Source organism: Somniosus microcephalus, chromosome 21 (genome assembly GCF_052327205.1).
Source record: "Somniosus microcephalus isolate GS21.2 chromosome 21, FLI_Smic_1.0, whole genome shotgun sequence".
Taxonomy (NCBI): domain Eukaryota; kingdom Metazoa; phylum Chordata; class Chondrichthyes; order Squaliformes; family Somniosidae; genus Somniosus; species Somniosus microcephalus.
The window spans coordinates 43,745,840-43,817,536 of record NC_141007.1 but is presented as its reverse complement, the minus strand read 5'-3'; the positions used below and the strand labels follow the sequence as shown (position 1 = coordinate 43,817,536).

At 47.1% G+C, this 71,697-nt stretch overlaps 1 protein-coding gene across 3 annotated transcripts; it reads right to left on the bottom strand.

The window, feature by feature from the left end:
* Positions 1-26,221: 26,221 nt before the first annotated feature.
* LOC147102751 (programmed cell death 1 ligand 2-like) lies at positions 26,222-67,845 on the bottom strand. 3 transcript variants are annotated; one of them, XM_085963516.1, is made up of 7 exons: positions 67,387-67,845; positions 58,386-58,470; positions 57,972-58,295; positions 41,903-42,199; positions 41,448-41,594; positions 26,905-26,933; positions 26,222-26,822 (listed from the first exon to the last, which is right to left on the bottom strand). In XM_085963516.1, the coding sequence occupies exons 2-7, from the start codon at positions 58,450-58,452 to the stop codon at positions 26,793-26,795; spliced, it is 894 nt and encodes a 297-aa protein (XP_085819642.1). In that variant the 5' UTR covers positions 58,453-58,470; positions 67,387-67,845; the 3' UTR covers positions 26,222-26,792. The 3 variants fall into 3 exon arrangements, with proteins under 3 accessions (XP_085819642.1, XP_085819643.1, XP_085819641.1); XM_085963517.1 differs by having other exon boundaries at positions 58,386-58,473; positions 67,620-67,845; XM_085963515.1 differs by having other exon boundaries at positions 58,386-58,473; positions 67,387-67,844.
* Positions 67,846-71,697: the final 3,852 nt, after the last annotated feature.

Sequence of the window (71,697 nt, the reverse complement as noted above, 5' to 3'; positions counted from 1 at the left end):
CAGTCTAAGATGACCTGATCTCTAGTTGGTTCCTCGACATATTGGTCCAGGAAACCATCCTGTATACACTCCAGGAATTCCTCCTCCACAGTATTGTTACTAATTTGGTTAGCCCAATCTATATGTAGATGAAAGTCACCCATGATAACTGCTGTGCCCTTATTGCACGCTTCTCTAATTTCCCATTTAATGCCATCCCCAACTTCCGCATTACTGTTTGGAGGTCTATATACCACTCCCACTAACGTTTTCTGCCCCATGGTATTTCTCAGTTCTACCCATACAGATTCCACATCATCAGAGCTGATATCCTTCCTTTCAATTGTATTAATCCCCTCTTTAACCAGCAATGCTACACCACCTCCTTTTCCTTTTTGCCTATCTTTCCTGAATATTGAATACCCCTGGATGTTGAGTTCCCAGCCTTGGCCACCCTGGAGCCATGTTTCCGTAATCCCAATCATATCATGTTCGTTTACCTCTATTTGCACAGCTAATTCATCCACCTTATTACGAATGCTCCTCGCAATAAGACACAAAGGCCTAGAAATTGAGTTTTGGCGCAGCCAGGGCTTTAGCGCCGGAAGTTAGTGCCGGAGCTAAGTCGCGCTGGTCGGGCCCAAAATTCAATAGTTCTGCGCCCAAACGGCTGCCGGCGCTGCTGAGAGCTGTTTGCGCCTGAAAACTGGCGCTACGCGCTGAATATCGGCGCTATTCCGGCGCTGCGGCGCCCGCTGCGGTGCGGCAGGTTCGGGAAGTGCAGGCCTCCTCCTTCCCTTAAGGAGGAGCTGCCTGCACCCGGCCGCGGCCCGCGAAAATCTTTTTAAAAATGAGCCCGGCACCTCGGACAAGTGCCGGGCTTGCTTCTGTTCCGGGGGGGGGGGGGGGGAAGTCCGGGGAGGGAGCTGCGGCCAGGCGGCCGGCGGGAAAGCGGCCGGCCGCCGCGGGGCCTTTAATGCGCCGGCGCAAAGTCATGTAAGACTCTGTTGCCAGAGTCTTAGTTGCGGCTGCCACGGGCGAGGCGGCCGCAACTGAATTTCGGCGCTGGGGCCCGTCGGCATGGCAACCGGGACGCTGCGCACACCGATGACGTCATCGGCGCAGCGCTACCGGTCTACCGCGGCGGAAGGGCCCCAGGCAATTTCGGCGCCGGCACCAATTGCAGCGCTAGGCCCTCTAGCGCCGCAAAATCGGCGCTAAGGGCACTGAATTTCTAGGCCAAAGCCTTCAGGCTTGTTTTTTTAACGCTCTTAGATCTTTTAGAGACAAGACCAACAAGTCCGTATGTGCTCACCCTCCTATATCAACTCTCTTTTCTTCCTTGGACTTCAGGCCTTCTGGGGGCTGCCTGATTGACCATGAGAGGTCAGAGAAGAATGTTTTACAGAAGATTAGGGGAAAGAAAGGTTGGGATATGGCAATTAATCCAGCCAAGAAAAGGGGTAAGTTTATATGGGCCACAAAGATCTTTACTCCTCATAAATACATAAGTCTAAACACAGTCAGCCCTGGTATTAGGCAAATTCCTAATATGTTTTCTGCATATTACTTGAGTCAGAACTTCCCTGGAAAGCTACAGAATTAAACTATTCAGATATTTTGAGCCAAGCTGTATGAATGTACATGAAAAAACAAGAAGCATACAAGAGATTCTACTTCTTTTGATGTTGCTGAAATGCAGAGGGAGAATTACACAGTAATTCTGAGGCTGAAAGGGTATTTGACAACAGGAACACTACAAATTGTTATGACTGCCCAATCAGCGCCAGACTGTCAGCACCATTTGTTGTGTTTTACTAATTGGGGTGCAAGGTGTTTTGGGATTGAGCAGTGCTACCATAGTTCAAACAACTCTGTTAGAAAAAAAAAGGTTCCGACTTAAGTGGAGATCCATAATCGCACGGAAAATTCCTCCCCACACTCCAAGGAATACACAAAAAGTGAACTTCCAAGATAAAGGGCTCTTCTCCATTAAGAAAGCACACAGCCCTAGGAAAGCCACATAGCTCTGGTCTCTGTGCAAGACAGTTCATGTAGATACTATCCAGATTTCTGAAGATAAAATAAAAAGTTCCACTGAGATGCATACAGTGTTCACTAAACAGAGGGGCTCCTGTCAGAACTAACAAAGTCTTCTCCACTTTAACATACCCAATAGATATTACCAGGTTAAGGTGACCCAGGTGACAGAGAGAAGTCCCATTCATAGAACACAATATCTTCATTATATAACGCCAGACGTTCAATGAGTGTCAATATGTGACAAGTCTGAAAGCATCTCCCTATTCCAATCATTTGATAACCACCTGAGCTTTGCTCTTCATGTTGACCTTTTCAGAATTTCAAAATCATATTACAGATGTTGTAGCAATCTTCCTAGCAACAGCAAGTTATAAATGTTTCGAGTAATAAAGGCATCAGTATTTTAGTTTCAGTACACAATCAATACATCGGCCCGGAATTTGTGGTCAGTGGTGAAGCGAAGGTGTTTGCCGCCAGCCCTGAAGTACGCTTCACACATGCATCTTGCAGAACTTCAGGTTTTCCGACGTTCAATTCAAATAATCCGTGGTTAGTGGGGATCCACTTGTGCGAGCTGCTGTGACATCAACAAGCTAAGCAGCCAATCAAAGCATAGAATTCTCACAGGCAGCGAACAAGGAAGTGAGTAAGCTCTTAAAATACTAACTTTTTTAAATTGTTAGAGAGAGCTAAACAAAGATTGGGGCTCTCACATGAGGAAAAGACAAACCTGAAATAAAGATTAAAAACACTTTAAAAAAAAATGTTTTATAGTTTCTGAAAATTTTTAATTTAAAACAATGGGTATATTTCACACTGCACAAAATTAAAATGAGTTTTTCAGGGCCATAACCTTTGTTTAGCAGTCAATACCCTGTTAAAACCCCAGTTACACCTAACCCCTTTGGGTCTAACTTTTAGTGGGAAGCTTTCTGTCCGTTTTCCTGATTTGAGAGATTACACTGATTGCCAGCTCTGTGGGGGAGGGGGAGAGGGGGAGAAGGAGAGAGGTGAGGGGGAGGGGGTAGGGGGAGGGGAGGGGCGAGGGGGGAGGGTGAGGGGGGCGAGGAGAGGGGAGGGGACGGGTGGACGAGGGGAGGGAGAGGGGGAGGGGAGTGGGGAGGGCGAGGATGGGTGGACAAGGGGTGGAGGTGAGGGGGAGGAGAGGGGAGGGGGACGAGGGGAGGGGGGACAAGGGGAGGGGGGCGAGGGACGAGGGGAGGGGGGACACGAGGGGAGGGGGAGACGAGGAGAGGGGGACACGAGGGGAGGGGGGATGAGGGGAGGGGGACGAGGGGAGCGGGATGAGGGAGGGAGACGAGGGGAGGGGGGACAAGGGAAGGGGGACGAGGGGAGGGGGGACGAGGGGAGGGGGGATGAGGGGAGTGGGGCGAGGGGGGGATGAGGGGAGGGGGACGAGTGGGGGGGATGAGGGGAGGGGGTCAACGAGGGGACGTGCGGAGGGGGGGACGAGAGGGGAGGGGCCGAGAGGAGGCGGGACAAGGGGAGGGGGACGAGGGGAGGGGGACAAGAGGAGGGGGGGTCAAGGGGAGTGGGGGGGACAAGGGGAGTGGGGGGCACAGCACAGCCTATGCAGGAGCAGTGAATGACAGAACGCAACTTCAGGATTTCGGCATGCGCCTGCATCAAATCACGAAGTTGCGGTCAGTTTCAAAGGCGGAATGACAGCCGCACTGCCAGTTCACTGTCAAATCAACCACAAATTCTGGGCCACCAAATGGGTTTAGAAGATTTTAATTTGCGGAGTGCAACATAATATTGACAGCCACCTGCTCTTATTTGAAATGCCTTTTGTTTGAACCTGTGAGAAACTATTTTGATCAGGAGTATTTCATGTTGCCAATATCTTCAGTATTAGTGCCGTTATGTTCAATTTTTTAAATCCAATCTAGTTACATTTTTACAGCATGCATCGAACTAAAACTGTCTTTCAACTATTAACAGTGTTTCAGCCCATCATCTCAAAGCAGTTTGGCCCCATTAGACAAGCAATCCTGTTATTAACCAGGGCAGCGAGCAGACTTCCTGATATTCTGGTGCACGACTTGCATATCAGATCAATCAGTTCTGAGAATAGCTCCAGAGTGTCAGACAAGCATCTGCAAGTGTTGCATGCATTCAACAGGTCACAAACATGTAGACATTTTTATAGAATATAAATGTGCGTGACAGATTTCTGCTTCTATCACAAGCAAATTAGGATTGTTTTTCAATTAGTCTCAGTTTTAACAATAGAATTCAGTTAAAATCTTCTAACCAAACTAAAGAAGAAAACTTACTGCCTCAAAAAATTAAAATAACTACCTCGTTAATGAATGCTCTTAAATATAACTTAATTAATATTAATAGGCAGCTTTCTAATTGAGTATGCCCCCTCTCATTTAAAGAATTACTCATTCATAATACAATTTACTATCTCCCTTAATTAATCTTTATCATTGCAGCATACAAGCCTGCTTTAAATTTAGGAAGGAAACCAATATTAATATGATACATCTAAGATGGAAGTTATAGCGTTAAGGGCAATGACTCAACTGTTTGATGTGCTCCAGGTGCAAGATGATCACTTGTGCTTATTTTAAAGTTCCACTTCGACTGTTAAAGAATTATCAAGTTTAAAATTAGATTTACTTCACAACAGAATTTTTTTCCAGTTTTTTTTCAAACTCGATGAACAATTGTAAGAATTTGAATGCTCTTGACGAATGATTGAACTTTAGCAAAAGAAATCCAGAACCGTGGATGTCTATATTACCATCTTCATTCCAATCACCTCCCGCACACCAGCACAGCCCTTCAGCAGAAACTAGAGTAGGCCATTCTGTCCATTGGGCTAACTGCCAGTTTTTGTTAACTTTTAACAACTCTATCTGTTTAATTCCAATTCCCTGTCTTTTTGCTGATATATCTTAATACCCCAGTAAGCACCTTTCTCCATTTTAAATACCTTAATTGACGTTGCTTCTGTACCAGGACAGTGTGCTCCAATTTCACTCAAAGCAGATCTTTCATATCCCGGTACTCAAAGTTGACTGTAAAGGTTTTGGCAGCAAGATCTAAATCTGAGAATATTTTGTTTTGTTAATTTTGCATCTATTTTGTTTTGGGAGATGTTCATGTCAGTCTGTGCTTCAGGCTGCAGCTTCAAGGAATCCTATTATAACCATCAATCCACAGGCTCACCTTGGGAATGTGAATCACAGTCTGCACCCAGAAAACAGCAACTTCATTTGTGATCGGAGGCTAACTTCCTCATGACCCAAGTCTCTTACCTGTCCAATCATTCAGGGAAACCTAAATGTGGAGAGGTGGGGGAGGGGGAAAGGAAGATATTTTTCATACAATAAGAAAAATGGCTAGATGTGATTGATGTGCATAAGAGTATAGTACACTCATTTGAAGGCAATGACATTTATATTGATTTGGACAGAGGAATGGAATAATTTATTTGGTATTTGAGTATGATAGGTTTAGAGACTGTCTAATTGTCAACATTATCACAAGCCTTTTTTTCTTACCCAGCTTTCTCTCATAGATCATGCTCTAAAATGATATATTTTCCTTTCTCTCTCTTTATTTTATCCTTACTCTCATTTAGGTAGGCAGATTTATGATCACCTCCTCTGCTACTACCAATCTTACGTTGCTCTGAACCCCAGTACAAATCACAGCAACAAAAGATTTTGGGGGAGAAATTCAGTAGGTTGTTACACCCGTTAGCGCCTTAAGAGGGCGCTAAGTGGGTCGCAAGCCAACTGGCACCCGGGCGCGGCACTGCCCACGCCTCCTGCTAAATTCCGCAGGACGTTAGTGGTGGCGCTAACCATTAGTGCTACGCCGCTGCTGATGACATCATCGGTGTGCGCAGCGCCCCGCTGACGCCTCAGCCGCGATATTCGGCAGCGCCCCCTGATTTACCGCCGGACGCTATGTCTGACGGGTTCAGGGGGGCCTACCTGTGGCCGGGGAGGCGCAAATTAAAGGTGAGGTGCAGGGCAGCCAATTTGTTGTTGGCGGCCTGCCAGCACCTGCCTGCGCTCCCATCCCCAGCCTCCTGAACTCCCCCCCCCGCGGAGTGCCGGCTGCGCTCCAAGAGCCCGGCACTTCTCTTCAGTGCCGTGCTCTGTTGCCTGCACTCCCGATCCTCGGGGGCCCAGCTGGGCCCCAGATCGCACTGCACAAGGCCCCTCCCCTTTAAGAAGGGGAGGAAGGCCTGCAATACCGCAGCGCGACCTGCCGCAGCGTGTGGCGCTGCGGCAAGTAGTACCACGATATTCACTCGCAGCGCCCCAAGAGGGATGCGGGGCGCCTCCAGTAGTGCCGCGCTTCCCTTTGGGGCGCAACCACTCAATTTCCGGTGCGGGGGCGGGAATGTTTCCAGGGCGCTACTTTTAGCGCCCTGGCGAGGCTGGCGCCCCAAACGGGGCTATACTCAATTTCTCCCCCTTTATATCGTATACTTTGCTGATTGAAATATAATTACTCATTGGTGCCCTGCTCCTTTAATCATGACAACAACTTAATATAGAAGTGAAAGGTCAATCACTTCTTAATGCGAAGCTTATAAAGAGGTTCCCTTGTCACAGATGCAATATAAATTATTGTTTATGCAACTTTTCCCTAAACAAGAGTTGTAAAACTGAGAAGAGTAAGGAGATCTCCTAGTGTCCTCTAAACATTCCTCTGTCAACTATCCCCACTGAAAACAAGTCATTTATCTGATTTGCTCTTTCTGTGACCTTATTATGCACAACTGGCCACATAATAACATAACGGTAATGATTGGTGTTGTGCCTACGTAATTAATTGGTTGTGATGCACCTTGAAACACCCAGAAGGAAGTGATATATAAAATAAAACTTATTTTTAAACACATTTAAACAACAGAATTTTGTGAATTGAATTTGCTATTTTCTCACATTGAAGAAAGTCTAACGGATCCTTTACTGAAAAACACTAGATGGAGTGCAAGCCCAATGCAGCCACGTCATTAACTGGAACAAAATCTATCGATATAAAAAAAGATAATTTTAATTCGATTGAAAATAATCTTTCTACAGGTATTTTTGCTTGAAGAGAAAAATTTATCTTTGGTACTTTCTTATAATCCAGAGAGTCTCACTCTGCATCACTATGGAACACCTCAGGCCCAACATCAGAATTAGGAGCTGAGTTGAAACAAGTCAGGGCAGTCCCGCAGAGCTGGACAACAGAGGGGAGGCGCTGGAGGTGGGTGGTATGGTTCACTGTGTCGAAGGTTGCAGACCGTGAAGGAATAATAATGCACTACAGTCACAGAGAATGTCATTCGTGATTTTGGTTAGGGCCACAGAGCTGGGAGGTGACAATGATTTCAAGGACCTTTGAGCGAATAGGGAGGTTGGAGTTGGGGGGCAGTTAGCCAGGACTGAGCGGGTCAAGGGTGAGTATTTTGAGAAGGTGAGTGATGACAGTGGTTTGAGAAGGAAGTGGGTAGGAGGGTGGAGGGAGGGGAAAGGGGCAGCGCCTGAACTATAAGTAGAAGATATGATGCTGAAGAGATGTAAATATTTACAATGTTAACCAAACTGGGGCAGGAAGGGAAATTGGGTGGACAGGAGTTTAGTGGGATGATGTTAAGGGAGGGAGCAGCAGGTAGGTCTCAGCTGGAATGAGCTTGGATAGAACAGGGGACAGACATGGGGGAGAAAGTTTATGCTCAGTTAGCTGATCTCAGCTGGGGTAGGGGCGGGCAGACCACAATTGACCTCAGCACCCCTGCACTATTGTGGTGAGAATTGGCCTGGACTGCTGCTAGAAGTGGATAAGGGCTAGATTTGAAGTATTGAGCAGTCGACCACTGGAGCACGTCAGCCGGCTACCTGTTCCGGCAGTGAAGAGGATGGAGCCATTTTGAGGCAAGGCCCTCATTTAAACAGCAGAAATTAACTGTGGTGCCAGAACGAGCTGCAGCTTGCTGGATTTGGACTGGTGCACTGTCATGTAGCCCAGCCAGCAGCCAAGGTAAGCCCTGGATGGACAGCAATCACGGGGCGGGGTGGAAAGAGAGAGAAGCACAGGGCGGCAGCAGCTCAGATTATTTTTGTCTGGCCTGGAAGAGCTCTCCTGCTCCTCACTGCCGCACAAAAATTATTCAAAACTTACCTTTTTCAGACCTCTTCGGCTGTACTGGCAATGAAACATGCACAAGATCTCAGGATTGTTATATGGCACCCGCAAAGCCAAATGGGTGCAATCGATGGCGCCCTGCACCATGGGGAAGCCCGATATCCTGGCAAAGCCAAATGAGCGCTCGTCCTGCTTCTCTCTGCTCAGAGAGAAGACAACTTAATCACTTCTTCTGGTGTAGAGAGCCTCAGTGACCTCCCGGCTGCAGCGATGGATGGCAAACTGTCAGATGTTAGCTATGTCTCCTGCTGCAGATTGGAAGGATCCACCGGTGAAGAAATTGAGGGCCACGGTGACCTTGACTGCCACTGGGAGAGCCATGTTCGCCCTGCTGTCAGACTGCAGTCTGGTTGCAGGAGGTGGCAGTGTTCTGTGACCGCCTCCTTGGTGAAGCAGAGCCTCCTAATACACTGCTCCTCGCTTAAATGGATATAAGGGAAATACTCTCGGAAGACCCTAGGTGGGTAAGACGTCTTGTTGAGAGCTCTCCTCCTCCTCCCTCTGCGCACATCTTCTCCTCTTCTTCACTGCCTCCGCTCCCTCTCCCAAAGATACTCGAGCTCAAGGGGACTCCCAGTAGAGCCTCCATGATTGTGAGAAAATGTTGTTGTGAAGGAATAAGCCATATAACCTATTTAGAAAAATACACTATCCTATGAAAGAATTCTGGCTATTGAGATAAGACAGTTGTTGACCCTGAATAAATAAACTTATTGAAACAGAAGGAGCATGGCTCCGACAGGCTGACTTTTGGGAACAAAAACAATGGTCCATACTGGATTAAGGTGTTTTAATTTAAACTTCATAAAGATGGCACATAAGATAAGTAACATCTGCCCTCATAAAGATGAATAAAATAAGGGACACCTGCCCTTCACACCATTTTATATGGTTAACCTAGAACACCTGGAAAAAGACAAGATTCTGGAATATTACAAGCTGATGTAGCAGTAAAGAATTGCAGAGGTCAGCAGAAAGATGAATAGGGATAATTGACTTGCATCAGCAGAAACTTTAAAGGAAATACCACTGATAAAGGGTATAAATATTGACTCTCAAATGGGTTATCAGACTCACTTTAATCGGACAAAGCAATTCTCGACCACAGAGGTGGCTCTGTGGTCTCCAACTCTTTGTACCTCGGGGATCAAAGGTATTTGATATTGATGGATATCTTGTATAGAAAACTTTAAGAACTGTAATACTTTAGCAAAGTTAAAATTTAAAAGTAAAATTCTCTGTTAAAAAGATCGTATTTTTTCTCTTTTTAGAACTGTTAATGTTGCGATTAACTGATTCATCAACTGTAAATTGCATGTCGGTTCTTTCAATAAATCTCTATATATTTTTACAATTGTCTCACATACCCGGTTTCCTCCCACAGTCCAAAGATGTGCGGGTTAGGTTGATTGGCTATGATAAATTGACCCTTAGTGTTAGGGGGATTAAATACGTGGGGTTACGGGGATCGGGTGGGATATGTGTCGGTGCAGGCTCGATGGGCCGAAATGGCCTCTATCTGCACTGTGGGGTTTCTGTGATTTCTGTGATAAGTCTTCTGCATCAATAACTCGCGAACTCAATCTCTGTACACTCTTTGGTGAAGAGTTACAGAATTCTGAAGGCGTTCTCCGGACCTTCAAAATATCCGGGATGTTACAGTCTAGCTAAACTTATTAAAAGCGCTATCTGGAGGATGGTAACATTCTTGGGTTGTTCCTTTCCTTTAGGGAAAGATAGCCCGGACCTTTAGACCCAGCTAAGCGTCTTTATGATTCGGCTACCTCAAACTTTAGTTGAAAGTGAACGTCTGAGAAATACACCTGATCCAGGATAGCCCCAAAGTGGCTAGGACTAGTAAATATCCCTTCATTGTGAGTAGAAGCCTTTAAATTAGAATGGAGGCGTTCTCCACTTGCAGCAACATTCCCTATTACTGTAGAAATCTGCAAGAAGTATACAAAGCTGCTGGAGTTGCAGAAAGTTGCACAGAGCCAGTCAAACTGAACAAACATGTCGAGTGCAAGTAGCTGCTGTTTACACCAACGGCTGGAGCCTCTTACAAAAGCAAAATACTGCGGATGCTGGAAATTCTGTTTTTATTGCTGGAGCCTCTTTCTTGCTTGTCAACGCTTGCTCAGCTCATCGAACTTAAGGCATGCCGGTAAGTTGAACGGCAAACAGGCATCAAGTCAGCATTGCACACTCACTGACGTAACAATCTGCATCGTTTCCATGAGTTTAGCGATCGCTGATATCGGCAGTGCAAAATTGCTGACCGCCGCGAGACCCGCCGGCAGCTAACGTAAGAGTTCGCCCGAATCTAGTGGTAACAGGTGGTGCTAAGCCCCTGAAATTCTAAGGCATTCATTTTGATCACTATTAAACATCAGCCTTCTGGTGACTTGACATCTGTTAAAATAAAAAAAGAAATTATGAAAACAGTGACACAAGTGCTTCAAAAAATAAGCTAATGCTTGAAATCACACCTACCATTGGCATTTCGAATTATCTCCTAGTTGCTGAAATAATATCAAAAAACAAAATAATTATTTCAGGTACACAAAATTTAATTTGAATTAATGTTTCTGGCTGTGAAAATTTGCAGTTCATTATTTCTTGTAGTTCCAAAACTTCTAATCATGTACAAGAAAGACAGTAATCTCTGTTCAATTGTGATAATATTGACAGTTATTAACAATGCTTACATTTTCACTAATTAAAATTCAAATAATTTCTCCTACTCCATTGTCCAACCATAAAAATGATTTTAGAATCTATGGATCCAAAATAAGTGTAATCACCCATCCTATATGTAAGATTTCAGTCCTCTTGACCAGCAGGGTATAGTATTGTCGTGGTTATGTTACCGAACTACTAATCCATAAAACCTGGACTATAATTCAGAGGATAGGAGTTCAAATTCCAACCATCGCATTGTGAGAATATGAATTCAGTTTAAAAAAATGCTGGTACCAGTAAATTGTCATAAAAACCAAACCGGTTCACTAAAGTCCTTTAGGGAAGGAAACCTGCCGTCCTTACTGGGTCTGCCCTATATTTGACTCCAGTCTCACGCCAATGTGGTTGACTCTTAACTGAGCACTGAATTAGCTTAGCAAACCACTCAGATGACAAAGGAGAAGGCCCACCAGCACCTTCTCAGGACAACTAGGGTGGGCAGTAAGTGCCAGTTTTGCCAGTGTCACCCACAACTAGAGAATATTTTTTTTTTAAGTCCCAGTTCCTACTTAAAGAATGTTTCCTTCCTTCAACCTTCCCCATTTGACTTTCCCTGTACCAAAACACCATAACTTGGTACTTGAGACACCACAGGAGACTTCCAACACTGCTCGATGGCTGGTTATGGCTCAACAGAAGGTGCACCAGAGCAGCTCAGTGTTACTCATCTGCAGCTGTTCTTCCTTCTCTCGGTGGGAGCGAGGTCGGTGGGGGGGGGGGGGGGGGGGGGAAGCCTTATGTTGGTACATTATCTACTCCCTCTTCAACCAACTATTTTATCCAACTACAACATAAGGAAATGTGAAGATTGTAACGAATTAGGCAACATTCTTAGCTTTAGACGTCTCTAGATTTCACTTGAGCAAACTATTCAGCCAACATTTTCCTGCTCAGTAAGATTAAGGGTACTTGACTTCCAATGGTTCAGCTAAGAGCTTATCTAAGTCACACAACTCTGGGAAGTGAATTAGAACATCAGAAGCCGTTCAGCGTGTTTCAGATTCTGTTGCATCTTTCTTTTTATTAAGCCTTGGAACTTGCACGGTTGGCACAACATATGGTTAAACTGAATTGTCAGGTTGCCAGATGATGGGCTTATTAAAAAAAGGGCTAACCAAAAGTATTTCAAAACATAAGATGATGTCATAATTTATGTAATAAAGACTCAAAAGTTTTAAAAGGAACCAGAAACATTTACACAACCATCATACCTGGACAGAATATTCTCCTCAATTGCAAAACTGTCAAGATGGCTATTACAAATAAAAGTACTGGAACAATGACAGAGACTGCTATGAGGACCTTCTTCCTTTTCTCTTCACCTTGGCAATCATAATTAAGTGGATCCAGGACTGGAACTGAAAATTTGGGGAAATGAAACTTAATTGTAAATTCCAGCTTCAACCTTTGTATGCATAATAATGCCATTCATTTCTATTCTCTATGACTATTAATTAGCAATAGATATGTTGAAGTTCAAACAACTCTGTGAGGAAAAGGATTTGAACAGTTTAAAAAGAAGGCCCACAACCTTCTCAGGGAAAATAGTCATGAGCATTAAGTACGGTCTTGTAGCATTGCCCACATCTTGAGAACAAATAAAAACAATATCAATTCTTTAAACAGCCATTTTCTGAGATTGTTTTGAATAAATATTATGAACTTACTTGGAAAGTGTGTCTACACCTCGTGTTCCTCCTCTTCCACATCCCACACGGCACAAGTATAATTACCTTCCAGGGCACTTTCCGCTACTTTGATTGGAAGTGTGCTGGTGATCTTGAACAGCCCCTGTGTGGTGTTCACACTACTACTTTTAGCCTCGAATGTAAGGTTCCTTTTATCATCGACAAACCAATGAATCCGAGTCAATAGGTATCCAGTCGTTTCACAAGTGAGCTTTGTTGTTCTCATTGTTCTTGTGAGACTTGGGAATAAGGTCACTTCTGGCAAACTGTACAGTACTAAAAAAGACACTTACATTGATATTAATGTAATGAGAGAGAGCTGTAGAATAATACAGGGGCAGCTTTTACACCGCCCCGCCCAAACCAGCAAAAAATAACAACAGTTCTTGGTAAGCAATAATTATTGCAGTGCATTACACTATTCTGAAGGTAATGACTTTTATATTGGATTCGACGGAGGAATGGAATAACTTATTTGGCAGTTCAGTAAGATAGTTTTAAGGACTATCTATTTGTCAACATTATCACAAGCCTTTTTTTCTTTCCCAGCTTTCTCTCATAGAGCAAACTCTAAAATTATATTAGCAATCACAGGGCGGTGTGGAAAGACAGAGAAGCACAGGGCGGCAGAAGCCCAGCTTATATTTGTCTGGCCTGGAAGAGCACTCCTGCTCCTCATTGCCCCACAGAAATAATTAAAAACTTACCCTTTTCAGACCGCTTCGTGTAATGTGTTTGGTTTCCTCGTCTTTACAAGGGTTCTTTGACTCTGGGTTCTACAGAAACAAAATGTTAGATGACACAAAGGTTTAGGTTCAACCCAAAACTGTTAGTTTATTAACATCAACAAAACAGAGGCAAAACGCTGTTGAGATTTGGCTGAAATTTACAATCACCCATACGGCCGGTTGTTACCGTTGTGGATTGTAGGTGTGGATCAGAGATGACCTGTCCCCGTCCTCCTTTATCTGACTCAAGCTGCCTACAAAGCACAAACCCCTTGTAGAGTCAACTGATACTTACAATCACCCGTCCGGCTGGTCGTGGACGCTGTCGATTGCAAGCTGGGAGCTGGAGATGACCGTCTTCCCTTTCTTCTTACACCTGGCAGTTGCTGTAGTCAGAGCTAGCTTCCGAGAGAGAGAAAGAGCTGTGGTGTGGTTCCTTCTTACAGCTCTTCCGTCACGCCTTTTCGAGTCTGGGCCTTCCCCCAACTCTTGTTTTCCAATACAAACCTAGTAATCCAAACCACAAGATATGTACAGGGCTGAGGGATGGAAGATAATCCCTTATCTTGTCTCCCCCCCCGCCCGACTCTCCCCATGATACATATTTAATGCAATTTCGTCTTACTGCTGATGTGTTTTGCCCGAGTTTAAAGTGCTTTCCATTGAGGCCAGGAAGTCCATTATTCCAGCGAAACTGGTATCATTGTCTTATCCATTGAAGATCCATCGAAACCCATTAAAACACGAATGGCTGGATTTTCATTGAAGAGGCATGTAGGAGGCGGGACTACAACTTTCGGGGTTGTAGTCCCGCTTCCATCGAGTTGTGACCAACCCACGCGATTTTGCCTTGATTGACCTTGTTGAGCCCACCCAGCGGGTGCAGCAGGCCAATTAAGGGCCACCTGGCAACAGGTGACATCACAGATTGACATTTCATCTGTCAAGAGTTTTTGAGAGATGAAATATCAGTGTTTCACAGCTGTTTGAAGCTGTCAAACACTGGCAATATGTACTCTAAGTTAATTCCTTCCTCTCAGGATGATTTAGAGATCTCTCCGGAACAGAAAGCTGAATGCTGCAGATTTTGACAGATCGCGGCCATTCTGCTTTCTGTGCCGGTGAGATGAGGGTCTCCCGAGACCTGAAGGAAGGAAGCCTGCATTAGTAAGTAAAGGTAAGTAAAACTTCTTTAAACACTTTACACACATCAAGCACACTTACCTCTGCACTCATGCACCCATCACTCACCTGAACACCGGACATCTCGAACCCTCCAAGCCCTTCATCCCGACGGCCCGCCTCACTAACTTGGCATGGTTTGGAGCCATCGGGAATCCCACACTTCACTAATAAAAATAGGGATTAGGCTAAAAACTGCCTGTTAACTACCTGTTAACAGGCAGTTAATTGGCACTTATCCCCTTCCCGCCTCGGGAGGCGGGTCCCAGCATGGGTCGGGTACCCGCCTCCTTTGAAACTGGCATGGAGGCGGGTTGGGGGCGGTATGGGTTCGTGCCCCCCGATTTCAAGATTTTAACCCCCCACACGCCTCCAATCCTGCCTCCACGGCTCAATGAAAATCCTGCCCGAAGTCTCATTGTCCAAAGTTAAATCACCTATTCACCGTTACATCACCTATCGTGATGTTCATTGTCCAAAGTAAATGTCTTTTCCAAAGTTAAAAACGCACAGGTGTGTCTGTGCTTCTAGGTTTAACTGTATCATGCCCTTACCACTGGGCCAAACAGGCTTCCAGCATTTTGCTATTGTACAGGTTTTTAAAAAAAATCTACATCACCTGTACTGGCAAGAAAACGTGCACACGGATGCTCAATCAGTTCTGTCTTAAAATGGCAATCGGGGTCCTAAGCCTGTCAATTTTAAAAACCTTTCAGACCCAGTAATTTAAAATTGCCTTTTAAGTGTCAGGCTTGGTTGTAAAACATCCCATTGTTAAATAACTGCTAACATTCATTGCCAAAGCTGACACAAGTAATACAGCATCTTGGCAAGTTATCAGAGATGGATGGACACCCGTAGAACAATAATGCAACAAAGAGTCAATGCCTTCTCGGGAGGGACGGTTAGAATCTGTTAAAAGGATTATAAAATGATTAAAAGCTATATAAAAAGAAAAAGGGTGGCTAAAGTGAACGTTGGTCCCTTAGAGGATGGGACCGGGAAACTAGTGGTGGGGAACATGGAGATGGCAAAGACGCTGAACAAATATTTTGTATCAGTCTTTACAGTAGAGGACACTAAAAATATCCCAACACTGGATAAACAGGGGGCAATGTGGGGGGGGGGGGGCGGGAGAGGAGCTAAAGACGATTAAAATCACTAAGGAGATGGTACTCAGTAAAATAATGGGACTTAAGGCGGATAAATCCCCCGGACCTGATGGCCTACATCCTAGGGTCTTGAGAGAAGTGGCGGTAGGGATTGTGGATGCATTGGTGATTATTTTCCAGAACTCCCTGGACTCAGGAAAGGTCCCGGCAGATTGGAAAACTGCTAATGTAACACCCTTATTTAAGAAAGGAAGTAGACAAAAAGCTGGAAACTATAGACCAGTTAGCTTAACATCTGTGGTTGGCAAAATGTTGGAGTCCATTATTAAGGAAACAGTAACAGAGCATTTGGATAAACATAATTTAATAGGACAGAGTCAGCATGGTTTTATGAAGGGGAAGTCATGTTTGACAAATTTGCTCGAATTCTTTGAGGATGTAACATACAGGGTGGATAAAGGGGAACCAGAGGATGTAGTGTATTTGGACTTCCAGAAGGCATTTGACAAGGTTCCACACAAAAGATTACTGATCAAGATAAGAAATCACGGGATTGGGGGTAATATACTGGCATGGGTGGAAGATTGGCTATCTAACAGAAAACAAAGAGTTGGGATAAATGGTTCATTCTCAGGCTGGCAATAAGTAACTAGTGGTGTTCCGCAGGGGTCAGTGCTGGGACCCCAACTCTTTACAATCTATATTAACGATTTGGAGGAAGGGGCCGAGTGCAACATATCCAAGTTTGCCGACGATACAAAGATGGGAGGGAAAGCAATGAGTGAGGATGACATAAAAAACCTGCAAAAGGACATAGACAGGCTAAGTGAGTGGGCAGAGATTTGGCAGATGCAATATAATGTTGGAAAGTGTGAGGTTATGCACTTTGGCAGAAAAAATCAAAGAGCAAGTTATTATCTAAATGGAGAGAAACTGCAAAGTGCTACAGTGCAAAGGGATCTGGGGGTCCTGGTGCATGAAACACAAAAAGTTAGTATGCAGGTGCAGCAGGTGATCAGGAAGGCCAATGGAATCTTGGCTTTTATTGCAAGGGGGATGGAGTATAAAAACAGGGAAGTCTTGCTGCAGTTATACAGGGTATTGGTGAGGCCACACCTGGAATACTGCGTGCAGTTTTGGTTTCCACATTTAAGAAAAGATATACTTGCTCTCGAGGCGGTTCAGAGAAGGTTCACTCGGTTGATTCCGGAGATGAGGGGGCTGACGTATGAGGAAAGGTTGAGTAGGTTGGGACTCTACTCATTGGAGTTCAGAAGAATGAGAGGCGATCTTATCGAAACATATAAGATTGCGAGGGGGCTTGATCGGGTGGATGCGGGGAGGATGTTTCCACTGATGGGTGAGACTAGAACTAGGGGGCATAATCTAAGAATAAGGGGCTGCCCTTTCAAAACTGAGATGAGGAGAAACTTCTTCGCTCAGAGGGTAGTAAATCTATGGAATTTGCTACCCCAGAGAGCTGTGGAAGCTGCAACATTAAGTAAATTTAAAATGGAGATAGACAGTTTCCTAGCAGATAAGGGAATTAGGGGTTACGGGGAGAGGGCAGGGAAGTGGACGTGAGTCTAGATTCGGATCAGCCATGATCCTATTGAATGGCAGAGCAGGCCCGAGGGGCCGTATGGCCTACTCCTGCTCCTACTTCTTATGTTCTTATGTTCTTATATTAACAACATACAAGTGACACTGGCCTAGAAATTGGGTTGGTAGCGCCGGCGCTGAGCGCCTAAAGAGACCTAGAATTGGGGCGAAGCCCTATGTTGGGGCGGACGCTATGAAGATAGCGCCAACTCAGATATTGACTATATATTTAGCGCCTGCACTAAGTGTTTGCGCGCGCCCGCGAGCGCAAGCAGCTCATGATGTCATTTCAGTGTGCAACCGCCTTTTAGGAGCGCCTGAGCGCATATTGGGTGGCGCCCGGAGCCTTAGTGCCCAGCGCTATTAGTGACAGTTCGAGGGAGGGCTAACAGGCCCTTCTCGGAGTAGGGGGGCGCTATTTAAAGGGGACAGCTCCAGTGCAGAATCTTCTGCCACTTGGCCTGCTCATTGCGATCGTTGCTAGAGAGAGTTGGCGAGCTAATGTGGAGCGGAGTTCTGGGAATTTAGCTTTACAGTACTTGGGGCCTTCAACCCTGTCCGAAGCACTTGCAGCACTACACCTAAAAGCCTTTTGTCCAATTGGCATCGGAATGGAAGCTTGTTTGGAGGGCGACAGCCTCATCGCCCAACACTGTGAAGGGGCAGAGAGACGGCGGGAGAGAGGGCCGGGATTGGCCAGAAGGAGGAGGGGCAATGGAGGTCGGCCAATCCGACGGGATGCTGCGACAGTCTTTAGGCAGCAGGTGACAAGCCTTGACATGTCGGAGGAGCAGTGTTTGGGAAGGCTCCGATTCTGGAGGGACATTGTTACTGATCTGTGCCACCTGCTTGGTCAGGATCTGCAGCCGCGTGAACGCTGCAGAACCTCTCTGTCCGTGATGGCTAAACTGACTGATGGCCTCCATTTTTATGCCAACAGATCCTTTCAGTCAGCCATTGGGGACAATGCGACTGTCGCTCAGGCTGCAGTCCACTGTTGCATCTGGCAAGTGACAGATGCCCTTTATAGGCGAAGGCGTCAATTCATTATCTTCCCTCGGACCCTGCACAAGTAGGCGGAGGAGGAGGAGTATGAGGAGGAGGAGGAGGAGGAAGAGCAGGCGCAGGAGGAGGAGGAGGAGGAGGAAGATGGAAGGGCTGCTGAAAGTGGAAGGTCCATACGTCAGAGGCTCCTCTGGACTCCTGTTGACACCCCTGTGGTGGAATGATGAGCGTCTTAACTCATGCGCACTTTGGATGTTTGAGGGCCTCTGAATGCCAGCATCACTGAAAGTAGTCACATGCACCATGCCACATTGAAACTTCTGTTTATTGGCACAAAAGTCTTTCATTACAGCTAAACAACGTAATGTCAGCAGAACATAACTTTCAAAATAACTGTGAACTGCTCGGCAAAGCCGCAAAACTCAACAAACCTTCTGCAAATATAACAGCAGGTGAGGGTGTCCTTGAATTTGGACAAACAAACATCTCAGCACCTCCCTCTACAACTGGCCCCTTGAGGGAGAACGACTTCTTTTTCGCGCCCGGCCCCTTCCCTCCCTGCTGCTCCTATGTAATTGGACCCCAGTGGCGGGCTCAAGGCTGGGGGACACCTGCTGACTGTCTGGAAGTGCAGAAGCCCCTGAGGGACGGCCTGGCCGACCTCTGGGCTTGGAGGGTGCGGATGCAGGATGCTTGCTGTGACCATGGCTGGAAGCAGTGTGGCCTGCAGGTGGTGGCAGCTGCAATGCAGGCGTCCCAGCGCTGGCATGTGCAATGGTCTCCTGCCGAGAGAGGACACCTGCACCATGGTCGGACGACACACTGGCTATCTGAGGGGAGCGGCTCTGCTCATCCGCCACAATTGCATGCTCCACTGATTCCTGGCCTTGTACGGGAGTGGAAGGGCCCGGGGTGATCCTATCTGATGCAGAGTGGGTGGCTGCAGTGAGAGATCGCGTTGCGTCAATCCGGCTGTGGAGGAGCCCAGCAAGTGACTGCGTGGCAACAGTGAGGACCTGTGTGCCAAGTGCCAGTGCTTCGGAGAAGGCCTGGACAGTTCTTCCCATTGCTTCGGACAAGGCAGGTGCCGACTGCTCCACTGCCTCGGACAAGCCCTGCACAGACCTTTCCAGGGATTGTCCGAAGCCCTGAACAGTCCTCTCCATTGCCGACTCAAAGCCGCTGACAGTCCTCTCCATTGTTGGGCCGAAGCCCTGGATAGTCCTGTCCATTGTTGCCCCGAAGCCCTGGATAGACCTGTCCATTGTTTCCCCGAACACCTGGAGAGTCCTCTCCATTGTTGCCCCAAAGCCCTGCAGAGTCCTCTCCATTGTTGCCCCGAAGTCCAACATACTCCTAGCCAATGAATCTACTGACTCAGGCATCTTCTCCACTGCAGCCATCAGCTCCGTGTGTCTAACCCGGGCCTGTTTGCTCATCTCAGCCAGGCGACGGACCTCATCTGCACTCTGTGCAGCAGTCATGACGACCTGCCTTGCCCTGCGGGGAGACGGTGGCCGCACTTGCCTATCCCCCATGCGTGGCTGCATGCCGCTTGGTCCGGCAACTGGTGCATCCTCAGAGCCACCCCCCCTCCCCTCCAGGGGACTACTATCCCCAGTCTGTAGATGTGTCCGCTCCCCGGATTCTGCAACGGCTGGTCCGGATTCCTCCTGGTCCTCGCCTCCGGTGGCACTGGCACTGGCAGCTTCAGCGCGTGGAGCCCGAGTTGGTGCTGCTTCATCTGAAAGTGGGAGGTGGAAGAGTGGCTTTAGCAAAAGGACAGCTTTGCTGAAAGGCATGCCAGAATGCGGCAAGGCTCTGACATGGCTGCACACTGAGGATGCATGCTGGCTGGGGGACCAAGTGGAAGGCAACAGGTGAAAAAGGTGAGAGTCTTACCCTCACTGTCGGTAATGGGGTCGGCAGATGCAGTGGTCACAGGACCAGACAGACGTCCGCCAAGTATCTGGTGCACTCTCTCTTCCAGATCCGTGAGAGTGACCACTTGTGCAGGTCCGCCACCGGTTCGACGCTGCTCCTTCCGAATCATCGCCAGCTTGGACTGCAGGGGAAAGAAGGGGAAGTTCTGTAACATGATGCCTTGAGACCTCATCGCATGCCCCCCATGGTGCAAGAGCCCTTACATGAGGCCTTGAGACATCTGTCCATGTGTGTGGCCAGAAAGGGCCATGGGTGCTTGCTGACAGATGGCCATTGGGGCATCATGGCAACAGGGTGCCCGAAGTCAGCTGCAGATGGAGGGAATCAGAAATTTGGTAAACCATCACTCACCCTAACGATCCGTGTGAGGTCGTTGAATTTCTTCCTGCACTGAACAGGGGTCCTGGTCGCCATGCTGCTGGAGTTGACCCTCACAGCAACCTCCCTCCAAGATCGGCGGTAAGCCTTCTGATTCGGCCTCTTGCCATTATCCGGATACAGGACCTCTCGACGGTGTTCAACTGCAGCCACCAAGTGGTCCAGAGCCTCAGTGCTGAAGCGCTCTGCGCTCTGTCTAACCTTCTCCATGATGAACAAGTTTGTACCGTCAGACAAGGGCGAGCGCCGAATCTGAGGCCTACAGGGTGTTGGGTGTTGAAGCTCAGGCTGACTGACCCACCCCTTTAAGAGCCGGCCGGCGCCGGGAGGTCTCGTGGCTTCCCGTAATTGAGATCACCTGCGCTGCGCCCGTCCGCGTCAATATTGAGTAGCGCCTGAACTTTTGCGCCTTAAGAGCACCGTGCAACGGCTGATTTAGCGCCTCAATCCCCTTTAGGGGCGATGCAACCCAATATCGCGCCAGGCGGCGATAACTTTTGTCTGGTTATAAACTTTGCGCATCGCCAGTTCTAACGCCTCAAGCAGGGCTATACCCAATTTCTAGGCCACTATGTATGAAATTAGCTATCCAAGTGTTTGTGCTAAGATAAGATGCAAAATTTGCATGAACTAGAACTGAGTTTATGGAATTCTTATTTGACAAGCTCTGAATAATTAATCTACTCTTCAGAAACATCTGGAAAGCACTGATGATTGCAAATGTTGGGTTTGTTATCTCATCTTACCCTGTAACTGTATAAATGCTCCTACCTTACTGATATCTAGCACCAGACTGGCCTGTAACAGAGGCAAGGAGGAGTGTGTTAAACAATCTCACAGTTAAGGGTCATTACTTACAACGCTACTTGGGCTCAAAGACTTCATGAGAACATTGTCAGGTTCCAATAGACTGCAACTGATTCATTGTAGCTCATTATGATACAGTTATGGGATCATCAAAGTTAGTTTATATTAAGACCAAAATTTTAGCGGAGTTTTAACTTAAATCAGAGACTCTGTTATTTCGCAAATCTCTTTGTAATAATGTTTTTCTAGAGATTCTTACAGAGCATTTACTGTAAGGAGACAGATACATCTATTGCATGAAGATAGTCTAGAATTTTAGCAAATGAACAAAGCAGATGAAACAAGAGAACCATGTTTATTAAACTTTACCAGGTACACCATCTTTGCACAAACTCTATTTATACAAAATAAAGTAAAAAATCATTAATGCTTTTGAAAAAATGTAATTGTGGTAAACCACTGTTTGTATTCCACTGTGTACATGCCTGGACATGCCTCGGCTGACTCCTCCCACAAGTCCTAGTATAAAGGTGACTGCTCCCCAGCCCTTTGTATTTCTGGACCGGTCGACCACTCGAGGCAGACCTTCATTCTTTTGTTAATAAAAGCCTTTAGTTACTCTCTTAACTCTCAGTCTTTTATGAGTAATTGATAGCGCATCAATTTTATTAACAAAATTTTTATAATGGAGAAGATCCTCACACCAGCATGCCTGGACTTAGATCATCGGGAGGCGGACTCATCCATCAAGTTTACTCACTGGCTTAAGTGTTTCGAAAAATTCCTGACCGCCTCCGCAGCAATCAAATCGGACGAGGACAAACTGGATGTCCTGACCTCCAAAGTGAACCACCGAGTGTACTCGGTCATCCAAGACGCGACCTCGTACGCGGACGCTATCAAGCTCCTCAAGGACCAGTACACGCGCCCAGTGAACGAAGTGTACGCCAGGCACCTTCTGGGGAGTCGTAAACAACAACCTGGGGAATCGACCGTGGAATACCTTCAGGCACTGTCTGTGCTTGGCCGGGCCTGTGGTTGTAAGGATGTAAAGGCCGCCGTGTACACAGAGGAACTTATCCGGGACGCTTTTGTAGCGGGCCACAGATCCAATTACACCCGACAGCGACTGTTGGAGCAGAGTGACCTCGACCTCAACAAGGCCTCTGAACTCGTACTATCATTGGATGCAGCCTACCGGGGCATGGATGCCGACTCCTCTGCACCGTGGACGCCACGGGGAATGACAGCCTGGGACACGGTAGGACCGCCTCATAGCGCCGTGCCACCCCAGCCACACCCCAGCAACGGCCCAACTACCGCAGCAGTGTCCCAAGGCCAGACAGCCGTGCCCCAAGGCCAGAAATGCTACTTCTGTGGCCAGGCAAAACACCCCAGAGCGCGCTGCCCGGCGAAAAACGCGATCTGCTCGGGCTGCGGGAAGAAGGGACACTACGCTAGCGTCTGCAGGGCCAAAGCCACCCCAAACACCAGCAGCGCCGCGTGTGGGCCATGCGGGCCGCCATCTTGGGCCTCCCCGGCCATGTGCGAACCACCGGTACAGCAGCCATTTTGGACGCCTCCAGCCACATGGGGATCATGGATGCCGCCATCTTGGACGACAGCCAGAACGCAGCAGGCCCCCAACACCGCCTCATCTGATACCCGCAGCGACACACCGACCCCTACGCTGGCATCCGTTACACTGGACCAAGCGAGACCGCACCAGCTGGCCAGTTCCACAATGGACATTAAGGTAAATGGTCACGATACAATCTGCCTTTTTGACTCTGGGAGCACGGAGAGCTTCATCCACCCCGACACGGTGCGGCGTTGCTCTCTCCCAGTCCTGCCTGCGCACCAGCGGATTTCTATGGCCTCCGAGTCCCAGTCGGCGGACATCGGCGGCTACTGCGTGGTGACACTCGTAGTAGACGGGACTGTGTACGATCATTTTAAACTTCTGGTCCTGCCCGACCTCTGCGCTGCCGTCCTGCTGGGGTTAGATTTTCAGTGCCACCTTAAAAGTGTTACGATGGCGTACGGTGGACCCCTACCCCCACTCACAGTCCGCAGCCAGCAGCTTCCAAATTGCCTGCCGCGCACCAAGTGCAACCTCTCCACACTCAGAGTCACCCCCCCCCCACTGTTTGCTAACCTCACCCCCGACTGTAAGCCCATCGCCACAAAGAGCAGGCGATACAGTGCCGGGGACAGGGTTTTCATTAAAACCGAAGTGGAGCGGCTCCTGAAGGAAGGGATTATTGAGGGCAGCACCAGCCCCTGGCGAGCCCAGGTTGTGGTCGTTAAGACCGGCGAGAAGCAGCGCCTGGTCATCGACTACAGCCAGACAATAAATCGCTACACCCTGCTGGACGCCTACCCACTCCCCCGCATAGCTGATATGGTCAACCAGATCGCGCAGTACCGCGTCTTCTCGACCATTGACCTGAAATCAGCGTACCACCAGCTCCCTATCCGCCCTGAGGACCGCCAGTATACTGCCTTTGAGGCAAACGGCCGCCTCTATCACTTCCTTCGGGTTCCCTTTGGCGTCACCAACGGGGTCTCCGTCTTCCAAAGGGAGATGGACCGGATGGTAGATCAAAATACGTTGCAGGCCACTTTCCCATATCTGGACAATGTGACCATCTGCGGCCGTGACTTGCAGGACCATGACGCAAACCTCGAAAAATTCCTCCGCACCGCCCAACTCCTGAACCTGACATATAACAAGGAGAAGTGCATATTCCGCACAAACCGCCTCGCCATCCTTGGCTGTGTTGTGGAACACGGAGCCATCGGCCCCGACCCCGACCGGATGCGTCCCCTTATGGAACTCCCACTGCCCCACTGCCTCAAGGCCCTGAAGAGGTGCCTAGGGTTTTTCTCCTATTACGCCCAGTGGGTCCCCTACTATGCGGACAATGCCCGTCCGCTGATCAAGTCCACCTCTTTTCCCTTGACGGCAGAGGCCCGCTTAGCCTTCCACCGTATCAAGGAGGACATTGCCAAAGCCACCATGCACGCAGTGGACGAATCCATCCCCTTCCAGGTGGAAAGCGACGCGTCCGACTTTGCCCTGGCCGCTACCCTCAATCAGGCGGGGAGACCCGTGGCCTTCTTTTCACGAACCCTCCAAGGCCCGGAGACCAGACACTCCGCTGTTGAGAAGGAGGCCCAGGCGATTGTGGAGGCTGTGCGTCATTGGAGGCACTACCTGGCCGGAAAACGATTTACCCTGCTCACTGACCAGCGTTCAGTTGCTTTCATGTTTAACAACAAGCAGAGGGGCAAAATCAAAAATGACAAGATCTTGAGGTGGAGAATCGAACTTTCCACCTACAATTACGAGATCTTGTACCGGCCCGGGAAGCTCAATGAACCCCCGGATGCGCTATCGCGTGGCACCTGCGCCAGCGCGCAGATCGATAGACTGCGGGCCCTCCACAATGACCTCTGCCACCCGGGGGTCACCAGGTTCTTCCACTTCATCAAGGCCCGCAACCTGCCTTACTCTATTGAGGAGGTCAGGACCATGACCAGGAACTGCCAAGTCTGCGCTGAGTGCAAACCGCACTTTTATAGACCAGACAGGGCCCACCTGATAAAAGCCACTCGCCCCTCCTGAGCGTTGATTTTAAAGGGCCTCTCCCCTCCTCCAACCGCAATGTGTACTTCCTCAATATTATTGATGGGTACTCCCGTTTCCCGTTCGCCATCCCCTGCCCGGACATGACCAGTGCCACGGTCATTAAATGTCTGAACGACCTCTTCACCCTGTTCGGTTTCCCCAGCTATATCCATAGCGACCGGGGCTCATCGTTTATGAGTGACGAACTCCGTCAGTACCTGCTAACTAGGGGTATTGCCACAAGCAGGACCACCAGTTACAACCCCCGGGGGAACGGACAGGTGGAAAGAGAAAATGCGACAGTTTGGAAGGCCGCCCTGCTAGCCTTAAAGTCTAGGGGCCTTCCAACCTCCCGCTGGCAGGATGTGCTCCCCGATGCGCTCCACTCTATTCGGTCACTGCTCTGCACTGCCACTAACGCCACCCCTCATGAGAAAATGTTTGTCTTCCCAAGGAAGTCCACATCGGGGACATCGCTACCGCCATGGCTGACGTCCCCAGGGCCGGTCCTACTGAGAAGACACGTGAGGACCCATAAAACGGACCCCCTGGTCGAGAGGGTCGACCTCCTCCACGCCAACCCCCAGTATGCTTACATTGCATACCCGGACGGGTGGGAGGACACAGTCTCCATAAGAGACCTTGCACCCTCGGGGGCCGCAGTAACCCACTACTCACTACCACCCCCCCGCACGATCCGATATCCAGCCCCAGCAGACGGCAGGCCTGGGCCCCGCGACCCGCTCGACATCTACGAGGACGACACGCCTGTGCCACAGCCTACGCAGGACTCGATGCCGGCAGCTCCACTACCCCTGCCGTCGCCACGCCGATCACAGCGGCAGACAAGACCTCCGGAGAGGCTCCAATACACTAACTTTTAATACACTTCACCCCGCCGGACTCAATTTTAAACAAGGGGTGAATGTGGTAAACCACTGTTTGTATTCCACTGTGTACATGCCTGGACATGCCTCGGCTGACTCCTCCCACAAGTCCTAGTATAAAGGTGACTGCTCCCCAGCCCTTTGTATTTCTGGACCGGTCGACCACTCGAGGCAGACCTTCATTCTTTTGTTAATAAAAGCCTTTAGTTACTCTCTTAACTCTCAGTCTTTTATGAGTAATTGATAGCGCATCAATAATTACGTTATTCACCAAAAAATGAAACCCAGCATCTCAGTCAAATCAGATTTTACAGTAAAATAGTACATTTATTCGCTTGTATCAAATGGCTCCAAATGTGTTATAGGACAAAGTAGGAAATCAATATGTTGGAGGACAAAGTAGAAGATCAATTTGATTTACATTCAAGTTATTTACAGTCAATACTAATGTGTAAATTTAATTATCCATTTGCTCAATTTTGAAAAGCTGTGCAGCCTTCTGTTTGAGGACCCAGTGATTTTCCAATGGCGCTAGTAGACAACCAATATGTGGCATTGTTTATTTGTAGACAAAACTAATATTGAAGAGTTCAGCAAAGCACCACAGGTCAATTAGGTTTACGGTCCTGGACAGTAACTGCATTAAAAAACATAGTTGTGGTTTCCAGGTACTCATTGGAGAGGAAAGTGACAGTGCTTGAAATAATCTGTGTGGTGTAAATTCACATTTCATTATTCACATAGTACAAAAGGACATGGCGGGGCTGTACATTTGAAGCATCTTGTCACAAAATGTTCTGAAAGTAGTCCATGACATTGATGTCAGTGCATTCTTCACAAATAGAAATAAGAATTATTCATTTCGATCGCTATTAAACATCAGCCTTCTGGTCACTTGGTATCTGTTAAAAGGAAAAATAGAAATTATGAAAACAGTGACACAAGTCCTTCAAGAAATAAGCTGATGTTTGAAATCACACCTACCATTGGGATTTCGGATTCTCTCCTAATTGCTGAAATTAAAGCAAAAAAAAAATTAATTATTTCTGGTACACAAAATGTAATTTGAATTAACATTTCTAACTGTGAAAGTTTGAAGTTCATTATTTCTTATAGTTTCAAAACTTCTAATCATGTATAAGGAAGTCAGTACTTTCTGTACAATTGTGATAATATTGACAGTTATAAACAATGCTTACATTTTCCCTAATTAACATTGAAGTAATTTCTCTGACTCCATTGTCCAACCTTAAAAATGATTTTAGAATCTGGATCCAAAATAAGTGTAATCGCCCATCCTATTTATAAGATTTCAGTCCTCTTACTTGACTAGCACGGTATGGTGTTATCGTAGTTATGTTACCAAAATAATAATCCAAAAAACCTGGACTATAATTCAGAGGATATGAGTTCAAATCCCAACCTTCACATTGTGAGAATTTTAATTCAGTTTAAAAATTGCTGGTACCAGTAAAGGTGACCATGAAGCTTCAGTCACTTTTAGACCATTGTCACAAAACACTGGTAGGAGTAGTAGATAGGCCCCCTAACAGTAGCTATACCGTTGGACAGAATATTAAGATGGAGAATGAAGTAGTTGACTCAGAAACTAGGGTCCTCAATTTAAATAAAGGAAACTACGATGGTCTGAGGAGCGAGTTGGGTAGGATTGATTGGGGAATGGCACTCAAAGGGTTTACAGTGGATAGGCAATGGCAAACATTCAAAGACCGAATGGATGAACTACAGAAGTTGTTCATCCCAGTTTGGCATAAAAATAAAACAAAAAAGGTGACTCAACCGTGGCTAACAAGGGAAATTAGGGATAGCATAAGATCCAAGGAGAGGACATACAAATTGGCCAGAAAAAGCAATACTCCTGAGGATTGGGAGCAGTTTAGGATTCAACAAAGGAGCACAAAGGGATGAATTAAGAAAGGGAAAATAGAATATGAGAGTAAGCTTGCTGGGAACATAAAAACTGACTGTAAAAGCTTTTATAGATATGTAAAGAGAAAAAGATTGGTGAAGTCAAGCGTAGGTCCCTTGCAGTCAGAATCGGGGGAATTTATAATGGGGAGCAAAGAAATGGCAGAACAACTAAATACATATTTTGGTTCTGTCTTCACAAAGGAGGACACAAACAACCTCCCAGAAATACCGCGGAACATAGGGTCTGATGAAAGGGTGGAACTGAAAGAAATCAGTATTTGTAGGGAAATGGTGTTAGGAAAATTGATGGGACTGAAGGCCGATAAATCACCAGGGCCTGATAATCTACATCCCAGGGTACTTAAGGAAGTGGCCCTAGAAATAGTAGATGCATTGCTGGTCATCTTCCAGAACTCAATAGACTCTGGAACAGTACCCATGGATTGGAGGGTAGCTAATGTTACCCCACTAGTCAAAAAAGGTGGCAGAGAAAAAGCGGGGAATTATAGACCGGTAAGCCGACATCGGTAGTGGGGAAAATGCTAGAGTCCATTATAAAAGATGTAATAGCAGAGCACTTGGAAAGCAGTGACAGGATCGGACAAAGTCAACATGGATTTACAAAAGGTAAATCATGCTTGACTAATCTACTGGAATTTTTTGAGGATGTAACTGATAAAATAGATAAGAGAGAACCAGTGGATGTGGTGTATTTGGACTTTCAGAAGGCTTTCGATAAGGTCCTGCATAAGAGGTTAGCGTGCAAAATTAAGGCACATGGGATTGGGGGCAAGGTATTGACTTGGATAGAGAACTGGTTGGTGGACAGAAAGCAAAGAGTGGGAATAAACGGGTCATTTTCCGAGTGGCAGGCAGTGACTAGTGGGGTACCGCAAGGATCGGTCCTAGGACCCCAGCTGTTCACAATATATATTAATGATCTGGACGAGGGAATTGGATGTAATATCTCCAAATTTGCTGATGACACAAAGCTGGGTGGGAGGGTATGCTGTGAGGAGGATGTCATGAAACTCCAGTATGATTTGGACAGGTTGAGTGATTGGGCAGAAACATGGCAAATGCACTATAATGTGGATAAATGTGAGGTTAGGAAGGCAGATTATTATTTGAATGGCAATAGATTGGGAGAAGGGGAAGTGCAAAGAGACCTGGGTGTTCTTGTGCACTAGTCGCTGAAGGTAAGCATGCAGGTGCAGCAGGCGGTAAGAAGGCAAATGGTATGTTGGCCTTCGTAGCAAAAGGGTTCGAGTACAAGAACAAGGATGTCTTGCTGCAGTTGTACAGGGCCTTGGTGAGACCGCACCTGGAGTATTGTGTGCAGTTTTGGTCACCTTACCTGAGGAAGGACGTTCTTGCCATGGAGGGAGTGCAGCGAAGATTCACCAGGCTGATACCTGGGACGGCAGGAATGACGTACGATGAGAGATTGTGTCAATTGGGCTTATACTCACTGGAGTTTAGAAGATTGAGAGGGGATCTCATCGAAACCTATAAAATTCTGTCAGGTCTGGACAGACTAGATGCAGAAAGGATGTTTCTGATGGCCGGGGAGTCCAGAACCAGGGGTCATAGTCTAAGGATAAGGGGTAAGCCATTTAGGACTGAAATGAGGAGGAATTTCTTCACCCAGAGAGTGGTGAACCTGTGGAATTCTCTGCCACAGAGGGCGGTGGAGGCCAGTTCATTAAATATATTCAAGAAAGAGTTGGATATATTTCTTGAGGCTAAAGGGATCAAGGGATATGGGGAGAAGGCAGGGACAGGGTACTGAATTTGGATGATCAGCCATGATCTCATTGAATGGCGGAGCAGGCTCGAAGGGCCGAATGGCCTACTCCCGCTCCTATCTTCTATGTTTCTATGTAAATAGTAGGTGCTTGCAATGAAGGTAATGCAATTATCGTGGGGGACTTTAATCCTCATATAGACTGGAGAAATCAAATGGGCAAAGGTAGTCTTGAGGAGGAGTTCATGGAATGCATTCAGGACAGTTTCCTAGAACAATATGACACGGAAGCAACCAGGAAACAGGCTATTTTAGATTTGTATTGTGTAATGAGACAGGGTTAATTAGCAATCTCATTGTAAAGGATCCTCTGGGGCAGAGTGATCATAATATGATCGAAATCCACCTTAATTTTGAGAATGAATTGCCTAAGTCCAAAACTAGAGTCTTAACCTTAAATAAAGTAAATTACATAGGTATGAGTGGAGGGTTGGCTAAGGTAGATTGGAAAAATAAATTAAAAAGGTATGGCGTTAGATAAGCAGTGGCTAGCATTTAAAGAAATATTTCATAATTCTCAACAAAAATACATTCCATTGAGAAACAAAAACTCCACGGGAAAAGTGATCCAACCGTGGCGAACTGAAGAAGTTAAGGATAGCAATAGATTGAAAGAAGAAGCTGATAATGTTGCAAAGAATAATAATAAGCCTGAGGATTGGGAGAATTTCAGAAACCAGCAAAATTGATAAAAAGGGAAAAAATAGAATGAGAAAACTAGCAAAAATATAAAAGCAGATTATAAGAGCTTCTACAAGTATGTAAAAAGGAAGAGAGTAGCAAAAGAATGCGAGCAGCATTCATAATATGGTAGATGAATTAGCTGCGCAATTAGATGTGAACAGATATGATATAATTGGGATTACGGAGACATGGCTCCAGGGTGACTAAGGCTGGGAATTCAACATCCAGGGGTATTTAATATTCAGGAAAGGCAGGCAAAAAGTAAAAGGAGGTGGGGAATCATTGCTGGTTAAAGAGGAGATTAACACAATAGTAAGGAAGGATATTAGCTCTGATGATGTGGAATGTGTATGGGTAGAGCTGAGAAATACCAAGGGGCAGAAAACATTAGTGGGAGTTGTATACTGATCCCCAAACAGTAATGCTGAAGTTCAGGATGGCATTAAATGGGAAATTAGAGACGCGTGCAGTAAGGGCACAGCAGTTATCATGGGTGACTTTAATCTACATATAGATTGGGCTAACCAAATTAGTAACAATACTGGGGAGGAGGAATTCCTAGAGTGTATACAGGATGGTTTCCTGGACCAATATGTTGAGGAACCAACTAGAGATCAGGCCATCTTAGACTGGGTATTATGTAATGAGAAAGGATTAATTAGCAATCTTGTTGTGCGAGGCCCCTTGGGGAGGAGCAATCATAATGTGATAGAATTCTTCATTAAGATGGAGCGTGAAGTAGTTGACTCAGAGACTAGGGTCCTGAATTTAAATAAAGGATACCACAATGGTATGAGGCACGAGTTGGCTAGGATGGATTGCGGAATGTTACTTAAAGGGTTGACGGTGGATAGGCAATGGCAAACATTTAAAGATCGCATGGATGAACTGCAGAATTTGTTCATCCCTGTTTGGCATAAAAATAAAACAAAAAAGGTGACACAACCATGGCTAACAAGGGAAATTAGGGAGAGCATAAGATCCAAGGAGAGGACATATAAATTGGCCAGAAAATGCAGCAAACCTGAGGATTGAGAGCAGTTTAGGATTCAGCAAAAGGGGACAAAGGGATTAATTAAGAGGGGGAAAATAGATTATGAGAGTAAGCTTGCAGGGAACATAAACACTGACTGTAAAAGCTTTTACAGATATGTGAAGAGAAAAAGATTGGTGAAGTCAAGCGTAGGTCCCTTGCAGTCAGAATCAGGGGAATTTATAATGGGGAACAAAGAAATGGAAAACCAATTAAATACATGCTTTGGTTCTGTCTTCACAAAGGAGGATACAAATAACATCCCAGAGATGTCGAGGAACATAGGGTCTAGTGAGAGGGAGGAACTGAATGAAATCAGTATTTGTAGGGAAATGGTGTTAGGGAAATTGACGGGATTGAAGGCCGATAAATCCCCAGGGCCTGATAATCTACATCCTAGGGTACTTAAGGAAGTGGCCCTAGAAATAATAGATGCATTGCTGGTCATCTTCCAAAATTCTATAGATTCTGGAACAGTTTCCATGGATTGGAGGGTAGCTAATATATCCCCACTATTTAAAAAAGGAGGTAGAGAGAAAATGGGGAATTATAGACTGGTAAGCCTGACATCAGTAGTGGGGAAAATGCTAGAGTCCATTATAAAAGATGTAATAGCAGAGCACTTGGAAAACAGTGACAGGATTGGACAAATTCAACGTGGATTTACAAAAGATAAATCATGCTTGACTAATCTACTGGAATTTTTTGAAGCTATAACTGGTAGAATAGATAAGGGAGAACCAGTGGATGTGGTGTATTTGGACTTTCAGAAGGCTTTTGATATGGTCCCACATAAGAGATTAGCATGCAAAGTTAAAGCGCATGTGATTGGGGGTAAGGTACTGACTTGGATAGAGAACTGGTTGGCAGACAGGAAGCAAAGAGTTGGAATAAACAGGTCTTTTTCCAAGTGGCAGGCAGTGACTAGTGGGGTACTGCAGGGATCGGTGCTAGGACCCCAGTTATTCACAATATATATTAATGATCTAGACGAGGGAACTAGATGTAATATCTCCAAGTTTGCAGATGACACAAAGCTGGGTGGGAGTGTGTGCCATGAGGAAGATGCAGAGAAACACCAGTATGATTTGGACAGGTTGGGTGATTGGGCAGATGCATGGCAGATGCAGTATAACGTGGATAAATGCGAGGTTATCCACTTTGGTGGCAAAAACAGGAAGGCAGATTATCATCTGAACGGCAATAGATTGGGAAAAGGGGAAGTGCAACTGTTGTATCCGTGTGTTAATGGAGACACGGAATGCAGGAGTTGGTTTAACAGGTGTTTAGTGAACAAAGTCTGGAGGTGAACTAAAAGATACAAGACGCTATACAGGCTTATATACCCGAGTGGTCACTACCGGTATTACAGTGCACAGGGGCTCTTAAAGGTACATACACTACAATTCCTCCCCTTTTAGATAATTAGTACATAACATTTTAAGTAAACATTAATTAACATGTTTACAAGAACAATAATCTACACATTTGCTGCAGTTAATCAATTATAAGTTAGTCTCTCTGAAGGCTTCCTGACTCGGTCCGGATAACGCCTCGTGGTGTAGTAGTTTTCGGTGGTGTAGTAGGTTCTTTTGGCAAGGTCGATTCGGCTTGAATGCCAGTGTCGGGTTCATCTGGTTCCAATATCACCGGATCGGAGGTAGATACTATGGGTATCTCTGCTTCATCATTAGGCATATAGAGTTGTGGTGTAGGTTATCCCTTTTCGGATGAATCTATGATCTGGTCAGCATGGCGCCTTATTATGCTTTCTCCAATGTCCACGGTATACATCAGCGGTCCTAGTTGTGTGCAAATAGTTCCAGGCTGCCATTTCTCGGTACGGTAGTCCCGGGCCAAAACTTGTTGACCTATCTGGAAGGTTCTAGTTGGCCTTTCATTCATGCCTTGAAATTGCCGGTTCTCTACGTCCCTTCTGATGTTTGGCTTGATCAAATCCAGCCGGCATCTTAGTCTTCTATTGAAAAACATCATGGCAGGAGTTTGGTTTGTAACCACATGTGTTGCATTCCTGTACGCAAACAAGAAGTTATCTACCTTATGTTGTAGATTTATGTCTTCATTACACATGGCCTTTATGGCCTTCTTGAAGTTCTGGACAAACCTTTCAGCTAACCCATTGGTGGCGGGATGGTATGGGGCGGATGTGTAGTGCTTAACCCCATTGTTTTTTAAGAACTTCCTGAATTCTTCGGACACAAATTGCGGTCCATTATCAGAACAGATCTGTTCAGGCAGCCCATTCCTGGCAAATATGGTCCTTAATACTGTGATGGTTTTTTCCGTGGTGGTGGAGGACATCTTTATTACCTCCGGCCACTTGGAGTGTGCATCCACCGCGATTAAGAACATTGAGTCCATAAATGGACCAGCAAAGTCGATATGTACCCTTTGCCATGGAGATGAGGGCCACTCCCATGGATGTAGAGGGGCTTGTGGTGGGGCGTTTTGGACCTTCTGGCATCCTAGACAGCTCTTGGTCATTTCTTCGATGTCTCCATCGATACCTGGCCACCACAGAAACGCTCTGGCTAGGTTCTTCATTTTTATTCCACCCAGATGCCCCTCGTGAAGCTCCTTTAGCACTTTCTCCTGGAGTTTGGGTGGAATCACCACTCTGGATCCACACATCAAGGTTCCTCGGCACACTGACAGCTGTTCTCTTCTTTGCGAGAATGCTGGCAACAGCGGTTCGCCATGTGCTGGCCATCCCTTCACCGTTAAATCGTAGACTCGTGAGAGAGTCGGGTCATTTCTCGTTTCCTTTTCAATGGTAGATTTTGTTACTGGTAGACATTCCACTATGGTTGAGTGGAACATCTCCACTGGGTCCACTGTAGGTCCCTCTTCTACCGTTGGCAACGGTAGGCGTGATAAACCGTTTAGCATTCCCATGCTGTTTTGATCCTTTGTATTCTATGTCATATTGGTGTGCCCCTAGGAAAAGGGACCACCTCTGTAGCCTTTGCGCTGTCATAATGGGAACGCCCTTTTTAGGGTTGAATATGGAGACGAGGGGTTGATGGTCAGTCAACAAGGTAAATTTTTGTCTGTGTAGGTAATGGTTGAATTTCTTCACTCCCCACACCAGGCTGAGTGCTTCCCTGTCGATCTGGGCATAGTTACGCTCAGCTGAGTTCAATGTGCGTGACGCAAAAGCTATCGGCTGCTCCGAGCCATCAGGGAATCTATGCGATAATATCGCTCCTACGCCGTAAGGGGATGCATCGCACGCCAGTGTGATTGGCAGTGATGGGTTGTAATGAGCCAACACTTCCTTGGACGTGATCAAGCCTTTGCATTTATGGAAGGCACGTTTACAGTCTTCGCTCCATTTCCAAATTACTCCCGTTTGTAGCAGTGCGTTAAGAGGGTGCAGAACAGTTGATAAGTTCGGTAAAAATTTATGATAGTAATTTATCAATCCCAGGAACAACCTTAATTGTGAGACATTTTCAGGTGCTTGGGCTTTTATGACCACTTCAATTTTTTCAGGTGATTTATGCAACCCTTCTTCGTTAATTATATGGCCACAATATGATATTTGTTTCTGGAAAAATTCGCACTTGGGGCGATTTGCTCGTAGGCCCCGTTCTCTTAGCCTAGTGAGCACCTGCTCCAAATTGGCAAGGTGCTCGTTGTTATTTTTTCCTGTTACAAGGATGTCGTCTAGGTAGGATTGAGTCCCCGGAATCCCTTGCAGGACTTACTCCATAGCTCTTTGCCAGATAGCTGGAGCTGATGCTACTCCGAAAACCAGTCGATTGTACTGGTACAGGCCTTTGTGTCTGTTTATCGTGAGATACTTTTTAGAGGCCTCCTCAACTTCCATCTGTAGATATGCCTGTGCCAAGTCAATTTTGGTGAAACGTTTCCCTCCGGATAGTGAGGCGAAAATATCTTCTATCCTCGGAAGAGGATACTGTACAGTGTGAAGGACCGGGTTTACAGTCACCTTGAAGTCCCCACAGATGCGAATTTTTCTCTGTTCTTCAGATTTATCATTATTCAACGTTTTCTTCATGATCGGGACGATGGGTGTTGCCCACTCGCTCCAATCTACCTTGGACAACACGCCTGCCTTTTCCAAATTCTCCAGCTCTGCCTCGACTGCTGGACGAATTGCGTATGGCACCGGCCTTGCCTTAAAAAACTTGGGAATTGCCGCATCTTCCACTTTTATTGAGGCGGTGACGCCTTTCAAGGTTCCTAGTTCCTGTTGAAACACTTCTTTGGCGTTGGCCAAGATGTCTTTTAATCGTTCAGATATGACGTCATCATCATTTTTTTTCTTACTGGTCACCGTCAGTGCGTGAATGGATTGCCAGTCTAAACGTATCTTCCTGATCCATTCACGTCCCAACAGCGGTGGACCACCATCTTGCAGAACGTATAAATACAACTTCTGTATTTCCTTGCCGTTGTATTCAACAGGCACCCTTATTTTCCCTCTGGGGTATACTTTCTGCCCCGTATATGTCTTCAAGATAATGGATGTGTCTTTCAAAGGTATATGCGGAAATAGCCGCTCGTAATCCTGTCGACTTATGACGGTCAGAGCTGATCCTGTATCTAGCTCCATTTTAACTGGGGACCCCGCTATCGTGAGGGTAACCCAAATGGTCTGGTAATCTTCTTTGGCAATTACATTATGTAATTTGAGACAGCTTAGTCTCTTGTTTCCGGAGTCGCTATCGCTCTTCTGGTCTTCGGAGCTACTGTCTGTCATCATTTGTACCTTTCTGTACTTTTCCTTATTGAATTTTTTTCTGTCAGTGGATTTGTTGTTTCCAGATCGGCATACACGTGCAATGTGTCCCATCTTTCCGCATTGCCTGCATGCTTTGTCCTTGAACCAGCAGTCCCTCTGGTCATGGGTGGATCTGCCGCAGCGATAACATCTCTCTCAACCCCGTGTCATTTCATGGGTGCCGAAGTCCTGTGGCTTTTGCTGTATCTCTGCAGCTCCTCTTGCTGCTGCTTCGTATGGTACAGCCACACTGAAAGCCTTGTCCAGTGTCAAATCTTTCTCAGAAAGTAGCCTTTTCTGTGTTCCTTCACTTAGGAGACCGCAGACGAATTTGTCTCGTAGAGAATCTGCCAGTCCTGCCCCGAATTGGCAGTGCTTTGACAGCTTTCTTAATTCGGTGAGGTAATCAGCGTTACTTTCATTCTTGTGCTGATTCCTCCTGAAGAATTTGAATCATTCCGCTATCAGCAGCGGTGTTGGGTTTAAGTGCTCCTGTAGGGTATCAACAATCTCCTTAAAATTCTTGTCCATCGGTTTGGCTGGAGTGATTTAGTTTCGTAACAGCCCGTATGTCCTAGCGCCCATCAGATTTAGAAGTACCGATGCCGTTTTATCATCCTCTACTTCATTCGCTGTGCAATATGCCTCCACTCTTTCCACATATGTGGTCCAGTCCTGTATATTACTATCGAAAGCAGTAATATTGCCAGTCTTAGGCATCCTGAAAATCAAAAATGGCGCCTCCCGCGCTTTCCTTTCTTCCCTGCCGAGAAAAAATGGCGCCTCCCGTGCTTTCCCGCCGCTGCCGCTGCTGACAACGCTGTTCTCCGCGGTTTTTATTTACACAGATATTTTTAATAGTTGGAGACTCGTTCCCGCCGGACTCTCTGGGACTTTTCCCTCCCTCTGCTTGGTCCGAACGCCGACCTGCTTTGCAGCGCCGGCCGTCTCCCGAGTGCTCCACCCTCCGTCTCTGTTTGCCTCCGCCTTCCAACTCGCTGCTCGGCCCCGCTGCAGAGCCACCCGATCGAGCCCCAGCCCGCCGCCCAGGAAGGATTAGTGCAGTACCTGCCACCAGCTCGGCTAGCTGGTGAAACCACAGTTTTTTTTCTTTTTTTTTTCTTCGACCTTTGTCTGAGGAATCGATCTCCTTGAGGTGCTGCTGAATTGCAGGTAAGTCTGTTTCCAATTCGTCGCCACTGTTGTATCCGTGTGTTAATGGAGACACGGAACGCAGGAGTTGGTTTAACAGGTGTTTACTGAACAAAGTCTGGAGGTGAACTAAAAGATACAAGTCGCTATACAGGCTTATATACCCGAGTGGTCACTACCGGTATTACAGTACACAGGGGCTCTTAAAGGTACATACACTACAGCAACGAGACCTGGGTGTCCTTGTGCACCGGTCGCTGAAGGTAAGCATGCAGGTGCAGCAGGCGGTTAAGAAGGCAAATGGTATTTTGGCCTTCATAGCGAGAGGATTTGAGTACAGGAGGAAGGATGTCTTGCTGCATTTGTACAGGGCCTTGGTGAGACCACACCTTGAGTGTTATGTGCAGTTTTGGTCACCTTATTTGAGGAAGGATGTTCTTGCCATGGAGGGAGTGCAGCGAAGATTCACCAGGCTGATACCTCTGATGGCAGGAATGACGTATGAAGAGAGATTGGGTCAATTAGGCTTATATTCGCCAGAGTTTAGAAGAATGAGAGGGGATCTCATTGAAACTTATAAAATTCTAAGAGGACTAGACAGACTAGATGCAAGAAGGATGCTCCCGATGGTGGGGGAGTCCAGAACCAGGGGTCACGGTCTAAGGATAAGGGGTAAGCAATTTAGGACTGAGATGAGGAGGAATTTCTTCACCCAGAGAGTGGTGAACCTGTGGAATTCTCTACCACAGAAGGCAGTTGAGGCCAATTCATTAAATATATTCAAGAAGAAGTTAGATATATTTCTTAAGGCTAAAAGAATCAAAGTATATTTGGAGAAAGCAGGGACAGGGTACTGAATTTGGATGATCAGCCATGATCTCATTAAATGGCGGAACAGGTTCGAGGGGCCGAATGGCCTACTCCTGCTCCTATCTTCTATGTTTCTATGTAAATGGTGGTCCTTTAGAGGCTGAGACAGGAGAAATTATTATGGGGAATAAGGAAATGGCAGTTTCTATGTAAACGTTAAACAAATATTTTTTATCTGTCTTCACAATAGAAGACACAAAAAGCATACCAAATATGATGGGGATCCAAGGGTCTAATGCGGGTGAGGAACTTAACATAATTAATATAAGTAGAGAAAAAGTACTAGAGAAACTAATGGGACTAAAAGCCGACAAATCCCCTGGACCTGACGGCCTACATCCTAGGGTTCTAAAAGAGGTGGCTGAAGAGATGGTGGATATATTGGTTTTGATCTTCCAAAATTCCCTAGATTCTAGAATGGTAGCAAATGTAACACCGCTATTCAAGAAAGGAGGGAGGGAAAAAACAGGGAACAACAGGCCAGTTAGCCTGACATCAGTCATCGGGAAAATGCTGGAATCCATTGTTTATATTTTTTAAACGGTGAGAAACTTTCAAATGTTGGTGTTCAGAGAGATCTGGGTGTCCTCGTGCAAGAAACACAGAAAGCTAGCATGTAGGTATAGCAAGCAATAAGGAAGGCAAATGGCATGTTGGCCTTTATTGTAAGGGGGTTGGAGTATAAGAATAAGGAAGTCTTGCTACAATTGTACAGGGCCTTGCTGAAACCACACCTGGGGGTCGATTTTCCTGGAGCCGTCAGGCAGGGTTTCAGGCGTGTGGGGGGGGCGGAAATCCCGAATTCGGGGGTCCCGACACCATCCCGCCCAAAACCCACCTCCACGTAAGTTTCAGAGGAGGCGGGTACCCGCCCCGCACTGGGATCCGCCGACCCGAGGCGGGAAGTGATTAGTGCCAATTAACTGCCTGTTAACAGGTAGTTAACAGGCAGTTTTTAGCCTAATCCCGATTTTGAGGGGTGTCGTGTGGGATTCCCGGCGGCTGCAAACCACACCAGGTTAGAGCAGGCGGGCCGTCAGGTTGAAGGACGTGGAGGGGTCGCGATGTCGGTGTTCAGGTGAGTGATGGGTGCATGAGTGCAAAGGTAAGTGTGTTTGGTGTGTCTAAAGTGTGTAAAGAAGTTTAAATTACCTGTACTTACCTTAACAGCCTTTCTTCCTCTAGGTTTCGGGAGTCCATCACTCAGCCGGCACTGAAAGCAAAATGGCTGCGAGCTGTCAAAAGTGACAGCTTTCAGCTTTCATTGCCGGTGACAGTTCTAACTGAGTCTGTGTAGAAGGGCTCATGTTAGAAGTCAGACTGTCAGTGTTTGACAGCTTCAAAGAGCTGTGAAACACTGATGTTTCATCTGTCAAGACCTCTTGACAGATGAAATTTCAGTCTGTGATGTCACCTGTTGCCGGGTGGCCATTACTTGGCATGCTGAGCTCGGTGGGCGGGCTCAACAAGGTCAATCAAGTGAAAATTACGTGGATTGGCCGAACGTCGATGTAGGCGGGACTAAAACCCGAAAGTTGTAGTCCCGCCTCCTTCCCGACAGCTTAATGAAAATCGACCCCCTGGAGTGCAGTGCACAGTTTTGGTCTCCTTATCTAAGGAAGGATATTCTTGCCTTGGAGGTGGTGCAACGAAGGTTCACTAGATTGATTCCGGGGATGAGAGGACTGTCCTATGATGAGAGATTGTGGAGAATGGGCTTATACTCTCTGGTGTTTAGAAGAATGAGAAGTGATTTCAATGAAACAAACAGGATTCCGAAGGGGATTGACAGGGTAGATGCTGAGAGGTTGTTTCCCCTGACTGGAGTGTCTAGAACTAGGGGGCATAGTCTCAGGATAAGGGGTAGGCCATTTAAGACTGAGATGAGGAGGAATTTCTTCACTCAGAGTGTTGTGAATCTTTGGAATTCTCTCCCCAGAGGGTTGTGCATGCTGAGTCTTTGAGTATATTCAAGGCTGAGATTGATAGATTTTTGTAGTCTAGGGGAATCAAGGGATATGGAGATCAGGCAGGAAAGTGGAGTTGAGGTCGATGATCAGCCATGATCTTATTGAATGGCGGAGCAGGCTCGAGGGTCCGAATGGCCTACTCCTGCTCTTATTTCTTATGTTCTTCTTAAACCCAACCAGTTCACTAATGTCCTTTAGAGAGTGAAACCTCCCGTCCTTACCTGCCTGTCCTATATGTGACTCGAGTCCCACACCAATGTGGTTGACTCTTAACTGACCTCTGAATTAGCCTAGCAAGCCATTCAGTTGTATCAGACTACAAAGGAGAAGGCCCACCAGCACCTACTCAGGGCAGCTAGGATGGGCAGTAAGTGCCAACATTGCCAGCGATGCCCACAACTAGAGAATTATTATTTTTTTAAATTCTAATTCCTACTTAAAAGAATGTTTCCTTCCCCTCACCCATTTGCATTGCCCTGTACCAAATGCCATAACTTGGAACTTGTGGCTTGGAACACCATAAATGACATATTCCCACATCTCATCCAATGCTGCTCGATGGCTGGTTATGGCTCAATAGAAGGTGCACCAGAGCAGCTCAGCATGACTCACCTGGACATTTCTTTCTTCTCTTGGTGGGAGCAGGGGGTGGGGAGGGAGGGGAAACATGGCTTTGTACATTATCTACCCCCTCTTCAACCAACTATTTTACCCAACTACGACATAAGGAAAGCTGAAGGCTGTAACTAATTAGGCAACATTCATAGCTTTAGACGCCTCTAGATTTCACTTCAGCAAACTATTCAGCAAACTATTCAGCAAACTTTTTCCCGCTCAGTAAGATAAGGGTACTTGACTTCCAATGGTTCAGCTAAGAGCTTTTCTAAGTCACACAACTCTGGGAAGTGAATTAGAACATCAGAAGCCGTTCAGCGTGTTTCAGATTCTGTTGCATCTTTCTTTTTATTAAGCCTGGGAACTTGCACCTTTGGCACAACATATGGTTAAACTGAATTGAAAGTGTTGTATCCGTGTGTTAATGAAGACACGGAATGCAGGAGTTGGTTTACAGGTGTTTACTGGACAAAGTCTGGAGGTGAACCATATACAGGCTTATATAGCCCGAGTGGCCATTACCGGCATTACAGTACACAGGGGGCTCTTAAAGGCACATACACCACAGAAAGGTTGCCAGGCAATGGGCTTATTAAAAAAAAAGGCTAACCCAAAGTATTTTAAAGCATAAGATTATATCATAATTTATTTACCAAACACTGAAAAGTTTAAAATTTTACACAAATATCATACCTGGACGGAATATTCTTCTGTATCGCAAAGCCACCAAGATGGCTATGACAGATAAAAGGGCCCCAACAATGATAAAGACTGCTGTGTGAGCCTTCTTCCTTTTCTCTTCACTTTGGTGATCATAATTAAGTGGATCCAAGACTGGAACTGAAAATTTGGGGAAATGAAACTTAATTGTAAATTCCAGCTTCAACCTTTGTATGCATAATAATGCCATTCATTTCTATTCTCTATGACTATTAATTAGCAATAGATATGTTGAAATTCAAACAACTCTGTGAGGAAAAGGATTTCAACAGTTTAAAAGAAGCCCCACAAACTTCTCAGGGAAAATAGTCATGAGCATTAAGTACAGTCTTGTAACATTGCCCACAAATTGAGAAAAAATAAGAACAATATCAATTCTTTAAACAGCCATTTTCTGAGATTGTTTTGAATAAATACTATGAACTCACTTGGAAAGTGTGTCTGCACCTCGTATTCCTCCTCTTCCACATTCCACACGGCACAAGTATAATTACCTTCCAGGGCACTTTCCGTTTCGTTGATTAGAAGCGTGCTGGTGATCTTGAACAACCCCTGTGTGGTTTTCACACTACTACTTTTATCCTCGAATGTGAGATTCCTTTTATCATCGACAAACCAATCAATCCGAGCCAGTGGGTATCCAGTCGTTTCACAAGTGAGCTTTGTTGTTCTCATTGTTCTTATGAGATTTGGAATTAGGGTCACTTCTGGCAAAGTGTACGGCGCTAAAAAAAAACAATTACATTGTTAATATAATGCGAGGGAGCTGTAGAATAATATAGGGGTGGCTTGTACACTGCCCCGCCCAACCCAGCAAAAAATAACAACAGTTCTAAGTCTGGTGAATTTAGGTTACCTTAGGTTAGGGCTGTTTAATTTAGAAAGTAGTTTGTACATACATCTTGCATATTTTTCTGGTGTACATCTGTGTCCTCTGCAAATCTAGTGATGGATTTGCACTGATATTATTGCTTAAATAGTATTGATAGCTAAGAAATGAAGCAGAATATTATAAACCCCCAAATCTACCATAAATTAAGTGGTACAGTCTAATGCCCATGTTAACTAACACACTTGCAGGCCGGAATTTTCATCAGGGGGGCGGAGTTCGGGGCGGGGGGTGGGGGGGAGCACCTCCAAGGTGGCTGGGAATCCCGGGAGGCCAGGTTTCCCGCAGGCCCTGCTGACTTTAACAGCAGGGCCTGATTTGCACTTGGATTCCAGCCCGCAGCCAGGCAGATTGAGAGGCTGGCTGGCTGCGGACGGGTAGGCCTCAGATGCAGAGAGAGAGCGAGGGGTTGGTCCGGGGGAGGGCTCAAGGGGTGGGAGGTTGGGGGGGGGTTGAGAATCAGCTGGCTCGGTCATTGATTGGCAGCGGGAGGGTCGGGGATCGGCAGGGGAGGATCGCGGATCGCGGATCGCGGGGGGGGCAGGATTGGGGATATCGGGGATCAGCGGGGGTTTGAAGGATCCGCAGAGAGTCGGAGATCGCGTGGGGTCAGTGGGTCAGCCGGGGATCAGGGATTGGAGTTGGCCGGGGATCGGTGGGGTGAGGGGGGACGCCGGAGGATCGGGGGGTTGTTATGGGGGGGTTGTCAGCCGGGGATCAGCAGGGTGGGGGAGAGAGGATCGGGACCGGCCACCAGAGGATTGTGACCGGCCTCAGCATCATCGGTGGGGTGAGGGAGGGAGGCCTCATGGTGGGCATCGGAGGTCTGGGGAGGTGATTGGAGGCCTTGTGAGTGGGTCTCCGATCACGGGGGGTGGGGGGTGGGTTAGGTAGGGGCCCTGGATCCAGGTGTAAAGCCACTTAACCTCCTGGATGCAGCAGTCCCCGCCTCGGTTTAACTGCCGGGTTTCATGAATTGTTAAATTCAAAATGGAAGTGATAAAAGAGGCTGCCAGCCTCATTATTATAGTATTTAAATTGATGGAGCGGGTTGGCCTCCTGCCCCCAACCCGCCTCCATCAAAACCAGAAGTGGGCGGGTTGGAGTGGGGATCAGGTTGGGAACCCCATTTTTAACACTTTAACTGCCCCCACGCGCCAAACCCATCCATTTTTTCAGGGGAAAATACCAGCCGCAATTTCTGAACAATATTTAAAATGGAGAATAAGAAATTGATTTCGTAAACTGCAATGCCCAGAGTAACAACAATTCATCAAAAATATATGCTTATAGTAATCCCTCTCCACAGCACTGTTTAGCAGAATTACATAATCATGTGATTGAAAGGGAGGTTATCACTTTTTTATGTTACTGCTGATTGAAAATATATAAGAGTACATTCTATGGGGGGAGGGTGAACAACCAGAGGTCGTGGTCCATATCAGTACCAACGACATAGGTAGAAAGAGGGATGAGGTCCTGCAGGCAGATTTTAGGGAGCTAGGAAAGAGATTAAAAAGCAGGACCTCAAAGGTAGTAATCTCCGGATTACTCCCGGTGCCACATGCGAGTGACTGTAGAAAAAGGAGGATAGAAATAGGAGGAGGAGAATGCATGGCTGGAGAGATGGCGCAGGAGGGAGGGCTTCAGATCCCTGGGACATTGGGGCTGATTCTGGGGGAGGTGGGACCTGTACAGGCCGGACGGGTTGCACCTCAACAGAGCCAGGACCAATGTCCTCGCGGGGAGGTTTGCTAGTGCTGTTGGGGAGGGTTTAAACTAAGTTGGCAGGGTGTGGGCACCAGGATGTAGCATTAGAAAGGAGAAACAAAGGGCACAAAGGATTGGGAGAGACAGATAGCGCTAGAGTAAGAAATAGTAAGTGATTAGGTGGAGTCAGACTAAGAGAGAATACAGGATGGTCTAAGATAGGTTTACAGTGTATGTATGTGAATGCACAAAGCATAGTAAAAAAGGTTGGTGAGCTGCAGGTGCAAATAGCCACATGGGAATATGATGTTGTGGCAATAACAGAGATCTGGCTCAAAAAAGGGCAGGATTGGCTATCCCTCCCCTCTTTCCCTGCCTCTACACCTGCTTAAAAATCTGTTACATCTCTAACTTTTTCCAGTTCTGACGAAGGGTCATCGACCTGAAACATTAACTCTGTTTCTCTCTCTACAGATGCTGCCTGACTTGCTGAGTATTTTCAGCATTTTCTGTTTTTATTTTAGATATTAAATATTCCTGTATATAAGGTGTTCAGGAAAGATAGGGGGTGGTGTGGCAGTATTGGCTAAGGAGAATGTTACAGTGCAGGAGAGAGAGGATGTCCTGGAGGGGTCAAGGACAGAATCTATATGGCTAGAGTTAAGAAATAATAGAGGTGCCATTACACAACTAGGTGTATTCTATAGGCCAACAACTAGTGGTAAAAATATGGAAGAGCAAATTTGCAGAGAAATAACAGAGAGATGCAAGAACTATAGAGGAGTGATAATGGGGGACTTCAACTATCCTAATATAGACTGGGATAGTAATAGCATAAAGGGCAGAGAGGGGGAAGAATTTCTGAAGTGTGTTCAGGAGAACTTTCTTGATCAGTATGTTTCCGGCCCAATGAGGAAGGAAGCATTGCTGGATCTGGTTCTGGCGAATGAGGTAGGTCAAATGGAGCAAGTGTCAGTAGGTGAACATTTAGGGAACACTGATCATAGTATCATAAGGTTTCAATTCGCTCTGGTAAAGGAAAGGGAGCAATCTAGAGTAAAAATACTTAATTGGAGGAAGGCCAATTTCAGTGGGATGAGAACAGATCTGGCCCGGGTAAATTGGAATCAAAGATTGGCAGGCAAAACTCTAATGGAACAATGGGCTGCCTTTAAAGAGGAAATAGTTCGGGTACAGACGAGGTACGTTCCCATGGGAGAAAGGTAGGGCAATGAAAACCAGAGCTCCCTGGATGACAGAAGAGATAGAAAGATGAAGCAGAAAAAGAGCGCATATGACAGATGTGATATCGAGAATACATCTGAGAATCAGGCTAAATATAGATAGTTCAGTGTAGAAGTGAAAAAGAAAATAAGAGGGGCAAAGAGAGGGTATGAGATTAGAATGGCAGCTAACATAAAAGGTAATCCAAAAGTCTTCTATAGGCATATAAATAATAAACGGGTAGTAAGAGGAGGGGTGGGGCCAATTAGGGACCAAAAAGGAGACCTACACATGGAGGCAGAGAGCATGGCTGAGGTGCTAAATGAATACTTTGCATCTGTCTTCACCAAAGGAGAAGATGCTGTCATAGACATAGTGAAGGAGGAGGTAGAGGAGATACTGGATGGGATAAAAAATGATAAAGAGGAGGTATTAGAAAGGCTGGCTGTACTTCAAGTCGATAAGTCACCAGGACCAGATAGGATGCTGAGGGAAGTGAAGAAAGAAATCACGGAGGTACTGGCCATGATCTTCCAATCCTCCTTAGAAATGGGGATGGTGCCAGAGGACTGGAGAATTGCGAATGTTACACCCTTGATGAAAAAAGGGTGTAAGGATAAACCCAACAACTACAGGCCAGTCAGTTTGACCTCAGTGGTGGGGAAGCTTTTAGAAACGATAATCAGGGACAAAATTAACAGTCACTTGAATAAGTGTGGATTAATTAAGGAATACCAGCACTGATTTGTTAAAGGCAAATCGTGTTTAACCAACTTGATTGAGTTTTTTGATGAGGTAACAGAGAAGGTTGATGAGGGCAATGCGGTTGATGTAGTGTACATGGATTTCCAAAATGCGTTCAACAAAGTGCCACATAATAGGCTTGCCAGCAAAGTTGAAGCCCATGGAATAAAAGGGACAGTGGCAGCATGGATCTGAAATTGGCTAAGTGACAGGAAACAGAGAGTAATGGTGAACGGTTGTTTTTCGGACTGGAGGAAGGTATCCAGTGGTGTTCCCCAGGGGTCGGTTCTAGGACCACTGCTTTTCTTAATAACTTGGATGTGGGTGTACAGGGCACAATTTCAAAATTTGCAGATGACACAAAACTTGGAGGTATAGTGAACAGTGAGGAGGATAGTGATAGATTTCAAGAAGACATAGACAGGCTGGTGGAATGGGCGGACACATGGCAGATGAAATTTAATGCAGAGAAGTGTGAAGTGATACATTTTGGTAGAAAGGATGAGGAGAGGAAATTAAAATAAAGGGGACAATCCTAAAGGGGGTGCATGAACAGAGAGACCTAGGGGTATATGTGCACCAATTGTTGAAGGTGGCAGGACAGGTTGAGAAAGTAGTTAAAAAAGCATACGGGATCCTGGGCTTCATAAATAGACATGACCCTAATTAAATATGTTGTTTGCCTAACTCACATGTCAAGATTTTACAGATTAGCAGAGAGAGTGAGCCTGAGGTGAAACAGCGTGAGAAGACAACAGATAAAAGCATTAGAACAGTGGCAGAGAGTCAGTGAGAGCGTGAGCAGAATGCGGAAATCTGAGAAAGAAATTCAAAAGTGACGTCACTGCGGCAGAGTGAGCGGATTGGTGGGTAACAGATTAAGTACTTTGAGTATAAAGCAGTGGGAGAGAGAGAGAGCGGTCCGAGAGTATAAAGCAGTGGGAGAGAGAGAGAGCGGTCCGAGAGTATAAAGCAGTGGGAGAGAGAGAGAGAGCGGTCCGAGAGTATAAAGCAGCGGGAGAGAGAGAGAGCGGTCCGAGAGTATAAAGCAGTGGGAGAGAGAGAGAGCGGTCCGAGAGTATAAAGCAGCGGGAGAGAGAGAGAGCGGTCCGAGAGTATAAAGCAGCGGGAGAGAGAGAGAGCGGTCCGAGAGTATAAAGCAGTGGGAGAGAGAGAGAGCTGTCCGAGAGTATAAAGCAGTGGGAGAGAGAGAGCGCGGTCCGAGAGTATAAAGCAGTGGGAGAGAGAGAGAGCGGTCCGAGAGTATAAAGCAGTGGGAGAGAGAGAGAGCGGTCCGAGAGTATAACGCAGTGGGAGAGAGAGAGAGTGGTCCGAGAGTATAAAGCAGCAGGAGAGAGAGAGAGAGCAGTCCGAGAGTAAAAAGCAGTGGGAGAGAGAGAGAGCGGTCCGAGAGTATAAAGCAGCAGGAGAGAGAGAGAGTGGTCCGAGAGTATAAAGCAGCAGGAGAGAGAGAGAGCGGTCCGAGAGTATAAAGCAGTGGGAGAGAGAGAGAGCGGTCCGAGAGTATAAAGCAGTGTGAGAGAGAGAGAGAGCGGTCCGAGAGTATAAAGCAGTGGGAGAGAGAGAGCGGTCCGAGAGTATAAAGCAGTGGGAGAGAGAGAGAGTGGTCCGAGAGTATAAAGCAGTGGGAGAGAGAGAGAGTGGTCCGAGAGTATAAAGCAGTGGGAGAGAGAGAGAGCGGTCCGAGAGTATAAAGCAGTGGGAGAGAGAGAGAGAGCGGTCCGAGAGTATAAAGCAGTGGGAGAGAGAGAGAGCGGTCCGAGAGTATAAAGCAGTGGGAGAGAGAGAGAGCGGTCCGAGAGTATAAAGCAGCAGGAGAGAGAGAGAGCGGTCCGAGAGTATAAAGCAGTGTGAGAGAGAGAGAGAGCGGTCCAAGAGTATAAAGCAGTGGGAGAGAGAGAGAGCGGTCCGAGAGTATAAAGCAGTGGGAGAGAGAGAGAGCGGTCCGAGAGTATAAAGCAGTGGGAGAGAGAGAGAGCGGTCCGAGAGTATAAAGCAGTGGGAGAGAGAGAGAGCGGTCCGAGAGTATAAAGCAGTGGGAGAGAGAGAGAGCGGTCCGAGAGTATAAAGCAGTGGGAGAGAGAGAGAGCGGTCCGAGAGTATAAAGCAGTGGGAGAGAGAGAGAGCGGTCCGAGAGTATAAAGCAGTGGGAGAGAGAGAGCGCGGTCCGAGAGTATAAAGCAGTGGGAGAGAGAGAGAGCGGTCCGAGAGTATAAAACAGTGGGAGAGAGAGAGAGCGGTCCGAGAGTATAAAGCAGCAGGAGAGAGAGAGAGCGATCCGAGAGTATAAAGCAGTGGGAGAGAGAGAGAGCGGTCCGAGAGTATAAAGCAGTGGGAGAGAGAGAGAGCGGTCCGAGAGTATAAAGCAGTGGGAGAGAGAGAGAGCGATCTGAGAGTATAAAGCAGTGGGAGAGAGAGAGAGCGGTCCGAGAGTATAAAGCAGCGGGAGAGAGAGAGCGGTCCGAGAGTATAAAGCAGCGGGAGAGAGAGAGAGCGGTCCGAGAGTATAAAGCAGCAGGAGAGAGAGAGAGCGGTCCGAGAGTATAAAGCAGTGGGAGAGAGAGAGAGCGGTCTGAGAGTATAAAGCAGTGGGAGAGAGAGAGAGCGGTCCGAGAGTATAAAGCAGCAGGAGAGAGAGAGAGCGGTCCGAGAGTATAAAGCAGTGGGAGAGAGAGAGAGCGGTCCGAGAGTATAAAGCAGTGGGAGAGAGAGAGAGCGGTCCGAGAGTATAAAGCAGTGGGAGAGAGAGAGAGCGGTCCGAGAGTATAAAGCAGCAGGAGAGAGAGAGAGCGGTCCGAGAGTATAAAGCAGCAAGAGAGAGAGGGCCCGGGAATGTCAGGCAGAGAGGTAAAAAACACCTAAAATGACGTCAGCACATGGGAAGGAGCTGATTGGTGAGCAGCTAGTGAGCTTTTTTTGTCCAGATCAGGGACAAGTCCATGTTTATTTCTGGGAAGTAGTCTAATAAATAAAGGCATGGCAGAGCACCTCAGTCCCGTCGAACACTTCTCGTGTCCTGGACAATCACATGTGCAGGAAGTGTCATCAACTGGAGGAGCTCAAGCTGCGGGTTTCGGAGCTTAGGCAGCATCCGCGAGGCTGAGAGCTACGTGGGTGGCAAATTTCAGGAGGTGGTCACCCCACAGATTAAGAATGTGCAGGCAGAGAGGGAATGGGTGACAGCCAGGCAGACAAGGAGGACCAGGCAGGTAGTGAAGGAATCCCCTGAGTGCATATTGCTCTCTAACTGGTATGATTGTTCCCTCTTAGGAGTACAGCCAGAGCCAAATCCACAGCACCATGGTTGGCTCAGCTGTACAGGGAGGGAGGAGGAGGGTCAGAAAAGCAATAGTGATAGGGGATTCAATATTTAGGGGAACAGACAGGCGTTTCTGCGGCCGCAGACGTGACTCCAGGATGGTATGTTACCTCCCTGGTGCCAGGGTCAAGGATGTCACCGAGCAGCTGCAGAACATTCTGAGGGGGAGGGTGAACAGCCAGAGGTCGTGGTCCATATCGGTACCAATGAGATAGGTAGAAAGAGGGATCTGGTCCTGCAGTCAGATTTTAGGGAGCTAGGAAAGAGATTAATAAGCAAGACCGCAAAGGTAGTAATTTCCAGATTACTCCCGATGCCACGCGCTAGTGAGTATAGAAATAGGAGAATAGCGCAGATAATGCATGGCTGGAGAGATGGTGCAGGATGGAGGGCTTTAGATTCCTGGGGCATTGGGATTGGTTTTGGGAGAGGTGGGACCAGAACAAGCCAGATGGGTTGCACCTCAACAGGGCTGGGACCGATATCCTCACAGGGAGGATTTGCTGGTGCTGCTGGGGAGGGTTTAAACTAGCTTGGCAGGGGGATAGAAACCTGAGCTTGGATTCAGAAAGGGGAGAAGCAAAACTGAAAGTGGAAGGCAGAAAACTAGTAAGCGAGTTTGGAAGGCAGAGGAAACATAGGCTAGAAAATAGACAATGAAGGAGTTTGATATTGCTTAATGGTATATACTTCAAAGCAAGGAGTCTAGCGAATAAGGCAGATGAGCTCAGGGCACAGATAAACACATGGAAGTATGATATCATAGCTATTACTGCAACATGGCTTAAAGTAGGGCAGGAATGGCAGCTCAACGTTCCTGGTTACAGGGTTTTCAGACAAGATAGAGAGAGGGATAAAAAAGGTGGGGGGTCGCAATATTGGTTAAAGAAACATTTACACCTGTCAGGGGGGATGATATGTTCGAAGGATGATTAAATGAAGTCATATGGGTTGAACTGAAGAACAAAGAAGGGGCAATCACAATGCTGGGAGTGTACTATAGACCAGCAAATAGTTAGAGGGAGATAGAAGAGCAAATATGTAGGCAAATTTCTGAGAAGTGCAAAAACAATAGGACAGTAATAGTAGGGGATTTCAACTATCCTAATATTAACTGGGATAGAATCAGTGTAAAAGGTATAGAGGGCACAGAATTCTTAAAATGCATTCAGGAGAACTTTTTTAGTCAGTATATAGCAAGCCCAAGGGAGTGGACATAGTTTTAGGGAATGAAGCTGGGCAGCTGGAAGGTGTATCAGTGGGAGAACATTTTGGTGGTAGCGATCATAATTTAGTTACATTTAGTGTAGTTATGGAAAAGGACAAAGATAGACCAGGAGTAAAAGTTCTCAATTGGGGAAAGGCCAATTTTACTAAGCTGAGATGTGATTTAGCAAAAGCGGACTTAAAACAACTACTTGAATTTAAATTGGTGTCAGAGCAGTGGGAGGCATTCGAGGAGGACAAAGTAAATATGTTCCCACAAATAAAAAGGGTGGGATTCCCAAATCTAGAGCCCCCTGCATGTCAAGGAGCATACAGGGTAGGATAAGGCAAAAAAGGGAAGCTTTCATCAGATACTGAGCGCTCAATACTACAGAAAGCCTAGAGGAGTATAGAAAGTGCAAGGGTTAAATTAAAAAGAAATTAGGAAAGCAAAGAGAGGGCATGAAAAAATATTGGCAAGTAAAATCAAGGAAAACTCAAAGATGTTTTATAAATACATAATGAGCAAAAGGATAACTGAGGAAAAAGTAGGGCCTATCAGCGACCAAAAAGGTAACCTGTGTGTGGAGGCAAAACATGTGGGTCTGGTTCTTAATGAATACTTAGCATCTGTCTTCACAAAAGAGAGGGAGGATGCAGACATTGTAGTTAAAGAGGAGGAATGTGATCTATTAGATGAGATAAACATAATAAGAGAGGAAATATTAAGGGGGTTAGCATATTTGAAAGTAGATAAATCATCAAGCCCAGATGAAATGCACCCCAGGCTGTTAAGAGAAGCAAGGGAGGAACTGGTGGAGGCTCTGACCATCATTTTTCAATCCTCGATGGCTATAGGTGTGGTGTAGGAGGCCTGGATGACTGCTAACATTGTACCTTTGTTTACAGAATCACAGAATCACAGAAACCCCACAGTGCAGATAGAGGCCATTTCGGCCCATCGAGCCTGCACCGACACATATCCCACCCGATCCCCGTAACCCCTACACCAACACATATCCCACCCTATCCCTGTAACCCCATGTATTTAATCCCCCTAACACTAAGGGTCAATTTATCATAGCCAATCAACCTAACCCGCACATCTTTGGACTGTGGGAGGAAACCGGAGCACCCGGAGAAAACCCACGTAAACACGGGGAGAATGTGCAAACTCCACACAGACAGTCGCCCGAGGTCGGATTCAAACCCGGGTCTCTGGCGCTGTGAGGCAACAGTGCTAACCACTATGCCACCGTGCAAAAAGGGAGAAAGTGATAGATCGAGTAATTACAGACCAGTCAGCCTAACCTCATGATGGCTAAATTATTGGAAAAAATTCCGAGGGACACTATAAATCGTGGCAAGTTGGATCCAAAATTGGCTCAGTGACAGGAAGCAAAGGGTCGATGGTTTTTTTTGTGACTGGAAGACAGTTTCCACTGGGGTTCTACAAGACTCAGTACTAGATTCCTTGCTTTTTGTGGTATATATCAGTGATTTAGACTTCAATGTAGGGGACATGATTAAGAAGTTTGCAGATGATATAATAATTGGTCGTGTGTTTGATATTGAGTAAGAAAGCAGTAGACTGCAAGAAGATATCAATAGACTGGTCAGGTGGACTGAAAAGTGACAAATCCAAAGAAGTGTGAGGTAATGCACTTGGGCAGGGCTAACAAGACAAGGGAATACACAATAAATGGTAGGATATTGAGAAGCGTAGAGGAACAGAGGGACCTTGGAATGCATGTCCACTGATCCCTGAAGGTAGCAGGACAGATAGATAACGTGGTTAAGAAGGCATACGGGTTACTTTCTTTTATTAGCCAAGGCACACAATATAAGAGCAGGAAGGTTATGACAGAACTGTGTAAAACACTAGTTAGGCCATAGCTGGAGTACTGCATATAGTTCTGGTCACCAGTTACTGCGCTAGAGAGGAGATTTATGTGGATATTGCCAGGACTGGAGAATTTTAGCTATGAGGAAAGATTGGATAGGCTCAGGTTTTTGGAACAGAGGAGGCTGAGGGAGATTTAATTGAGGTGTATAAAATTATAAGGGGACTAGACAGAGTGGATAGAAAGGACCTATTTCCCTTAGTAGAGAGGTGTAGGAACTGGGGTTCCTAGCCGAAGAATTGAGATCGACTCAGAAAATCAAAAACAATAAAATTTAATGAACAAACGAAGCTGTACATGAAACTGTAGGATACAATGCAAATAGGTCTGGTCTGCTTGAAAGCCTCTCTGGAAACTGCTAGAAGGTTCTGAGCTCAACTGCTAGCAGGTTCCGAGCTCAACTGCTAGCAGGTTCCAAGCTCAACTGCTGGAAGGTTTCGAGCTCTACTGCTAGAAGGTTCCGAGCTCTGACGTCATGGCGTCATCACGTTCTTCCCGCCATTGAGAGATCACGTGACGGACGGCATGACATCATCACGCGGAGTACAGGAAAGAAGCCCTAGTACAGTTAACAGGTACATTAAAGGTGCAGCCCCCAGCTGTACTACATTGCTGTAAAAGGAATTATATACAATTGTCCGTAATCCGCTGGTGGTTCCGCCACATGCGCCCCCCCAGAATTGCTTTTAACAGAGAAGGTAAGGCGAGAAGGGGGTCTGACGAGTCTGTCCAACAGACTGCGATACCCCAGCAGCTGGAACGGAGCGCTAGAAGACGAACTGGCCGTTGGCTGTGGTTGGGATGACGCCGCAGGCGGAGGAGAAGAAGAGGCCGGCTGTGGTCGACCCAGTGAGGCGGGCACTGGCGACTCGGCGGATGACTGTGGCTGTACTGGACCGGCAGTCAACGGTGGGCGACCACGACGAGGCGGCTGAGCGGTGACGACTGGTTCGCTCAAATCCAGATGCACCAGTTTCAACCGGTCGATGGAGATGTGGTCAGGCTTACCGCCGACGTCGACTGTGAAGGATTTGTCACCTGACGAGATGACGCGGAACGGACCTGTGTAAGGTGGTTTGAGCGGGTTTTTGCGAGCATCCTGCCGAATTAACACGTATTCTGCGCTCTTAAGATCTACCGGGACATGGGAGCGCTGCAGGTCATGATGCGACATAGGCACTGGGATGAAATTCCTAGCCACTTCCTGATGGCTGACGAGCTGCTGAGCTGGGGACCAGGGTTCCGTGTGAGGAGGAAGAAAATCGCCAGGCACTCTGAGTGGTTGGCCGTAAACCAGCTCTGCTGAAGAAGAATGCAGGTCGTCCTTCGGCACCGTGCGAAGACCTAGCAGCACCCAAGGGAGCCTGTCCACCCAACTAGGCCCACGGAGACTAGCACGCATTATGGCTTTAAGGGACCTGTGGAATCTTTCACACAGACCGTTCGCCTGTGGATGGTAGGCGGTGGTACGATAAAACTTGGTGCCCAAACCTTGAGCTATGGTGTTCCAAAGCTCAGAGGTAAATTGAGGCCCCCGGTCGGAGGAGATGTCAGCCGGTACCCCGAACCGAGCTACCCACGACGAGATGAAAGCTCTGGAGACGTCTACCGCTGTGGTGGCAACCAAAGGAATTGCCTCTGGCCACCTGGTGGTGCGGTCTACCACGGTGAGGAGGTGAGTGTACCTGCGAGAGGAAGGGAGAGGACCAACCAAGTCCACGTGCACATGGTCGAATCGACGCTCCGGAACCGGAAAAGTGGTGACTGGGGCCTTAACATGGCGTTGTATCTTGGACTTCTGGCAACTCACACAGGTATTGGTCCGGTCACGGACGTCGAGATGCATGCCCTTCCAGATGAATTTCTTTGCCATGAGTCGTTGTGACGCTCTCATGCCAGGGTGTGACAACCCGTGGATAGTGTCGAAAATTCTCCTGCGCCATTTGACTGGAACGATTGGACGTGGGACGCCCATCGAGATGTCACACAGGAGTGTGGTCCCTGCGGCCTGGAAACTGACATCAGCCACTTGTAAGCTGGAAGGTGCGGTCCGGTATGCCTGCACTTCAGGGTCTGCCTTCTGTTCTTTTGCCAAACCAACATAGTCGACTCCCAGGTGTACTGCGTGGAGCTGGACGCGGGAGAGACAATCCGCCACCAGGTTGTCTTTGCCCAAGACATGTTGTATGTCGGTTGTAAATTCAGATATGTACGTAAGATGACGTTGTTGCCGTGCCGACCATGGTTCCGCTGTCTTGGCCATCGCAAAAGTAAGTGGCTTGTGGTCTACAAAAGCCGTGAATGGACGTCCTTCCAGTAGGAAGCGAAAATGGCGGATGGCCAGAAACAATGCCAACAACTCCCTATCAAAAGTACTATACTTGCGTTCATTCTTCCGCAATTGGCGGCTGAAGAAAGCCAGTGGTTGCCATGTGCCGTCGACCCACTGCTCCTGTACTGCCCTGATGGCATAATCAGATGCGTCGGTGGTAAGGGCAATGGTTGCGCCCAGAAGGGGATGTGCCAACATGGTCGCAGCAGCCAAAGTGTTCTTAGTGTCGAGGAAAGCCTGGTCCATCTGGGGTGTCCAATCGATCGGGTCTTTGCCCGATTTACCTCTGAGGGCCTTGTACAAAGGTTGCATCAACAATGCCGCCTTGGGGACGAACCGATGATAAAAATTGACCATTCCCAGAAATTCCTGGAGGGCCCTGACGGTCTGAGGAAGAGGGAACGAGGTGACTGCTTCCACCTTCGTGGCCAGCGGGATGGCGCCTTCTGAAGTGATTCTGTGTCCCAGGAAATCAATGCTGTGCAACCCAAACTGGCACTTGGCCGGGTTGATAATAAGGCCATGTTGGCTGAGACGAGAAAAAAGGGTACGCAAGTGCGTAATGTGTTCTTTCGTGCTGTTACTGGCAATAAGGATGTCGTCTAGGTAGACGAAGATGAACGGCAGATCGCGCAACACGGAATCCATGAGACAGAAGGCTTGTGCTGCATTCTTCAGCCCAAACGGCATACGAAGGAACTCAAAGAGCCCAAAAGGTGTGATGATGGCAGTTTTGGGGATGTCCTGAGGATGCACGGGCACTTGATGATAGTCTCGGATGAGGTCTACTTTGGAAAAGATGGAATTCCCTGCCAGATGGGCCGAAAAATCCTGAATGTGAGGAATTGGGTACCGATCCGGTGTGGTAGCCTCATTCAGGCGTCTGTAGTCGCCGCATGGTCGCCATCCGCCGCCCGGCTTAGGAACAATGTGTAATGGCGAGGACCAAGGACTATTCGAACATCGAATAATACCCAGGCATTCCATTGTGTGGCACTCCACCTTGGCGGCCGCGAGTTTACCGGGTTCCAGCCTTCGAGCTCTCGCATAAACGGGGGATCCTGTCGTGGTAATGTGGTGCGCCACACCGTGCCTCGCGACTGAAGAAGAAAATGTGGGCCTGGTGAGCTCAGGGAACTCACTGAGAAGATGAGAGAACTCATTTGGAGATGGGACTGCACAGGCAACTGACCAAGACATCGTGGTGCTTCGGTGGCAGGGGACCGAGTGAAAAGTGGAGGCACTGAATAGCCGGCAGTGTCGGACGTCGATGAGAAACCCGTTTGCGCAGAAGAAATCTGCCCCCAGGATGGCCTGTGAGACTTTCGCCGTGATGAACTCCCAAACAAAACTTTGGCCGCCAAAACTCAACTGGACCCTACGCTTTCCGAACGTGCGAATGGCCGCACTATTGGCTGTTTCGAGGAGGGGACCTTGACCGCTGGATTGAAGATCTAGCTTCGACGCTGGTAGGATACTGCACTGGGAGCCAGTATCACAGAGAAAACGTCGCCCTGACAGGGAGTCTGTAATGTATAGGAGTTTCCCTGCGGACCCGAATGCCATCGCAACTCTGGCGTGTCCCTTCGGCCTTATTGATCTTCTCAGAAACCGTTGGTTCGAGGTAGGTTTTTTTTTTGGTGAGAAACTGCAGGGCAGACGGCAATTTCTGGCCTTCGCGCCGAACCGAGCGTGGTATGCACACCAGCCTGCAGGAGGAGGAGTCGGATTCGCTCTTGTGGGGGATGGGTGCCTCGTGGCTGCACAAGATTGTTGTGAGATGGTGAATATTTTATCCACTTCCGCGGCGAGTTCAGCACAATCCGTGATCGTGGAATTGGCCAAGGCCGTCTGTACTGGCTCTGGTAGTTGACAGAGAAACAGCTCGCGGAACAGAAAACATTGCGATTCCGAGCCCAAAAGCGTGAGCATTTGGCTCATGAGCTCTGAGGGTTTTGAGTCCCCGAGGCCGGGCATGGAGATAAGTCTGCGAGCACGCTCCGACTTGGACAGACCAAAAATCTGCAGTAAACGTGCTTTTAAAGCTTCGTACTTGCCATCGTTCGGTGGACTCTCGAGGAGGCTGATGACCCGCGAGGCCGTGGCGCTGTCGAGGGTGGAGACCATGTAATAATAACGGGTCGAATCCGCTGCTACTCCCCAGATTGCAAATTGGGCTCCCGCCTGGAAAAACCACGCGGCCGGTTGTTGCTCCCAAAATTGCGGCAGTTTGAGGGTGACGGCGTTCGTGTCCATGATGTAACTTCAACAAAAATTGTTCGAAGAAATCGGGGTCACCAATGTAGGAACTGGGGTTCCTAGCCAAAGAATTGAGATCGACTCAGAAAACCAAAAACAATAAAATTTAATGAACAAACGAAGCTGTACAGGAAACTGTAGGATACAATGCAAATAGGTCTGGTCTGCTTGAAAGCCTCTCTGGAAACTGCTAGAAGGTTCCGAGCTCAACTGCTAGCAGGTTCCGAGCTCAACTGCTAGCAGGTTCTGAGCTCAACTGCTAGAAGGTTCCAAGCTCTACTGCTAGAAGGTTCCGAGCTCTGACGTCATGACGTCATCACGTTCTTCCCGCCGTTGAGAGATCACGTGACGGACGGCATGACGTCATCATGCGGAGTACAGGAAAGAAGCCCTAGTACAGTTAACAGATACATTAAAGGTGCAGGCCCCAGCTGTATTACATTGCTGTAAAAGGAATTATATACAATTGTCCATAATCCTCTGGTGATTCCGCCACAGAGGTCAATAACTAGGGGGCATAGATTTAAAGTAACTGGTAGAAGGATTAGAGGGGATTTGAGGAGAATTTTTTTCACCCAGAGGGTGGTGGGGGTCTGGAACTCACTGCCTGAAAGGGTCGCAGAGACAGAAACCCTCATCGCATTTAAAAAGTACATGAATATACACTTGAAGTGCTGTAACCTACAAGGCTACGGACCAAGAGCTGGAAAGTGAGATCAGGCTGGATAGCTCTTTTTCAGCTTAGACAGACACAATGGGTTGAATGGCCTCCTTCTGTGCCGTAAATTTCTATGATTCTATGATTAGAATAAAACTGGAATTTGTTGCCAATTAGAGGCAACCAATATTCTACAAGGAACAATAACACAGAAAGCATACTTTTACCCACCTTTAACCTTCACTGTGATGTCTTCATATTTGTAACCAGCAACAGTTTCCAAATAATATCGATAGGTTCCACTATCTGACAGTTGTGTTTTCTGGATTACCAGTGATATATTTTGTGAATCTTGATGAAGTGGTTTAATTCGACCCTGAGCTCCTCTGACACTTGAGTTAAAGACAAGTGTTGTTTCTCCATCTTCTCCATATTTATGCAGTTCAATGATAAATGTGTCCACCTCTGTTGATTTGAATTTGAATTTGCATGGTAGTTTGGTGTCTTCTTTAAATATTCCTGTCACTGAATGGTCACAATCTAAATTCACGAACTCTGAAAAACAATCATTTTCATTAACTCAGCTTATCTCAATGACAATCGGTGTTGAATGAATTACATACTGAGAAGCACTTCAGTACTTACCTTGTGCAGAGGGAATGCTTGTGTATAAGATGACATAAAGAAGACTTAATGTATGGTATGAACCCATTTCCAGACTTCAGTTCACCTGCTGATATAAGGACAATACAGAAAAATCATTAAAAGCTCAGGGATCTAATCAAACCTGATTTCGCTTTTCTTGTGTATCATAAGTTAGGTTTTGTCAGGAATTTCAAATAACTATATATCAAACAACTAACACATTTGCATTGCTAGAAATTTTTGAATGATCTGAATTATTTTATATGTTACTGTTAAAACGAACAAGTGTGTTTTGTAGTGTTTTCCTACAATTCTCCAGCAAGAATCCCAGAATCTGTGAACTGAAGGGATTCGCAAAATTTCATATGTTCCCCCCCTGAAGATTAATTGGAGTTATTAAAGAAACCTTGGAGTGACTGTGTTTTAAAAATCCAGGGCCTCTCAAAATGGCTGCGGTCAGACACATGGCCAAAGGGCCTGCGGCATCCATATGGATTTTCTGATAGCTTCACAGACTGCATGTTTAATTTGAACAATGCAGTGAGGCAAGCTCAGTTGTATTCACGCCCTGAGGCAGGTTATCAATTGTTTGCCTACACAATCTAAGTTCGGGCGGAGATAGTCCCAGTTGCTTGAGGAACATTCAGAACAATTGAGGAACATTCAGAACAATTGAGGAACATTCAGAACAATTAAGGACATTCAGAAAACAATGGAAAGGCAGTTGTGGTACTGATCGGTGCCATCAACGTAAATGGGCCAAAATCAAGGTCCTTTTGTCTTACGTTTTCGAGCCCAAATCGGACAATGGAACGGACTGATGAGGCGCGATAATGACCCATTGCCGAGAGGATATAACTGGGACGGCCCAGCACCTCTCTCTCTCTCTCTCTTTGCCTCAGCCCAGTGTCCTGTTTGTCTGCTAGCAACCAAGAAGGAAAACCATCTAGAAAGCATCGCAAGCACATTTTGACGGCAGCAGCGGGGCACAAGGGCCAGGCCTTTTCATCTGTTTCACCAGTGAGCATTATCTTTCTGGCCGTCACAAGACAACCTAGCTAGGTATAAGGGTGGGAGTTAAAGGGGTATTACAAAATTGTGATTTTAGAATTTTTCCCTCGTTGTGTCCGTTTCTTCTCCCGTTAAGTGTAAAACTGTATTGCATCCATAGCGATTTCTTTTATCTTCTGTATAATACTGTTTTTCTTGTAGTGTTAGATTTTCTAATTAATAAACATTGGTTTTCCTTGCACCAATCCACTGGTCTGTTCGTTTGTCCTTGTTACCACTCGATAAGTCCTGAGCTCAGAATCAGGAAGGGGAAAGCGATTCGCAACCGCACAGCAGGCAGGGCAGCTCAGGAAAACATAACTGGCTGACCTACAATAAGCCCCTGGAACAAAACCCCCTACAGAAATGGCGAGCCAGCCAGGAGGTCAGGCGAAAGTGTGTAACAAGGCAGACAGTAGTGCGGAGGAGGAATCCGCAATGGAGGAAAGGTTGTCTACCTATGTGTGCGGCAAGGTAAATATCGCGAAAAAGTGGGTGAGCGATATGTTAAAAGCCGAGCGTCCCCTAGAGGCAGCCGCCCAGTGGACGGCTAGTAAAGAGCGCCGCAAGGGCATTGAAAAAGCGGTATGGCTTATGTGTTATAAAAAGCAGGTTCTGATACTGGACCAAGCAGTGGCCAGTAAGGAAACTAAAATAAGGCATTTGTCCCGGGAGCTGCAGGAAAAGGTTGCAGCAGAAGGGAAGGTGCTAGTGGCCCTGGAGGCTGTAAGCCAGGAGAGGGCAGCGATGGTCCGGGACCATCGGGGGAAGGTAGAGCACATGGAAAGCCAGGCCGCTGAAGTGCAGCGTGAGCACCAGGCCAGGGTAGAAAGGCTGGAAGGCAAGATAGCTGAGCTGGTGGGGAGCGCTAGGTTCAGGGCAGAACACATAGAATATCAGGCAAGAGAATCCAGGGAGAAAGAGAGGAGATTAAAGACGGAGATTGGCCGCCTCACGGGGGAACTGAAGGCACAGGAGGAGAAAATAGGCGAGGTAAAGGCAGCATATAAGCTGGCCTGCGCCCAGGGGTTTGAAGACGCAGATCATGGCCCCTGCAGGCAAGAAATAGAAAGCTTGAGCATGGCTTTAGCGAGGGCGAAGGGCATGGTATGCCTCATTAGCCCGAAGGCAGGCCATTCGGATTTTACCGGCAACCCAAGCAGGGAAGTCCCACAGGCAGCTCCCAGAACGACACTGGTTAGGGAACCAGAGGTTTCACGGCCACCACCCATAGCCCCGAGTTTTCAGGAGGTCTGGCAGCAAGGGGGGGTGGAGGATGAAGCATTAGGGGAGGCCCAGCAAGCTCTGGTAGAGAGCCCGGGACCGGGACCAGTGTACCCCCTCCGACAACGGAGGTATGGCCCGCCCGCCGATGGCGAGGACCTAGGGGCCATGCAGAACCAGTTTGTAGTGCCGCATGGCACCCAACAGCTCAGGGCCATGGTTAGCCATATCCCTAAGCTTACAGTGAAGGGAGACCCCTCTCTACACTTCCGTGAGATAGAGCAGGCAGCGTGCGTTAATGACTGCGATGAAGCAGAACAAACAAAAATGCTGCTGTTTTCTCTGGGTAGTGACCTCCTCCAAACCTTATCAGATGAGTGCAAAAAGGGGCAGAAGGATTACAAGGAGTTAAGGGATGAGATATTGGAGGCCATGGGACTAAATGACGGGAGTCCGTTCGCCCGGGTGGAAAAAACGGTACAGCTCCCCGGGGAGTCCCCACAGGCGTTTGCAGACAGGCTGTGGCCAGTCTACCGGAGCGCATGCCCGGGAATGTCAGTGCGGGCATTCCTGAACAGAGATCAATTGGCCCATTGACTCCGCTGTCTCACGACAAACTGCCTGCCCCAAATTCGAACTCAAGCTGCGGCCTGGTTTGACCCCCGAAGCCCCCAGACCACCGAAGAAACAGTGATCCGCCAGCTCACAGTAGCGTTTAGAAATATCAGGGGTATCGAGACGCCCCAACCCAAGGGGAAAGTCCACGAGGTTAAACCAGGGGCCCAGCATAAAAGGGAATGGCACCAGGAAGGGAATCGTCCTGCCCAGGCTAAGTTAAACTGCTATGGGTGCGGGAAGGACGGCCACTGGCGCAAAGATTGTAAAAACCCCTGGAAGGACACCAAGGGAAAGAATACCCCCACCCCAGCCCAAAAGGCAGCGACGGGGGAGGCAGAGACAGGAATTACCCCCGCTGCCATGGAGTCATTTTTTGAGGCCATGCGATCTTTTATGGCCAGCCAGGGAAAAATAGCAGCCACTACCGGTGTGGTAGCTCCCTCAACCCCCTCTGATGAAGCCCCGCAATGACTAGAGCCCGCACAGCCTGTCTACCTGTGTGCTCTCCGGTATGATGGATGGAAGAGACCGCTCGTGCAGCCGGAGGCAGGGAAGCAGGCAGCGGGGGCTGGAAAAGGCAGCAGAGAGTTAAAAACTGCAGGGGGGCTGCAGCCGCAGGTCACACAGGCAGGACGAGCAGCCTGCGTGAGGGGAGGAGTTGTCCCGTCCACACGGGAGACTCCCCCATTGTTCTGGGACCCAGAAGGGGAGAAGCTGGAGGTCCTAGGTCCTGTCCCTGGTCACAGGAGAGGGGAGGAGCCGGAGGTCCTAGGTCCTGTCCCTGGTCACAGGAGAGGGGAGAAGCCGGAGGTCCTAGGTCCTGTCCCTGGTCACGGGAGAGGGGGGTAGCCAGCAAGGTTAGGTCCCGCCCCGGTTTTTAGGAAGGAAGCCGAGTCGGAGGACGAAGGTCCCGCCCCCGACTGCGGTGAAGGGGAGGAGCCGGAGGTCTTAGGTCTTGCCCCTGAGTACAGCATCAGAGAGGTGGCGTCTGGGGGCGGAGACTCTCGACCTGGAGTCCCAGGTAGCGGAGAGGTGCCTGCCGCTGACCCAGAGCCTAGGGAGGCGGAGCCTGCGGGAGGAAGCCCACAGCCGGCAGTCGTGGGGAAGCCACGGGCTGCAGCCTGGGCCAAAGCTCCAGCCAAGGGTCCGACCCACAAGGAAGCCTCACATGTGGTGACCCGCAGACGGTCAAATAGGGAACCGCAACCGAGGAAGGTTTGGTCGCCGGCTTCCACAAAAGGGACCCCCCGGAAGAAAGCTGCGGGAAGTTTAAACGGTCCACAGCCAGCAGCCACGGGCGGCCAGGGACCAGCAGCTGAGACCGATGTGGGAACGCAGCAGGGGGAGACCTGCGACGGTCCCCACAGGTTATAAGCTGGCCGTCCGGAGACGGGCGGCGGATGTATATAACTTTAGCAGTTAAGTTTGTAGTTTTAAGTTAGGATGTTTAGGTTAATTATAAGGTGTGGAACCGTAGTGTAATTTTAAGATGGAACCATTCCAGTGTTGTCTACGTGGGCCGAGATCGAGGGACCCGCTCACACTTCTCCCGAGCCAGGGAGAAGCCAGAGAACAGGGGTCCCCACTCAACAGCCATAAGCTGCGGGGGACCAGAGACAGGAGACAGTCCAGCTTCGCTGCAGCCAGCAGCAATCTGCGACAGTGCCAGTGATTAGACTGGCCGTCCGGAGACGGGCGGCATTTGTATTACAGCTTTGGTGTGAAATAGCTTGCTTTAAGGTGCGTTTTAAGTTTTGTTGATATAACTAGTTTTAAGTTTAAGTCTAAAGAGTTTAAGTTTACATGTGTGCCGAATGTTTGTATTTTGGTCCGAGGTCGAGGGACCCGACCATGTCTCCACCTAAGGCAGCAGGTCAGTGAGGCCTGGCTGCATGTCCCTTTTAAGTTTTTGCAGGAGATGGGAAAATGAAGCAGCCATGTTCGCCCAGCCCGAGCTGGATATCGAATGAAGATACGGAATGTTGGGGATCACCTCGCCACTGGACGAATCCAGGAGACCCCGCAGCAATCTTTGGGAAAAAACGGACAGAGTCCGGAGGAATTTGCCTACTCCTCCTACGGGGAGGAGATGGCCCCAGCTGGGTGGGGCACGGCCCCCAACCCAGCACTATCCTGACGGAAGTTCACGTGCGGGAGACCTCGCTGTTGAGGAGTCATGATGGGGAAGCGCGGGCGCCTGGTCATAGGGACGCGTTCCCCGGGGGTGGGTGGTGATGGCCCGGGAATGATTGTATAGAGGAGGGGGAGACCCAAGAGTCGCGTGGGTGCGGTCGGGGGAGGGAGGAACTCACCCGGGGGCCCACGGGCAAAGAGGATAAGTGTGGCTGGGAAGGATGAGTGGGTGGCCGGATCAGTGTGGGGCCAGGGAGAGCCGCCACACAGGCACCCATCATTTTCTGCAGCCAGTCGAGGGAAGACGGGAGGGGGAGGGACTGGGAGTCATGAGATCCCATACTCCCCGGTCTCGGTCTGTGCCAAGGTAATTTTAAGCATGAGGGGTACCCTGCCTCCACAAAGGGACAAGGGAACGGTTCGGGGCTGGCGGAGCAGGCTGGTTGGAAAATCCATTCTGCCTGTTTTAAAGTTTAAGACGATCAAAGGGGGGTGGAAGGTACTTTTACTGCCCGGGTGGGAGGAGCAATGCCCACTCGAATTTCGCGACCCATCATCGGCACGTGATGATCGGGGTTTATTTAAGCATGTTGTTTCAAATGTTTAATTTTTTTGTATTTTGTGTTACAGCCCCAAGTTGAGCAGAGGCGTAGGACCCTCTCCGTGCTTGGGATCGTTTTGATTACATTGTGTAACTAAGATTGCAACATTTTGTAATAACTTATGATGTAAAAAAGTGATTGTAAATTTGGTTTACACTGTATAATTTTACAAGAGTGTAGGGGTATGAGACCCCTTATTGAAAACCGAAGTATCTGTAAGATGCCAACCGTACCATGGTTTTTTCTTGAATTAAAGGGGAATAGACGGGACGGGGATCAGTGGCAGATAGCTATTAGGTAAATACAGGGGATGATTGTTTGCGGTGGTCAGAAATTTTGCTCACCTTGAATGGACACTTCAAGCAAGTTTAAGTATCCACAGGGGGGACTGAAGGGATTCGCAAAATTTCATATGTTCCCCCCCCCGAAGATTAATTGGAGTTATTAAAGAAACCTTGGAGTGACTGTGTTCTAAAAATCCAGGGCCTCTTAAAATGGCTGCGGTCAGACACATGACCAAAGGGCCTGCGGCATCCATATGGATTTTCTGATAGCTTCACAGGCTGCATGTTTAATTTGAACAATGCAGTGAGGCAAGCTCAGTTGTATTCACGCCACTGGTCTGTTCGTTTGTCCTTGTTACCACTCGATAAGTCCTGAGCTCAGAATCAGGAAGGGGAAAGCAATTCGCAACCACACAGCGGGCAGGGCAGCTCAGGAAAACATAACTGGCTGACCTACAAAACCCCCTACAGAACTCACAACAGTATACAAATGAAATCGGTAATAACTCCATATTTCATTTATTATTAGTACTTCTTTTCATGCTAATGTTCTCCACTTCCCTCCTCCTCTGTATTTGTTAATTCCCAGAGAGAGAGAGAGAGAGAGAGATACAGTTCCACTGGCAATAGTTTGTTTCTGATAGTTCACCCCAATGGTCATTATTCATTGTGTGAGCCCTGATATAAAAGGGCAGAATTTCCATGGAGGTTCCCTGGTCTCCCACTGTAGCTTCTGTGGGAGATCAGTGGAAATCCTGGAGAAATAGCATTAATTCCAGGAGTGAGTTATTCCATCTCAGGGTGCATCGCAACTGAACAGTCAGGACAATTCTAGAGCTCCACAACCAGGGATTAAACCCCAGACCACCCAGATCTCTCTACAGCTCAGCTACTTATTAGAAAAAAACAATGAGCAATCAGGATGACACATTTAAGTATCCTTATACTTTTCTAGTTTATCTCTGCGTATAACAATCTCTGAATGTTTCCTAGCAGTTCCATCGGCTGCCTGAGTTTAAAATTTAAGGTGGTGCATGGTGCTAATGAGACAAGGCCACATTTCTCGGGCTTTGACCCCAAGAAATTATGCCACACTGCACGTCGAAGCAAGTTCAGCAGTTTTATTGCACATCTTAAATCAATGAGGAGGCCAATGTCCACACTGCATCACGCAAGAGTCACAAATCTGTTGTTGTTTCTGGCATGAGAAGCAATACAGATTTCTATGTAACTACTGCTCTCCACTGGAGCCACAGAAACCAATGGACTGCACTTAAGTGTTTTTTTTCTCTTTTTTTTTAGCATTCCACTTTCCAGCCTGTTCATCCTTTCCTGAAAAGTATAACCTCACCCTTCTAGTATCATCCTTGTAAATCTTTTTTGCACCCTTTCCAGTGCCTCTATATCCTTTTTATAATATGGTGATGAGAACTGCAAGGTTCGAAATACGTTTAGCATAACTTCTCTACTTTTCAATTCTACCCATCTAGAAATAAACCCTAGTGCTTGGTTAGTTTTTATTATGGCCTTATTGACCTGTGTTACAACTTTTAGTGATTTGTGCATTCGTACTCCCAGATCCCTTTGCTTCTCTACCCCATTTAGTTTCTTATTTTATAAGTAACATGCAACCTCCTTATTTTTCTTACCAAAATGTAATACCTCACACATCTACATCTACATTGAAATTCATTTGCCAATTTTATGCCCATTCTGCAAGTTTATTAATGTCTTCTTGTAATTTCTTGCAGTCCTCCTCAGTGTTGACGATTCCTCCCATCTTGGTGTCATTTACAAATTTAGAAATTGTGTTTATGATTCCAAAGTATAAATCATTGATATAAAGTGTGAACAACAGTGGTCATCCCTTGTTGCAGTCCACCTCCGCTTTTCCCCACTCTAGCCTTTCTAAATATGTTATACCAAGCAATGTTTAATTCCCAGTTTTGATTTTTCTGTAGCCATGTCTTAGTAATCCCGACTATATCTGGTTCCTCGCAATGTATTATTGTCAATATCGAGTTCAACAATTTCAGATCATAACCTCGGCCCCTATTTCATTTTTTCTTGTAATTTTTCCACTCCTTTCCCCCCCCCCTTTCCTTTTGTTTCTCTCTCACACCTGGCAGCTATCTCTTGCCCTGCCAGTACAATTTACACCTAATCTCAGCCTATTACCAGCTCGTCTAGCTTTGAACACCTTTTATTGTCTCTTTTTTACTTCTTTTGTTTCTTTTATTCTTTTGTCCGATCGCAGCCCTGCCTCCGATCTATCTTTTCTTTCCAGTTTTGAAGAAGGGTTCGACCCGAAACGTCAACTCAAATTTCTGTCCACGGATGTTGCCTGACCTGCTGAGTTTTTCCAGCATTTTCTGTTGTTATTTTGGATTTCCAACATCTGCAGTATTTTGCTATCGTACTATTATTGTCTCCAGTTCCCCTGTTTTATTACGGACACTTTGTGCATTGCTGTAAAGACAGTTTTAACTCATTTTTGATGGCAGTTCCTCTCACTTTATTTTAACAATCTTTTTACACTCCTGATCTACAACTCTATTTATTCCCTGGCCATTTATGTTCCCCCTTAGTTTACTCTGTCCTCTGCTCTCCTTTTCTCTGTTTCATTTATATTTAAGCTTGTTTAATTTCTTGTAGATCCCTCCCCTGTCTGTTGAACCAATACTTCCCTCCCCCCATTCCATTACCTAATTTTCCTCAATTATTTTGTGAGGGCAAGAGGCAGTTACTCCTTCCAAACATCCAGGCGTTTCAACTATTAAAAAGTTAAGAGAATTGCAACCTTTCATATATTGCAGTGAAAGTAACAGTATGTCAGAGATTGCTGAGAGATAGTTTGCTCACATATGCTTATTTGTTTGATGTGAGTTACTGTTTTAAAGTCCATCATTTATCTCTGATTTTGTACAGCGACCCTCCCAAACCAAGCCTCAGAGGCCGACACAGACACCGACATAGACATTCATGCACACACACACACACATATAACTGTACATACACACACACACAACGATGTTTTACACAAGTATCAAGGAAGAAGTTTGCTTTAAGTTTTTCATTGTCAGACTGTACCTCAGTTCCAACCACAATGCGGAGATCCAGCCAGCTCAACACGAAATAGGGGTTCAAATTGACCCAAGAAAAGTCACCATTCAAATTCCGAGAACTTGACAATTGTTGCGAATGATTCCGGGATCTCGGGATCTCAGGTGAACCCGGAGCCAAGCGCTGGGATCTGCGGGGAGCGAGTGGGACTGCCGGCTCGAGCCCCTCTCCAGTCTGGGAACGCGACCAGCGCCTGTTACCTTGTGTCGGTACAAACAGTGACCAAGGTTGTCTGGAGCTCCTCCACTGTCTCTCTGCACATCTGTGCTGTTGAAAATGAACACAGCAAACAGCTGGCTCTCCCGCTTTCCCTCCTCCTGCCTTGTCTTTAAACTTTCTGTTTCGATGTGAATGGATAGCAGCCGAGTTGGCAAAGGAAGGGTTTAGGTCGAAAAATAACCCAAATATGTCTGAGCTGTCACCGAACTTTCCCCACCAGCACTACATAGTTGTGATAAACCCAGATGAATATGATAAATAAAACATCCTTCTAAACACATTTAAATAACAGAATTTGATCGTTTTCATTCCAGCAAGGGGAGCTATTCTCTCACATTGAAGAAAGTCTAACGGTTCCTTTACTGAAAACACTAGATGGAGTGCAAGCCCAATGCAGTCATGGCATTAGCTGGAATGAGATCTATCAATATTAAAATATAAAAGACAATGTTCGTTCTAAAATTGTAACTTTCCTACTGGAAATAATCTTCATTGTGTTCTTTCTACCAGAACTTTTGCTTAAAGAGAAAAAATAAAGTTTGCTGCTTTTTTATAATCCAGGGAGTCTCTCTCTGCATCACTGTGGAGTCAGCTCAGGCCCAAAATCGGAATTAGGAGCTGAGTTGAAACAAGTCAGGGCAGTCGCACAGAGCTGGACAACAGAGTGGAGGCACTGGAGGAGGATGGCAAGGTTGACTATGTCGAAGATTGCAGGTCATGAAGGAAGAATAATATACCACAGTCACAGTCAGAGAATGTCATTTGGTGATTTTATTTCCGGAAATAAAACTAGAAGATTTGATTGCTGAAGAGAGAATTTTTAAAAATTCATTCACGAGATGTGGGCGTCGCTGGCAAGGCCAGCATTTATTGCCCATTCATAATTACCCCTGAGAAGGTGGTGGTGAGCCATCACCTTGAACTGCTGCACTCCGTGTAGTGAAGGTACTCCCACAGTGCTATTAGGGAGGGTGTTCCATGATTCGCACCCAGTGATGATGAGGGAGCGGTTATATATTTCCAAGTCAGGATGGTGTGTGACTTGGAGGGGAACTTGGAGGTGGTTGTGTTGCTGCTGCCCTTGTCCTTCTAGGTGGTAGAGGTCGCAGGTTTGGGAGGTACTGTCGAAGAAGCCTTGGCAAGTTGCTGCAGTGCATCTTGTAAATGGTACACACTGCAGCCACAGTGCACGGTGGAGGGAGTGAATGTTTAAGCTGGTGGATGGGATGCCAATCAAGCGGGCTGCTTTGTCCTGGATTGTATCAAGCTTCTTGAGTGTTGATGAAACAGCACTCATCCAGGCAAGTGGAGACTATTCCATCACACTCCTGACTTGTGCCTTGTAAATGGCGGAAAGGCTTTGGGGAGTCAGGAGGTGAGGCACTCATCGCAGAATACACAGAATGCTCTGACCTGCTGTTGTAGTCACAGTATTTATGTGGCTGGTCAAGTTAAGATTCTGCACAATGGTGATACCCCAGGATATTGATGGTGGGGGATTCGCCAATGGTAATGCTATTAAATGTCAAGGGGAGGTGGTTAGACTCTCTCTTGTTGGAGATATTTACAATGTTAAGCAAAATGGGGCAGGCACGGAGTCTGGGTGGTCAGGAGTTTAGTGGGACGGAGTTAAGGGAAGGAGCAACAGGTAGGTCTCAGCTGGAATGAGCTTGGATAGAGCAGGGGACAGACATGGGGGAGAAGGTTTATGCTCAGTTAGCTGATCTCAGCTGGGGTAGGGGCGGGCAGACCACAATTGACCTCAGCACCCCTGCACTATTGTGGTGAGGATTGGCCAGGACTACTGCTAGAAGTGGATAAGGGCTAGATTTGAAGTATTGAGCAGTCGACCAGTGGAGCACGCCAGCCGGCTACCTGTTCCAGCAGTGAAGAGGATGGAGCCATTTTGAAGCAAGGCCCTCATTTAAATAGAAGCAACGTGAATGGGCTGCAGCTCGCTGGATTTGGGCTGGTGCAATATCACGTGGCCCAGCCAGCAGCCAAGGTAGGTCCTGGAGGAATAGCAATCACGGGGAGGTGGGGACAGTGTGGGGGGAAGGGAGTGAAACCCAGGGCGCCAGTTGGCCAGATTATTTTTGTCTGGTCTGGAAGAGCACTCCTGCTCCTCATTGCCCCACATGCCATAATAAGCTTTTCCCATCATACGAAAGAAGGAGTATTGCCCACAAAATTATTCAAACTTATGTTTTTGGACCTCTTTGGCTGTAGTGGCAATAAAACGTGCACACGTACACTCAATCAGTTCTGTCTTAAAATGGCAATCGGTGTCCTATGCCCGCCCCCATCATCGGACCCTGATTTATATATTAAAATGGGCCAATTGTCTGAAACAGGCAGGAGCTTCCACAACCCAGGAGTAGGCGCTTGTAAAAATGGTGGGGGCCCAAAGCATCAGCGTTAACGGGATGCTGACTACAAACCCCATTTTAAGGCCATTACAGACCCAGTGATGCCCAGTTAAAATTGGCCCTTAAGTGTCAGGCATGGTTGTGAAGCATCCCATTATTAAGTAGCCTGCTAACATGCATAGTCAAGGCCGACACAGGAGTAATAGAGCATGTTGGCAAGTTATCAGAGAAGGATGGGCAACCATAGAACAATAACACAGCAAGGAGTCAATGCCTTCTACAGAGAGACGGGTAGAATATGTTAAAAGGAAAGCTATTAACAACATACAAGTGACACTATGTACGAAATTCGCTATCCAAATGTTTGTGCTAAGATAATGAGCTTCAAAGCACACATTTTTCAAAGGCAGGATGCAAGATTTGCATGAACTAGAACTGATTTTATGGAATTCTTATTTGACAAACTCTGAATAATTAATTTCCTCTTCAGGAATATCTGGAAAGCACTAACGATTGCTCATTCTGATACAGGTATGGGATCATCAAAGGGAGTTTATACTAAGAGCAAAACTGGGCTCTGACTCCTCCATGATTTTAGTGGAGCTTTAACTTAAATCAAAGACTCTGTTATTTCATAATTCTCTTCGTGATAAGGTTTTTCTAGAGATTCTTACACAGCATTTACTGTAATTACTATACCGAGTAGTCATGGCCGAGTGGTTAAGGCGATGGAATAGAAATCCATTGGGGCCTCCCAGTGCAGGTTCATATACTGCTGACTGCAATTCCCATCAGCTTTACAGTGTTAGCTGTGGCTCAGTGGGTAGCACTCTCTAGGTGGGAGGGGCTAGGAGTGAGCCAGGTGTGACTGGTTGCCTAATTGCAGCTGGGTGTTGGAGGGAGTTCTGTAAAAAGTTGGTGGAGGGTTTTGGGGTGTTGTTTTCAGGTTTCAGGGCCTTTTTGGCCCACAAAAAACAGCCAGATGGCTGCTGAGGGGTCCAGCGTGCCGGGCCCCTCAGAGGACAATATTCCCAAGAGGAATTTTATTAGGGAAGAAACTGTGGTGGGAAGGGGGAAAAAAAGGCCCAAAGATTTGGGCCAGGACCTCAGGAGGTTTGGTAAAGAAAATACGGTGGTGGTGCAATGTGAAGATAAGAAGATTCGAGCCTGGGATATAATTCAGGTGGTTCATGAGGACTGTGGTGAGGGAAGCTGTTTTGCCTGCCGACCAAAACCAAATGTGAGATTTGAGGTGATGGTCAGTGGCCGTGAGGAGGTGGAAAAACTGCTGCTCAGTCTGAAAGTTGGGGAGAAATTCTTGGAGGTGACTCTGCTATATTCAGAGGAGGTGGTGGTTTCATTTTTGAACTTGCCTGTGTACATCGAGGACAAAGTGCTGAGCAAAAAGTTGGAGTCGTGGGACATTAAAATCTGTTCCGAAATAAAGAGGAGGTACTATCCGGGAACACGGGTAGCAGACGGAACCCGGTATGTAAAGGTGCAGTTCCCAGAAGGGGTGAGGTCTTTGCCGTACAGTATGAAGTTCGAGACACTGGAAGGAGTGCAGTACTTTCGTGTGCTGCACGATAACCAAGTAAAGGTGTGTTACTATTGTCTGGGACATGACCATCTCGTAAGAAACTGTCCTGATTTGTATTGTTACAATTGCGGTGAGTCGGGACATATCGCG

What these genes read in the sequence shown, in the direction of transcription:
- LOC147102751 (XM_085963516.1), bottom strand. Translation starts at nt 58,452, where the DNA reads ATGGGTTCATACCATACATTAAGTCTTCTTTATGTCATCTTATACACA. An exon ending in CATCACAGTGAAGGTTAAAG is followed by an intron (nt 42,200 to 57,971) that starts GTGGGTAAAAGT and finishes GTTTTTTTTTAG; the next exon opens with CGCCGTACACTTTGCCAGAA. An exon ending in GGTGCAGACACACTTTCCAA is followed by an intron (nt 41,595 to 41,902) that starts GTGAGTTCATAG and finishes CCAAATTTTCAG; the next exon opens with TTCCAGTCTTGGATCCACTT.